The sequence below is a fragment of the Arachis hypogaea genome, chromosome 3 (genome assembly GCF_003086295.3).
Source record: "Arachis hypogaea cultivar Tifrunner chromosome 3, arahy.Tifrunner.gnm2.J5K5, whole genome shotgun sequence".
In the NCBI taxonomy this organism is placed as follows: domain Eukaryota; kingdom Viridiplantae; phylum Streptophyta; class Magnoliopsida; order Fabales; family Fabaceae; genus Arachis; species Arachis hypogaea.
Genome location: NC_092038.1, coordinates 124,759,272 through 124,830,441, shown reverse-complemented (window position 1 = coordinate 124,830,441; position 71,170 = coordinate 124,759,272). Strand labels below are relative to the sequence as shown.

Below are 71,170 nucleotides of genomic sequence, written 5' to 3'. Positions count from 1 at the left end.
TTCCTTAGTTGTGAAAGCTTAGATTGTTGATTGCTGAAATTGCTTGCATTATACTACCGTCATTGTCAATTCTTTTTTTTAATCTGATCAGTATTCACCCAGTCGCTAACGCTTTCCACTTTAATTCACCTGAAGTAGAGTCTGACATGAAAATTTGGTAGTGCTTTGAATCATGTCCAAGATGAGAACAATAGGTGCAGAAGATCCTAATACACTAATATCTCAATCTAATTTTCAACACTTTATCTCCTGGAGCAGCCATCTGAATCAAATTCTTCACTTTTTATCACCATTGATAAGCTAGATTTAAGGATTCTGGATTTTTTTCTGACAAAAAAGTTAATATCAATAATCTCACCAATCTTCTCATTCAATTTACGACCAACCTAAACAGTCTTGAATGTTTTTAGAGGCCCCCAGAATTGAATAGAAAAAGAACTAATTTCCTCATAGTCCTGAGAGTCAACATCTGTCTATCTGCGAACATATAAATATAATCCTTAAAGAGTCATGGAGATCCCACCATTGTTCTCAAAGAAGAATTGGAATTGGTTTGATCATAATTCCACTGATCTAATCTATCCGGTCTCCTCTAGATGACCTTCAATGCATTGTCAATAATTCCTATTGAAAAGACCTTACCAGTAAACACATTACCAAATGGACTCTTAGTACATGTCTCCAGTTCTTTAGAAAAGTCTTCCTCTGTCACAAACACACCAATTTTTCCTCTTCTTTCATGCTCTTTGGGTTTGAATGTAGACTTTATCTCTCTTTTGGATTCATGATATGAATGAGGGTGTGATAATAATAGAATGAGAGAAAGATAATAAAAATAAAAGAGCGAAAGAAGAAGAGAAAGTTGTAAGAAATTAAATGGATTCAGATGAAAACAGAATTTGGAAGAACAAGAAGAGAATTAGAGAATTAAGGCTGAAAAAATATTTGGAAGTACAACAAAAATCTTAGCAGAGTAATTTTAATAATGTCATTTTTTCTACAAATTTATACAAATATATAATTAAAAAATTTTATATATAATGATATTATAAAAAATGAAAAAGATACTATCATTTCTCAATTAGTAATCTTATTTTATAAATTCAAATATTTAAACATTTTTTTAACTAATAAACTTAAAAGTAATTATTTTTTGGGATATGATAATATATAATTTAATTTTTATATATTTTGTTTGTATATAAAAATTAAATTTTTATTATATAATTATAATTAAAATTTAGTTTTAATATATTGATAATTTATAGAGTTTTATATAATTATATAACTAGATTTGTTTATTTAAATAACTTTAAATAGTAAAGTTAAAATTAGATTTTTTTTAATGAAGTGAGAATTACAATTAACTATTTGTCTAATTTTTTATTTAAAATTAAATTCTTATAATTATAATTTTAAAATAAAGAATTTTAGAAAATTAACTGTAGCATAAGTTAACTCAGATAATTTTTTTGTTTTTAATTTTAAAATTTTAAAAATAAAGATAATGAAAAATTGTTTTATTCTTTTTATATAACTACATATTTTTTAATTAATTGACTATAATTGATTATAGTCCAAGTTGATTCCCTAGCAGACCTTCTGAAATTAAACATAAACATAAAATATGGAGGGTATCGATGTAATAAGCGCACTAAGAAGAAAGTGCACAAAGGAAAGAAGGCACAAAAATAAACAGAGGAAGAAGAAGCATAGAGAGTTTCCTTGCGTGGGTGTGTGGGGCCATGCCATGCTATCTTCCTCCATAGACAACAACCACCTCATCACACTCACTAACTCATAAACCATCATTGCTTTTACTGAATTATATCCCACTCTTCCTCCCCCTTTTCTTTCTTTCTTTTTCTTCTCCATCACCAAAACACAAAACCAAACATGTCCCATTCGCATTCCCACTACCATCATTTGAATGAATCAATCCATGTCATAAAACAACTATTGCCCATGTTTTTCATTCCTTTCCCTTTGGCCTTGTTTGCTTTTGTTGCTCTTGTCTCTGCCTCTTCCTTGGTCTGAAATCTACGTGTGAAACAAAAGGCAGAATCTTTCCGTATATACACTAGAAAGTTTCTGTCTTTTTTCCATTTTTGTAGATGGGGTGCTGGTGAAGGTGAAGGTGAAGGTGAAGGATAGTAGTTGGTGCAAAACTGCTTTGTATAGTAGTACTATGGGGAATTGCTTGTGTAGGTTGGAATCTTCAGATTATAGAGTCTCTTCTAATGCAAAGCCAGGTTCGTATCCAATAACAAAACTTGCCTTTATTTTTCTATTGGAGCCAACTCTATTTGATCACATCATAATCTTTTTTCTTCTTTCTCGTATATGTTTCTTCTATTTTTATTATCATATATCTGATGATGATGATGATGATACTGTTGTGGCGTTCAGTTTATTGTTAAAGAAAAAGAAAGAAAGAAACTTACTTTAATACAGTGTTAGATTCATATATAGTCTTACTTGTAGGCAAGTAAAGATTATGCAAATCATTAGAAGAAGAAAAGAAAATGGAAACAAGAATATGCATATCTGAGTTATATGTATCTCTTTACAAAAAGTAATAACTTGGGGTGTAAATTCTTTTTGTGAATATGAGTCCTCATCACTTTTCCCTTTGTCTGCTTTAAAAGTAGGTCGGTTCAATTTGTAGCTCTTAATTGGATGATATCATCATAGTGGAAAACCTCAAAAGTTTAGTGCGTTAAGTATTATCTTCATTGAAAAATTGGTGGTTGGTTTTAAAAAATCTAAAAAATTATTCTTTGCTTTCTCAATAATTATTTATTCCCTTGCTTTTGAATTGTCTTTTTCTCTGTGTTTGTCTTCTCTGTCTCTTAATGGTGGAATATGAAATACAAATTAGTTTGCCTACGCTCCCTAGTTTATGTTACATAATAAAGCTGCAGTATTTGTTATTTTAATGATAAATGTTGTTGTGATGGTGATAGCATTTGAATAATATGGTGATTGTTGCAATATTTGTAAATGTGAATAGAATAATGCTACACATCTAAGTCTTTTTATTAACTAAGTCCAACCAAGTTGATTTAACATAACAAAAATCAATTATGACTAGCATTATTCCAAGTCTTATTGTTTAACTTGATTGGACTTGGTTCATAAAAAGACTTGGATGTGTAGCATTACTCATGTGGATAATATGTTGTGTTTGGCACAATTTAATTTGGGTACATTATTTTGTTGTGATTTTTGATATAGATTCAACGAGAGAGGAAAACCAGGCAATGAAACAAAGGAATGATAATAGTAGGTTACCAACAAATCCTGAGGAAGTGGAAAACCTACTATTACGCCGTGATTCAGCTGCGAATCCATTGATTGTATTCAGTTATGATGAACTAAAGATAATAACTGCAAATTTTAGGCCGGATCGTGTGTTGGGGGGTGGCGGATTTGGAAGTGTATATAAAGGGTTCATCTCTGAGGAGTTAAGGCAGGGTCTTCCTACTCTTCCTGTGGCTGTTAAGGTTCATGATGGTGATAACAGTCATCAAGGCCACAGAGAATGGTTGGTTAGTAGTACTCTTTATAACCATTCTCTTACATTGTTTATATCGACTCCCTTCATCGTCTTTGATGTCTCAATGTCGCTTATTGGTCACATCTGCGGATCAACTTATCTGGATATAACTTAGTTTGCTCTGACACTGATTTGAGGTTGGTTGCTTGCTTTCTAGGCAGAAGTCATATTTTTGGGGCAGCTATCACATCCGAATCTAGTCAAATTAATTGGATACTGCTGTGAAGATGAACATAGGGTGCTAATTTATGAGTTTATGGCCCGTGGAAGTGTCGAAAACAATTTGTTCTCCAGTTAGTATTTCTTTCTACATTGAAATTTTGTGTTCTTTATTCTTTGTTGTTGATGTTTGTAAAAGCTAAGTTCTGTTCTGCAATATTTGACATCTAAGAATGTAATTCAGACCAATGATTATACTCACCTATTTATTTATTTTTATTATATATCTAATTAATTAGTTTCTCATATATATTTCAGAAATATTGCTTCCATTGCCATGGTCCATAAGAATGAAGATTGCATTTGGAGCTGCAAAGGGACTTGCATTTCTTCACGAGGCAGAGAAACCTGTCATCTATCGTGATTTCAAAACATCAAATATTTTATTGGACCTGGTCAGTAATATAGATTTATGTTAAAATACCATTTTATTTGTGAACTTTCTATTTACAGTGAAAATATGCTGAAATTGGAGCAATAAGTATTTTACTATTTAACCATTTATTGGCAAGTGAGGTCATCACAGCATCACATGCTTGTTAAAACAGAATGTATCTATATCCAGCTTAGCAAATTCTCTTTTCAGTGATCATTAATGTCTTGTTTCTCAATTTGACAAAACAATAGATGTATACGGTATACCTACCTTTCAAGTAACATGATTTAGTGGAGGATTCATGCATAGAATTTTATTTCGTTTTCGTTTGTACTATGATTTGTGCTTGTTTCATCTATTCTTTTTGTTCTGCTTAACCAAAAATGCACTTGAACACAAACAACACGCATCACAAGATCAAAACAAACTAGTCACAGGCCTGAAATTCTTGTATAAATGATAGTGTACATCAAATGAAACTAACCGTCTTTTAATTATTTTCCCCTTTCCTTTTTTCGCATGTGCCGTAAACAGGACTATAATGCAAAACTTTCTGACTTTGGCCTTGCTAAAGATGGGCCAGTTGGAGATGAATCCCATGTTTCGACTCGCATAATGGGAACATATGGCTATGCTGCACCGGAGTACATAATGACAGGTAAAGTATAAAAATACAATTTGATTGAAGTAGTAAAAAAATCCAATAAAAAACTGTCACATCAGCTATTATCATTGAATTTCACCCACCAGAACATAGGGATGGATCTATGTACATTAGTTGCCCTCACTGCAATTTAAATTTTTTTTTTAGTAGTATATATAATAATAATATTTATTTGCCTCTATTAAATTATTGAATTTGACCGCACAATAATTTTTAACCCAACTTTTGGTACTTAATAGTCAATTTTAAAAATTTATATTAGATGTCCATTAGAATGATCAATTCTCAATTTAAATCAGATTGGTGTCCTTTCTTACAAATCGACTCGAAAGAGTATTATTTATTTTCTTTTGAAATTAGCTTTAGTTTTTCCTGTAGTACCTGTATTAATTGAAAGAACTTTTTCAACTATGAATATCAATAAGAGTTGGCTTCTAATTGTATGAGAAGTGAATTTTTAAATAATTGTTTATTAATATATATAAAAAGAGAGACATTTGATTGTATTGTTAAGAAAAAAAAGTCTCAATATTTTCAAGATATAAAACCTAAAAATAGAATTCTAAATTATATATTATTATTTAAATTACTATTTTAGTGTTTTACTTTGAAAACTAATCATATTTTATAATAACAAAATATAATTATAACAATAATCCTATTATATGTACATAAAAAATAATCATCCGTATAAAATATATATTGAAATACAAAGTATGCATTAAAAATGAGTTAAACATATGTATTTATAGACAAATATATAATGGTTAATGGATAATTTAATAGTTGATTTTTATGTATACATTATATTTTTATTATAAAAATTATTATTATGTTACGTATATTTTGCCTCTATTGTCAAAATTTCATGATCCATCGTTGCGGCAAAAGAATATGTTAGTGCATGATAATTAAACTCTGAAAAATAATATGATGTGATCGATTGTGCAGGTCATTTGACCCCTAGAAGTGATGTTTACAGCTTTGGGGTTGTTCTTCTGGAACTTCTGACGGGAAGAAAATCGCTAGACAAGTTAAGGCCAGCAAGAGAACAGAACCTTGCAGATTGGGCTCTTCCTCTGCTGAAGGAGAAGAAGAAACTTCTAAACATCATAGATCCAAGGCTTGAAGGTGACTATCCAATAAAAGGTGTTCACAAGGCTGCAATGCTTGCTTACCATTGCTTGAACCGCAATCCAAAGGCTCGGCCACTAATGCGAGATATTGTGGACTCATTGGAGCCTTTGCAGGCACACAATGAGATCCCTATCCAAAAAACATTGACCATAATTAGTGAAGTTTCTGAAGCTGATTTAAGAAAAGGAAAAATGCAGAATCACTGAATGAATTGTTTTTTAGGTTGTTTCAGGTTTTCCATCTAATGTTCATAGGGAGAGGTTTTGCCTTAACTATTTGTGTTTATTAACAAGAAATATATAGGCATTTCTTTTTCTCTCACTTCTTTTTTTAACATGTTTGCCATCTGCAATTGAATTGCTGTATCTAATGTTCATGAAGGTGCTACTGCGGAAATTGGATTCCTGAATGAAATAAAATAATCAGTTTCTATAAAACAAGTTATAGCAGCTCAACAAGAATTTTTCATCATCAGTGGATGCCTAGATGGTTTTATAACAGCTTTTCTTTAACTCTCTCTTGTTTTGTTTTATTATTATTATTAATGAAAATAATTTGATATCTGATTGTTGAGTTACAGGATATTCTGTGACTTCCGTAGCTTAATTCCTTGCTATTATAATAAGCTCATTTTTCTTAATAAAAATAGTTAATTTTGTATATGAATACTGAATTGAAATAAATATGATTTTTAAAACAATAATAATATAATACGTGTTTGATATTTAATATCAATAATTTATCTAATGAATAAAGACTTTCCTTTTCTGAAAACTTGAAAACTTCTTTGTAAAATATAACTCTTGTTAAAATACTTATTAGTTATTTATCACTCAAGAACATCCAAGAACAAAAAAGGAATTTCAAGAATAAAAAAAAAAGAATTATTATTATTCCTTATTGATTACTTTTCTTCCATGTCTCTAAGAACTCATACTAAGATACACGTGGCAGCACACTAGTGAACTGAATGGATGGTGGTGAGTTTAGAACCACTCTGTGCAATCTCACTTACATTCACAACCTCTCATCCTAATGTCTCTGTGTCCCATTATGCATGCTATGCTATGCTATGCTATGCCAACTTTCCTTTAACAAGGTAACACACTTTCTTCATTATCTTCTTAAACCATAAAACAATAACTATGTCTTTGTCTTCGTCTTCTCTTTACTCTTCACTCACATTGCCAAGAACCACCCACCAAGTTCTTTACACCAAACCCAAGTTCCTTTCTTCCAGAAACCCCTCTTTCTCAGGTGTTTCTTACTTTTCCTCAAACCCCCTTTTGTCAAAGCCCTTCTTTTTTGTGGCTAAGGCATCATCTGAGGTTGGGTCAGAAGCATCATCAGCCAAGAGTGAAGGAGAAGGAGAACAAGAAGACGAAGAGGAGGAGAAATATGAGGAGTATGAAGTAGAGCTGGAGCAGCCATATGGAATCAAATTTGCAAAGGGAAGAGATGGTGGCACTTACATTGATGCTATTGCACCAGGTGGAGCTGCTGATAGGGCTGGTGTCTTCACTGTTGGTGATAAAGTTATTGCCACCAGGTTTGTTCTTTCTTCTCTGATTTGAATTCGGTTGCAACTTTTATCTTATATGCTTTAAGTTCTTAGACTTGTGGTTGTGGATTTTGGTATTGCATTTGAAATTAAGGATTAGGATTCCAAAAGGAGAAAAATTTCAAGACAAACCTTGTGTCTTTGAATCCTTAACCAATGCCCCCCTAAGATTAACCCTTACATTATTACCAAGTTGGAAATTCTTTTGAAAACTCATCAACTCTACATTTGATTGGTTGGTTGATATGTGACAAAAAAGCTCAATATTTGCAGTGCAGTTTTTGGGACTGAAATTTGGCCGGCCGCGGAGTATGGAAGGACAATGTACACAATTCGCCAAAGAATTGGCCCGTTGCTTATGAAAATGCAGAAGAGATATGGTTAGTTCTTTATGTACACATGTTTGTTTCACCGTGTCCAATAGTCACTTGTAAACTTTGCCAGCTGATCCCTGACCTGGGGCTACTCTATTCATCAGGAAAGATTGATTATGGTGGTGAATTAACTGAGAAGGAGATTATCAGAGCTGAGAGGAACTCTGGTGTAATCAGTAACAGAGTCAGGGAAATTCAAGTATGTATAATGTCATGTTGTTAAATTTGGAAAATTGGAAAACCTTTCTCTTCAATTTTCGACTTTTTTAGTGTGCAAGATCTTTTCTCTTCTATAGATAGATATCTACTTTACTTCCATGGGGGGTTTTTCAAGTACAACTACAGTCATTCATCAAACTTGTCAAAATTTCAGATGCAAAACTACATGAGGAAAAAGGAACAGAAAGGGCGCAGAGAAAATGATTTGAGAGAAGGATTACTGCTATACAAGTAAGACATGGCTGCTCAAAAATCATGTTCTTTATAATAACCCCTTTGGTTTGTCTAGTTTACTAGTCTTTCTTTCTTTTCTTATTGTATCTGAAATAAGGACATATGATAAAGTGATGAATATTCTGGTCGATATTCTTACTACGCACTCTATTGTTGGATTAAATGTTGAAGGAACGGCAAATATGAGGAAGCGCTGGAGAAATTCGAGTCTGTTTTGGGGTCTAAACCAGAACCCGAAGAAGCAGCAGTAGCAAGTTATAATGTAGCTTGTTGTTACTCTAAGCTAAACCAGGTACATGTTTGTTCACATTACAAATTATATGCATTGCCTTGCACTACTTTAAACATACAATTTGATCTTTGATTATGCTTGTTTAGTGCATTTATTCCCAGGTTAATACTCTTCTTTCTTTGTTATCAAATTTATATTTATATGCATAATAGTAGGTATTGACTTTTTCCTAACAGATTCAAGCTGCACTTTCTTCACTTGAAGAAGCATTGAATGCTGGATTTGAAGACTTCAAGGTGATCAACCTATTGTAAGTTATGCGATAAAAGTTCTTCGTACAATAGCTGAGCTGCCTAACATTGTTGCTGTTTCAACAGAGAATCAGAAATGATCCTGACCTGGCCAATGTAAGAGCATCGGAGGAGTTCGATCCACTCGTGAAAAGATTCGATGAATCGTTTATCAATGAGAATGCCATCAATGCCATTAAATCTCTTTTTGGCTTTGGTAAGAAATAACCAAGTGTCTTAAATTCTTGCCATTACAAAATGATGGATTCGGTATTTGGAGCAAAGCATATAGTGGAGCTGACTAAGATGTTGCTTTAAGAGCAATATGATATCTTTCACATTTTTATTTGCCGTGTATAACTTCATAGTAAACTACAGGTCTCTCTCTTTTCTTCTGCAAGTCAATTTTTTCCCCATAGCTTGGATATATTGTATTATGTACTGTTATAATCAGGCCAATGTGTAAGAAATTTGTGATCAATAAAATTGTCCTTCTCTGGAATCAATAACTTCAATTGTTATTGCTTTTATTTCTTGTGTGACAAGGTTCATTCCTATTAATAGTTCTGTTTTTCACCCAAATATCTTTTGTTATTGATATTTGTAGAAGCTAATTCCTAAACCCTAAACTCTAAACAATAGCATTATTGAAGCATAGAGTAAATGCCAAGTAGACATATATCCAAACAGTCAGGTGACAACCAATAAGGTGCTCGGCTAGACATGGTGAGGGTGTAGCCGAACCGGAAGTCCTTTTACTGGCTCAAGCAAGGGATCATGCTTAAACTTCTCATCAGGATTCACCAAATCCCACTTGAACCGTTTCACAATGTGATGCATGAACACAAGTATCTCCAACCTTGCAAGCTCTATTCCCAGACACATTCTAGGCCCTCCCCCAAATGGAACATATGAATAGGCTGTAGGACCTTCCCCTTCAAACCTTGATGCATCAAAAGCTTCCGGATTCGGGAAGTATTCTGGATCCATGTGTGTTGAACACGTGGCCCAACGCAGCTGTCGGAAAACATGATGCTCGGTTTAAAATTCATGATGTCATGCAACATTCTTGTAAACATCCAAAGTACAACCCCAGAATGAAGAGTGATGAAAGTTTAGCAAACCTTTTTAAAAGAACATACCTTCCACCCTTTAGGAATGGTATAGCCAGCATAGTTAAAATCCCTTATTGCTTCTTTGAAATTAGTATTCACTGGAGGGGATAGCCTCATGACCTCAGATGCAACATTCCATGAGTATTTCATTTTCTGAGCATCCTCCCATTGTAACAATTCCCCTGTCCCTTTCCCTCTGCTAATTTCGAGTTGTTCTGGCATGAAGACAATACAAAACTTCAACATTTGTTTTTTATCTAAATTCTGGACAAGAAGGTTTATCAGGAATAGCAGTAGAAAAAATGTAAAATGTTGAAGGATTTTGTTGTAAACCTTTCAAAACTTGTTCATATACTTCAGACAGGTCGCCAAGATACTTCATGATAGACGATATAACCGATCTAGTAGTGTCGTGGCCAGAGAAAAGCAGTGCAGCACGTTGTCAATAATCTCGGATTCAGTCATGAATCTTCCACTGGCATCAGGTGTGACAAGCAAATGTGACAGAAGATCTTGGGTAGGTGATGGCTTTTTTTCCTCCAAATCAGCTCTGCTTTGCCTCATACGCATTTTAATTTCTTCCCTTATTTCATCTGCAGCTTTCATGGATCGACGAAATTTTGTTCTGGGCAAGTTGACGGGGAACCAAGCAAAGCCTTTCACAAATTCATCAAGCTTTGATGAAAACTTTGACACATGGATAGATTCTTCTTCACTTAAAAATAAGCAAGCAGCCAATGCATATGTGTATAGCTGCACTGTGAATACACAACCACCTGCTCCTTTCCTTCAAAATTGTAAACAATAGAAAGTGTAAAAACAATTGTACTTTAATTAGCCATCATTTTGTTTCAGGGACATTTTTCTTACCTTGCCAATGAGTGTTTATGTGGAGCTGAGCAATGGTATCCATTTTTGGCACAAAATTCCTGAGTGCTTCTGCACTAAGAAAGCTCAAGAGCAACTTTCTAGCCATCTTTGCATCTTCACCAACCTTGTTAACCACAGAGGACCTTAACAGCTTTGCTACCGAGGATGGAATCCATCCCTGGACATCCTTGTTCTCATTGGTAAACAAGAACTTGTTCCCTGCCGGGCTGCAAAACACAGCCATAGGTTCTCCAAGAAATGAAGTCTTGAACACCCTTGAGTCATACTTTCCCATTCTCTCTCACACGAACCGCACCGTGTTTCTGCCCTTAGCTGCGTGCAAATAGCTGAAGGTTTCTCCAACAACAGGCCATCCTAGGCTTCCAGGAGGAACATGCAGATTTGGATGCTTTCTAAGTTTGACAATTTTCGTGATGAAATGAAGACAAAGGAACAAGAGTGTCAAAGCTGCTGGGAATGCTAGAAATTTGACCACCTCCATAATCAATGGATGAGTTTATGTTGTTCTCAGCTATATGAAATGAGAAATGAACACTTGAAGAGGCAAGTTATCTTACTCTTACTATTATGTCTATCTCATTTATTTTTGAATTCTGTCACTGGTTAGTGGTAGTAGAATTTAAACAAATAGCAGGATATTAATATAAATTATTGTCCAGCTGGTTGTTATATAATAAAAAAATTAAATTGTGGACCCTAACTTAACAAAAGCCGCCATAGAAATTGCCATTGTATACATCATTCAACAAAAAATATTACCATAAACTTAAACAATAGCATTATGAAAAATAGAGTATTTGCTGAGTACAGAGAGATCCAAATAAGTTTTGACAAAACAGATGACAACTTGGTTAGACAGGGCGAGGGTGAAGCCGAATTGGAAGTCCATTTTCTGGCTCAAGCAAGGGATCATACTTAAACTTCTCATTTGGATTCACCAAATCCCACTTGAAGTGTTTCACAATGTGATGCATGAACACAAGTATCTCTAGCCTTGCAAACTCTAGTCCCAAACACATTCGAGGCCCTCCTCCAAATGGAACATATGAATAGGGTGCAGGACCTTCCCCTTCAAACCTCGATGCATCAAAAACTTTGGGATTCGGAAAGTGTGCCGGATCCATGTGTGTCGAGAAAGTGGTCCAGTTCAACTGTCAGAAAAGAAGAAATTGCAATGATGAATTAGAAAATGTAAATGGCAAGGATGGTGTGAGTTTAGAAAAGCTTCACCTTCCAGCCCTTAGGAATGGTATAGCCAGCAAAGGTAAAATCCCCTGTTGCTTCTCTGTAAGCACCAGCAACAGGTGGTGATAGCCTCATGACTTCAGATGCAACATTCCAAGAATACTTCATTTTCTGAACATCATCCCATTGCAACAACTCCCCTGTCCCTTTCCCTCGGCTTATGTCGAGTTGTTCTGTCTCCAAAACAAAAACTTCTCAGCAAAGGCCTATATAAAATTGGAACATGTTCAAGGATTATGCTGCAAAACTTACCTTCCAAAACCTGTTCATAAACTTGAGGCATTTCGCCAAGATACTTCATGATAGACGATAAGGCCGACCGAGAAGTGTCGTGGCCAGCAAAAAGCAGCTGTAGCATGATGTCAATGATCTCCTCTTGGGGCATGAATCTTCCACTGGCATCAGGTGTGACAAGCAAATGTGACAAAAGGTCTTGGCTAGGTGATGCAGACGCCTTCTCTTCCAAATCCACTTTCCTTTGCCTTACAAGCATTTTAATCTCTTTCCTTATTTCGTCTGCGGCTTTCACGGCTTGATGGAATTTTGTTCCGGGCAAGTTGACGGGGAAGCCAAGCATGCCTTTCACAAGCCCTTCAAACTTGGATGAAAACTTTGATACATGGGCAGGGTCTTCAATGCTCAAAAATAGGCAACAAGCCAATGAATATGTGTATAGCTGTGTTGTGGAATACACAATCACCTGCTCCTTTCCTTCAACATTATAAATATGAACTTAAATTACTTGTTTCAATAAAAAAGAGTAGCAGTGGTTGCATTTTCTTACCTTTCCAATGTGTGTTTAAATGGCTCCGAGCAATGCTATCCATTTTGGGCACGAAATTCCTGAGTGCTTCTGCACTAAGAAAGCTCAATAGCAACTTTCTAGTCAACTTTGCATCTTCACCAATCTTAGTAACCAGAGATGTCCTTAACAGCTTCCTTATTGAAGAGGGCCACCATAATTGGACTTGTTTGTTCTCATTGCTGAACAAGAACTTGTTCCCGGCCATGCCGCAAAACACAGCCATTGGATCTCCAAGAAATGAAGTCTTGAACACTCTGGAGTCATATTTCTCCATTCTCTCTAGTGTGAACCTTGACATGTTTCCCTTCTTAGATTCGCGCATAAACTCAAAGGTTTCTCCGACTATCGGCCATCCTAAGCTTCCAGGGGGAAGATGAAGATTTGGCTTCTTTCCCAGTTTCACAAACTTTCTTATCAGCTGAAAACAAAGGACCAAGAGAAACAAAAGTGCTGGCAAGCCTAGAAGCTTGGCCACCTCCATGTTTTTTTTTTTTTTTTTTTTTGATAGTTTTAGAACTCACTTAGATCCCAAAGAGGGAAGTGAGAGCAAGTTATTTGTTGATGCAAACTACCAAGCTTATTTAAGTAGAATTCGCTAATATGAACAAAAAAAAAATATCAAGATTATTTAGCTTTTAGAAAAGAAAGATGGAACTATTATTATTAATAGATAAATACCAATACTTTTTGGATTTAAATCGTCTAAAGTTTGAATTTCACTTTAGAGAGTAAAATATGATCTCTCATTATTTATTTCATATGTAGGACTAAGAATAAATATAAAAAAAAATTATTCAAGGATAAAAAAATCACAATTTACTCTCTAAAGTGAAATTCAAATTTTAAAAAATTTAAATCCTACATTTTTACAACAAAATAACATTTAGCCCGCACATAACGCAGATTTTATACTAGTATATATGTATATGTATATGTATATCTCACTTTATATATATATATATATATATATATATATATATATAATTTTTTTGTCAGTGTATTAAAATTGATTTTTTTTATTTTAAAATATTTTGTGTATTTATTCTATTTTACATTAATGTTTTATTGGATATTTAGTACCTAACAAATTACATTTTTACTAATTAATCTAAAATTATAAATTCATGATATTGTACAAATAGGTATATATATAGATGTATATATTTTATATATAATATAAAAACATAAAATTACTCATATTTTAGTAATTAAGGCTTATATGTAAGCATGTTTTATATTTTTGAAATACGATATTTGATTCTCTTACAATAATTAGAATTATTTCTAAGAGCTTACACACTTCAATTGATTGATATTGAATTAGTTAAAATTTAATAACTATAGTAATATACATAATTATAAAAATTAAAAAAAAAAGTTAAAAATTTTCTATGTATATAGATAGATATAGATAACAAGTTAATTATGCATTCGTCATAGATTAAAACTTAAAGGAGACACACGTATCAATTTTATGGATGGAGGATTGGATACGTTGTCGACTCACAAATCCACTAATCATCCTTATTTAAAGCTAAGTGACGGTAATGGATAATGATGAAATGTTTATTCCTTCTAGTTCTAGGTTTCTGCTGACCACCTAAGCAAAAAGATTTTATTGTATCTGACCTTATATTAAAAGTATAAAATATGTTGTAAAATAAATTAAAGGTATACTAAATATAAGATAAAGATGTGTAAACAGAAAACTCTAATATTAATATAATTAGTTCAATAAAAATTATTCATATATTTATAATTAGTAACAAAAGAAAGAGAGAGAAAGAAACTATTCATAGAGAATAAAGAGAAAAAGATGTTTTTAGTAATATAAAAGAAGAGAGAGAATTTTATTATTGCTGTGTATATTCCCTTTGCCTCAGTACATATATTTATAGGCACATAAAGTTTACGTTTCAAACTTTTTCATTCTAAGAATTTATTTCCTTTAGCATAAGAAAAATGTACTTCTCATAAATGGGCATCCATCATCCTTATCTATCCATGTCACAACACTCCTCCTTAGATGACCATTTAGAATTATTGCCTCGTTAAAACCTTACTAAAGAAAAATTCAGTGGGAAAAAATCTTAGTAAAGGAAAAAAAGTACAATATCCTTTAGTGATGGGGACTGCCTCATTAAAAACCTTGTCAAGAAAAATTCAATGGGAAAACTTGACCAAGTGAAAAAGAGTACAATCTTCTCCTCTTGTCGACATCATTTGATGTCTCGAAATCGGCGCATCCCAATCTCATGTACCAATCTTTCAAAGGAGGATTTTGGGAGTGACTTTGTTAATAAATCTGCCAGATTGTCACTTGAACGGATCTGTTGGACATCAATTGTCCCTTGATTTTGAAGATCATGAGTGAAGAAGAATTTGGGAGAAATATGCTTTGTGCTATCGCCTTTGATGTATCCACCTTTAAGTTGAGCAATGCATGCTGTATTATCTTCAAACAGGACAGTTGGAGCTATCTTATGATCAATCAGTTCACATGATGACAGAATATATTGGATCAAACTCTTGAGCCAAAAATACTCGCGGCTTGCTTCATGAATCGCTAGTATTTTGGCATGATTAGAAGATGTTGCAGCAATCGTCTGTTTCGTGGACCTCCAAGATATAGCCGTTCCACTGTATGTGAACATGTATCCTGTTTGAGATCTCCCTTTATGTGGATCAGACAAGTATCCATCATCTGCATAGCCAACTAATTGTGACTTGGATCCATAGGGATAAAACAATCACATATCAACTGTTCCATGAAGATGTCGAAAAATTTGTTTGATTCCACTCCAATGTCTTCTGGTTGGAAAGGAACTATATCTTGCTAGTAAATTCACCGCGAATGATATGTCAGGTCGCATATTATTAGCAAGATATATTAGCGCTCCAATGGCACTAAGATATGGTACTTCAGGACCAAGGATATCTTCATTCTCTTCTTTAGGAAGGAATTGATCCTTTTTCACATCCAAAGATCTTACGATCATTGGGGTACTTAATGGATGTGACTTATCCATATAAAATCTTTTCAAAATCTTCTATGTATATGTTGTTTGATGAATAAAGATCCTATTTTTTATATGCTCGATCTACAGGACGAGACAAAATTTAGTCCTTTCAAGATCTTTCATCTCAAACTCTTCTTTTAGAGTTTTTATAATTGTTGGAATCTCTTCGAGAATCCCAATGATATTTAAATCATCAATGTACACAGCAATAATAATGAATCCAGATGTAGTTTTCTTTATGAAAACACAGGGGCAGATATCATCATTCTTGAATCCGTTTTTGGCCAGATACTCAGTAAGACGATTATACCACATTCGTCCAGATTGCTTTAGACCATATAAAGATCTTTGCAATTTGATTGAGTATAACCCTTGCAAATATTCATTGGATGGTTTAGATATCTTTAGTCCTTTAGGGACTTTCATATAGATATCCCGATCTAATGAGCCGTATAAATAGGCTATTACAAAATCCATTAAAATGACAATCCGCAAATCGGGCTTTAAATACATCTCCCGTTTGTATCTCAAGATACCTCACTATAGAGGGAGAATCATATCCAACATATATCTCCAATTTTCTTTGGGGTCCCATTTTGGTGCGATTAGGTGGTGCAATGGGAACATATATCGCACACCTAAATATTCTTAAATGGGAGACATTTGGCTGCTGGCCAAAAGCTAATTGCATAGGAGAGACCTGACGATAACTCGTTGGCCTCAAACGAATAAGTGCTGCGGCATGTAAAATAGCATGCGCCAAACCGAGGTTGAGAGATTTGTTCTCATAAGTAAGGGTCTAGCAATTAATTGGAGGCGTTTAATAAGTGATTCTGCTAACCGATTTTGTGTGTGAACATAAGCTACTGGATGTTCAACACTTATTCCATTAGCCATACAATAAGCATCAAAAGCTTGGGAAGTAAATTCACCAGCATTATCAAGACGAATTGCTTTGATTGGATTTTCTAGAAATTGTGGTTTTAATCAAATAATTTGAGCCAGTAATCTCGCAAACGCCAGGTTGCGAGAGGACAATAAGCACAATTGTGACCATCTCGAAGATGCGTCTATTAGGACCATAAAATATCTAAAAGATACACATGGTGGATGAATAGGTCCACATATATCCCCTTGAATCCTTTCTAGGAATTCAGAGGACTCAAATCCAACCTTTACTGGTGATGGCCTTAAATTAACTTTCCCTGAGAACATGCAGCACAACAAAATTCACTAGTTTTAAGAATCTTCTGATTCTTTAGTGAATGTCCATGGGAGTTTTCAATAATTCTCCTCATCATGGTTGTTCCCGGATGACCCAATCGGTCTTGCCAAGTTATTAATTCATTTGGGCTAGTAAACTTCTGGTTTACAATGGCATGTGATTCAATTACACTAATCTTGGTATAATATAATCCAGATGAAAGTGAGGACAACTTTTCTAATATAACATTTTTATTTGAATCATGAGTTGTGATACATAAGTACTCATGACTTTCCTCATTCATACTCTTAATATGATATCCATTTCGGCGAATATCTTTAAAGCTTAACAAGTTTCTTCGAGACTTGGTAGACAACAGTGCATTATTTATTATGAATTTTGTTCCTCCGGGAAACAAAATTATAGCTCTTCTAGAGCCTTCAATCACATTGCCTGAGCCAATAATAGTATTAACACATTCTTCTTTTGGCACAAGATGGGTAAAATATATATTGCTTTTGAGAATAGTGTGCGAACTTGCACTATTCGCAAGGCATACATCTTTGTTACATATCCTTGCCATTCTCTTCAAAGACAAATAATAATAAAATGAGTAGTATGCATAGTTAAATTGAATACTTGATTGAAATTATTTTTCTAAGAAATACTGCACATAAAAAAATGTCATATAGTAAAATTTTTTTAAAACATGACACTTTTAATGATTTCAAAATTTATAAACATTAATATTTCATTATTTATATACATCATATTGAAACTTAAATACATAGAAAATAAAACTTAACAATAAGTTCTTTATATTATTTATTTACATGAATACTTAACAATCTCACACATTAAACTATTCCATCATTGATCAAATGACCAATATTTCCTTCAGGATCCTCAAAGAAATCAGATACATCATAATAAGTGGTGGAATTTTCAGCATCATTTGAAACGAAATTCGACTCTTTTCCCTTGTCGTCCTTTTTCAAAGATACCTGGTAAAGATCGACTAGGTGCCTTGGGGTACGGCAGGTATGTGACCAATGGCCCTTTCCACCACAACGGAAACACTTATTCTCTGTTGATTTATTCTGCGCAATATTTCTTTCTTTATCCCACTTCTAGTGAGATCCTCTCTTTTAAATATAATTTTTTTCCTTCCACAATTTTTCTTGTTATTAAAACCTTGCCATTTACCTCTTCTGAGTAATGATTTTTTGCATTTACTTCAGAAAATGGGACGGCGCCAGCTGGGCGCGCTTCATGATTTTTCAATAGCAGCTCATTGTTGCGTTCAGCAACAAGAAGGCAAGAAATTAACTCAAAATATTTTTTAAACCCTTTTTCTCGATACTGCTGCTGCAGGAGCACATTCGAGGCATGGAAGGTTGAGAAAGTTTTCTCCAACATATCATGATTAGTTATCTTTTTTCCACATAATTTCATTCGTGAGGTGATTCGAAACATTGCCGAATTATATTCATTTATGGATTTAAAATCTTGTAAACGTAAGTGCGTCCATTCATATCGGGCTTGAGGAAGTATCACCATTTTTTTATGATTATACCTTTCTTCAAGGTCTTTCCAAAGATCTGCAAGATCTTTTAATGTGAGATATTCATTTTTCAATCCTTCATCAAGATGGCGATGAAGAAAAATCATGGCTTTGGCTTTATCCTTTTAGGATGCATTATTTTCAGCTTCAATGGTATTTCCAAGATCCATTGAATCAAGATGAATTTCAGCATCTAGTATCCATGATAAATAATTGTTTCCAGATATATCAAGAGCATTGAATTCAAAGTGAGAGAGTTTCGACATAATAAAAATTTGTTACTTGAGTCTTCCTAAAAATTTGATCAGAGTCTCATGCTGATAACGTGTTGTAAAATAAATTAAAGGTATACTAAATATAAGATAAAGATGTGTAAATAGAAGACTATAATATTAATATAATTAGCTCAATAGAAATTATTCATATATTTATAATTAGTAATAAAAAAAAGAAAGAAAGAAACTATTCATAGAGAATAAAGAGAGAGAAAGATGTTTTTAGTAATATAAAGGAAGAGAGAGAATTTTATTATTGCTGTGTATATTCCTTTTACATCAGTACATGTATTTATATGCAAATAAAGTTTACGTTTCAAACTTTTTCATTCTAAAAATTTATTTCTTTCAGCATAGAAAAAATGTGTTTCTCATAAATGGGCATCCATCATCTTTATCTATTCATTTCATAACAAAATATAAATTGTTGTCTAAAATCTTTGAATTTTAACCATTAATTATAGTCTATGAATTTAACGACGAGTCTGGCATGTGATAAAACCATGTGCCACATTGTATGACTCCATCGTTGATTATAAAATTGGTACGTGCACATAAAAAAATTAGTCTTGTATTTCAAATATATGTTATTATAAAAAATAAATTTTTTTTATAAGAGAGCATTTTTACCATCAATAATTTTAATTATAAAAACAATATTTTAACTACAGAAATAAAAATAGATAAACTAAAATTGAAAAAGGTTGATGTAAAGAACGTCAAAATCGAAAGGTAGTTATTGATTTTTTTAGAATATCAAGACTTGCTACTCGACTTTCAAGCTGAGTGGAGAATATGAGCACAAGATTTGAGAAGTAAGTTGAAGAAAACGTGTGATTTGAAGATCAAGGAAGAGGTGGGTGTCAAAACTTAAGAGTCAAGATTTTTCATGATCATGGCAAGGTCATGGGTGAAAAAAAGGAGGAAGTAAGATTGTGGGCCAATATTTTTCTTGGTAAGTCTATAATCTATAAATAGAAAAAATTCATAAGAGTTCTGGAAGTTCAATCGAAAACACTAGATCATTACATATAAGTCTCGCCAAAATTCTCAATCTTAGCGACACAACAGAAGATCATGGAGCACAAGTGCATGTGAATGTTAGAAATCTACTTTTATTTGCTTTTCTTTTATTTATTTATTTTTTTGTTTCTTTTCATTATTTGCTTTATACATTTTATTTTTACTTATGTTCTTCAAGTATTTTGTTTATTTTCTATTTTAATTTTAAAGCTTCATCTGTTTTATTGTAATTTTTTATTATTTGCCATAATTCAAGCATCTCATATATTTCGACATAAACGCTAAATAATTTTTAGGTCGAGCTCGTTCTTTTTTAGAAGAGTCGTATCTACTCTCCAAATTGAGATATTAATACAAAATTGATTCGATTCTTTCTCGAGACACTCTGGTGTAGTTATCAAAAATAAAGTAAAATAATGTATAAATATATATAATATTTAATTTATTTTTAATATATATATATATATATATATATATAAATGAATAATTTAATAATTAATTTTTAATATATATGTAGTATAGTTATTTTAATTTATAGGTCCACGTCATCTATAATATAAGTCGTTGCAACGTTTATTGAATTATTACGAGGAAATTAGTCAAAGAAGCCGATTGATTTATGAATAAACTACACGTCCTTCAAGAATAAAAAAAAATTACACATCCTCTTTGTCAAGGATTCGGATCTCTAAGGAGGATTATTTTATTAAATTAGTTATATTATTGCCATTATTCTTACATGTACCGATATTGACTTTATTATTTTACATGTAAAACAAAAATAGGTTCAATTTATGTATATTATCTAATTACCCTGTTTAATTGCTACTCCAAATGTAAATTTGATTGGAGGATGATGATTGATAAATTAAAATAATAATAAATACTCAAATTGTTTTTATTCTTAATAAATTTTTATTATTTTAATTCTTCGATTGTTTTTAATAAAAAAGTTTAATATATATCAAAAAAATTTTTAATAAATTATATTACAAAATAATTAAATAATTTTTTCACAAAAATACTTATTCATCTCAAAGATTTTTAGAATAATAAAAAATGATTAAAAACGGAAGTGTCTATCTCATGTTTGTCGTTAATAATGTTCAAAGGAAACGGGTGCAAAGCTTAGCTTGTTCTTCGAAGGTTCAAATGACAAGGACTATGATTTGTAAGTAAATAGTATAAAATATGATCGTTATTGAGTGCTTGTGAAAATTATTTTTACAAATTAAATTCTTTATATGTTATGAAGCCGCCACACAAGTGTCCCATTGTAACATGGTTGTGTTATCATCACTAATGTTGAAAGGGACTGTATTCATAATTTTCCCTAAACATGTTGCAGTCAAAAGTAGTTTTTTCAGTGGTGATGTTTGTTGTGATAAATATCATATGGATGTTCATTTAATATGGGGTTTAATTTTTTATGGTAAAAATGTTATGTTATTAAGAGAAATTATATTTAATGAAAGTAGAAAATAAGGATTTTATATATGTATAAATAGGAGTACGATCTTATATAATTTACACAACAATAATAAAGTATTTTTCTTTTTGTTTTTATCTATTATGATAATATATAAATACTCTTTTTTCTCTTTTATACATTACTATATGTATTTTATATATATATATGAATTATTTATGTTATATTAAGATATTAATTGTGGTGAATATTAATATTAAATTTATCTATTTATATCTCTTTATTTTTATTTTTCTTTCTTATTTATTTTACAATACGTTATCAGCACGAGATTCTGATCAAAATTTAGGAAGACTCAGATAATAAATTTTCATTATGTGAAAGTTTTTTCATCTTGAATTAATATTTTTTATATATCTAAAAACAACTACTTATCATGAATACTAGATGTCAAAATACATCTTAATTCAATGGATCTTGTAGATACCATTAAAGTTGAAAATAATGCATCCCAAAAGGATAAAGGCAAAGCCATGATCTTTCTTCGACGTAATATTGACGAAGGATTGAAGAACGAATATCTCACACTAAAAGATCATGTAGATCTGTCGAAAAACCTTGAAAAAATGTATAATCATCAAAAGACAGTGATACTTCCTCAAGTCCGATATGAATGGACGCACTTACGTCTTCAAGATTTTAAATTCATAAATAAATACAATTCAACAATGTTCCGAATTACCTCACAAATTATGTGGATAAAAGATAACTAATAATAACATGTTAAAGAAAACTTTTTCGACATTCCATACCTCGAATGTGCTCCTGCAGCAGCAATATCGAGAAAAAGAATTTAAAAAATATTTTGAGCTAATTTATTGCCTTCTTATTGCTGAACGTAACAATGAATTACTTTTAAAAAATCATGAAGCGCACCTAGTTAGCGCCGTCCCATTTTTGAAGTAAATACGGGTAAATCATTACCCTAGAAAAGGTAAATGGCAAAGTTTTGGTAACAAGAAAAATTATGGAAGGAAAAAAAATTATGTTCACAAAAAGGGATCTCACCAAAAGTGGGATGAAGAAAGAAATAATGGGTAAAATACATCAGCAGAGGATAAATATTTCAGTTGTGGTGGAAATGGTCATTGGTTGCATATCTGTCGTACCCCGAGGTACCTAGTTGATATTTATCAAGTATCCTTGAAAAATGATGACAAAGAAAAAGAGACAAATTTTGTTTTAAAGGATGTTGTAAATTACATAACTCATTATGAAGTATCTGATTTCTTTGAGAATCTTGAAGAAAATAATGGTCATTTAATCAATAATAAAAAAATTAATATGTGGATTTATTAAGTACTCATGTAAATAAATAATGTAAGAAACTTCTTGTTAATTTTTATTTTCTATGAATTTGAATTTCAAGTATAATGCATATAAATAATGTTTAATAAAATATTAATGTTTATGTTTATAAATTTCAAAATTACTATAATGCTTTTCAAAAAAATAATTTCAATTAGGAATATAATTTTAATGCGCATATACTTTTACTCATTTTATTGTTATTATTTGTCTTTGAAAAAAATGGCATGAATATATAATGAAGATATTTGCGTTGCGAATAGTGCAAGTTCGCATACTATTCTCAAAAGTAATATATATTTTACTCATTTTGTGCCAAAAGAAGAATATGTTAATACTATTATTGGCTCAAACAATATGATAGAAGGCTCTGGAAGAGCTATAATTTTATTTTTCAGAAGAGCAAAATTCATAATAAATAATACACTATTATCTACTAAGTCTCTAAGAAACTTGTTAAGTTTTAAAGATATTCGCCGAAATCGATATCATATTGAAACAATGAATGAGAAAAATCATGAGTACTTATATATCACAACTCATGATTCAAATAAAAGGGTTATATTATAAAAGTTACCCTCACTTTTATATGGGTTATATTATACTAAAATTAGTGCAATTGAATCACATGCTATTGTAAACCAGAAGTTTATTAACCTAAATGAATTTATAATTTGGCATGACCAATTGGGTCATCCAAAAACAACTATGATGCAAAAAATTATTGAAAATTCCTATTGATATTCATTAAAAAACTAAAAGATTCTTAAATTTAGTGAATTTTGTTGTGCTGCATGTTCTCAAAGAAAGCTAATTTTAAGGTCATCACTAGTAAAGATTGGATTTGAGTCCCCTGAATTTCTAGAAAGGATTTAAGGTGATATATGTCAATTGGATTTGAGTCCCCTGAATTTCTAAAAAGGATTTAAGGTGATATATGTCGACCTATTTTTGCACCATGTGGATCTTTTAGATATTTTATAGTTCTAATAGACGCATCTTCAAGATGGTACATGTGTACTTATTGTCTTCTCGCAACCTGGCATTTGTGAGAGCTCAAATTTTTCAATTAGAAGCACAGTTTTTAGAAAATCCAATAAAAATTATTCGTCTTGATAATGCTAGTGAATTTACTTCCCATGCCTTTGATTCTTATTGTATGGCTAATGGAATAAGCATTGAACATCCAGTAGCTCATGTTCACACACAAAATAGGTTAGCAGAATTACTTATTAAATGCCTCCAATTAATCACTAGACCCTTACTTATAAGAATAAATCTCTCAACCTTGACTTAGGGACATGCTATTTTATATGCCGCAACACTTATTTGTTTGAGGCCAACAACTTACCATCAGTTATCTCCTATGCAATTAGCCTTTGGCCAGCAGACAAATATTTTTCATTTAAGAATATTCAGGTGTGCGATATATGTTCCCATTGCACCACTTTCTCGGACCAAAATGGGACCCCAAATAAAATTAGGGATATATGTTAGATATGATTCTCCATCTATAGGAGGCATCTTGAGATACAAATTAGAGATATATTTAAAGCCTAATTTTCATATTGTCATTTTGATGAATCAAAATTTTCAACATTAAGGGGAGAGAATAAACTTCCTGAAACAGAACTTAATTGGAATGCATCATCCTTAATGCATTTAGATCTTCGATCAGGAAAATGTGAACTAGAAGTTCAAAAGAGTATACATTTGTAAAAAATAGCAAATGAATTGCTTGATGCATTTTCTGTACGAAAAGGATAACTAAATCCTATATAGCAGCTAAAAATGCTCCAATTCGAATTGATATTCCAGTAGGACAAATGGCCAATGAAACAAATTCATGTCAGAAGCGTGGTAGGCCTGTTGGTTCCAAAGACAAAAATTCTCAAAAAAGAAAAGAGGTAAATACTATTCCTGCTGAAAAAGATAAAAACATAGTAAAGACACTTGCAGTTGTCTAAAAATCTGATATAGTTTTAACACCAGAAGACGTTCAGGTACCTAAAAATTGTGAAAATGACGAGATCTCGATAAATTATATTTTTACAGAAGAAAAATGGGACTGAAATAAGACAATTTTCAATAAAATATTTGCGTATAATGTAGCATTAAATATCATGCATGAAAGTAACGATCTTAATCCAAGAACAGTCGAAGAATGTCGCAAAAGAATGATTGGCCAAAATGGGAGGAAACTATGAAGGCTGAGTTATACTACTTGCAAAACATGAAGTCTTTGGAGTGGATACAGATGGGCATTTGTGAGAAAACAAAATGAGAAAAATGAAGTTGTACGCTACAGAGCTCAAGTTGTGGTACAAAATTCTGATATAGATGGGCATAGAACTCTTGAACCATTAAGATTCCGACTTGTTGAATGGGGTTGGTGAGAACTTCCCAACCTTTTCTTTGGATCTCATGTCGGATCTCCGGATACTCATTCCTTTTGAGCATGAAAGGGACCTATGGGATCACCTTCTTCTTAGCAATAACTTCATAGAAGTGGTCTTGATAGACCTTTGAGATGAATCTCTCCATCTCCCATGACTCGGAGGTGGAAGCTTTTGCTTTCCCTTTACTCTTTCTAGAGGTTTCTCTGGCCTTAGGTGCCATAAATAGTTATAGAAAAACAAAAAGCAATGCTTTTACCACACCAAACTTAAAAGGTTTGCTCATCCTTGAGGAAAATAAGAAAGAAAGAAGGAGAAGAAGAAGAAAATAGAGGAGATAGAGGGAGAGAGTGAATTCGGCCAAGGGAGTATAAGGTGTTTGTGATGTGTGAAAATGAAGGAGGGATGAGGGGTTGATATAGGAGTGGGAGGAGGGTTAGGTTCGTGTAATTGGGGTTGGGTGTGGAAGGGAAAGGATTTTGAATTTTGGAAGTAGGTGGGGGTTTTGGAGAAGAGATATGGAGGTGATTGGTGAAGGGTATTCGGGGTAGAGAGATGGAGGTGATTGGTGAAGGGTATTTGGGAAAGAGTGTCATGAAAAGGTGTGAGAGAGAGAGAGAATGAGTTGAGGTTGGTGGGGATCCTGTGGGGTCCACAGATCCTGAGGGGTCAAGGACTTTTCATCCCTGCTCTATTTAGGCGTACAAAACACCCTTAGAGTGCAATTCTTGCGTTAAACGCCAGGTTGCTGCCTATTTTTGGCGTTTAATGACAACTTTTCTTCCCTTTCTAGAATTTAACGCCAAGTTACTGCTTGTTTCTGGCGTTTAACGCCAGCCTGTTGCCCTGTTCTGGCGTTAAATGCCAGTTTGGTGCCCATTTCTGGCGTTAAACACCCAGAATGGTGCCAGACTGAGCATTTAACGCCTATTCTGCTACTCTTATTGGCGTTTAAACGCCAGTGAGCTCATCCTCCAGGGTGTGCTGTTTTTAATGTTATTTTTTATTTAGCTTTAATTTTTTTTGCAGTTGTTTTTGTGACTCCACATGATCATCAACCTAAAGAAAACATAAGATAATAATGGAAAATGGAAATTTAACATAGATAAATAAAAATTGGGTTACCTCCCAATAAGCGCTTCTTTAATGTCAATAGCTTGACAGTGGGCTCGCATGGAGCTTCACAGATAATCAGGGCATGGTTGTGACCTCTCAACACCAAACTTAGAGTTTGGTTGTGGCCTCTCAACACCAAACTTAGAGTTTGGTTGTGGCCTCCCAACACCAAATTTAGAGTTTAAATGTGGGGGCTTTGTTTGACTCTATATTGAGAGAAGCTTTTCATGCTTCTTTTTCATGTGTACAGAAGGAGAACCTTGAGTCTTGAATACAAGGTAGTCTCCATTCAATTGAAGGACCAACTCTCCTCTGTCAACATCAATCACAGCTTTTGCTGTGGCTAGGAAAGGTCTGCCAAAGATGATGGATTCATCCTCATCCTTTCCAGTGGCTAGGATTATAAAATCAGCAAGGATGTAAAGGCCTTCAACCTTTACTAGCACGTCCTCTACTAGTCCATAAGCTTGTTTCATTGATTTGTCTGCCATCTCTAGTGAGATTCTTGCAGCTTGTACCTCAAAAATTTCTAGTTTCTCTATTACAGAGAGTGGCATGAGGTTAATACCTGACCCTAGGTCACACAGAGCCTTCTCAAAGGTCATGGTGCCTATGGTACAGGGTATTAAGAATTTACCAGGATCCTATTTCTTTTGAGGTAAAATTTGCTGAACCTAGGTATTCAGTTCATTAATGAGCAATGGAGGTTTATCCTCCCAAGTCTCATTACCAAATAGTTTGGTATTCAGCTTCATGATTGCTCTTAGATACTGGGCAACTTGCCCTTCAGTAATGTCTTCATCTTCTTCAGAAGATGAATAGTCATCAGAGCTCATGAATGGTAAAAGGAAGTTCAATGGAATCTCTATGGTCTTTGTATGAGCCTCAGATTCCTTTGGTTCCTCATTGGGGTACTCCTTAATGGCCAGTGGACGTTCCCTGAGGTCTTCCTCACTGGGAATCACTGCCTTTTCACTCTCTCCAGGTTCGGCCATGTTGGTCACGGTTATGGCCTTGCACTCTCTTTTGGAATTCTATTCTGTATTGCTTGGGAGAGTGCTAGGAGGAGTTTCAGTAACTCTTTTACTCAACTGACCCACTTGTGCCTCTAAGTTTTTGATGGAGGACCTTGTTTCATTCATGAAACTGAAAGTGGCCTTAGATAGATCAGAGACTATATTTGCTAAGCTAGATGGATTCTGCTCAGAATTCTCTGACTGTTGCTGAGAGAATGATGGAAAAAGCTTGCCATTGCTAAACCTGTTTCTTTCACCATTATTATGGTTAAAGCCTTGTTGAGGCTTTTGTGGACCTTTCCATGAGAAATTTGGATGATTTCTCCATGAGGGATTATAGCTATTTTCATAGACTTCACCCATGTAATTCACCTCTGCCATTGCAGGGTTCTCAGGATCATAAGCTTCTTCTTCAGAAGATGCTTCTTTAGTACTGTTGGATGCATTTTGCAATCCATTCAGACTTTGAGAAATCATATTGACTTGATGAGTCAACATTTTATTCTAAGCCTGGCATTTAGAGTATCAATTTCAAGAACTCCCTTCTTCTGAGGCGTCCCATTATTCATAGGATTCCTCTCAGAGGTGTACATGAATTGGTTATTTGTAACCATTTCAATGAGTTCCTGAGCTTCTGCAGGTGTTTTCTTCAGGTGAATAGATCCACCTGCAGAATGGTTCAATGACATCTTAGACAATTCAGACAGACCATCATAGAATATATCCAGGATGGTCTATTCTGAGAGCATATCAGAAGGACACTTTTTGGTCAGTTGCTTGTATCTTTCCCAAGCTTCATAGAGGGATTCACCTTCTTTCTGCCTGAAGGTTTGAACATCCACTCTAAGCTTGCTCAGCTTTTGAGGAGGAAAGAATTTGGCTAAGAAAGTCGTGACCAGCTTATCCCAAGAGTTCAGGCTATCTCTAGGTTGAGAGTCCAACCATATTCTAACTCTGTCTCTTACAGCAAAAGGGAAAAGCATAAGCTTGTAGACCTCGGGATCAACTCTATTGGTCTTAACAGTATCACATATCTGCAAGAATTCAGTTAAGAACTGAAAAGAATCTTCTGATGGAAGTCCATAAAACTTGCAATTCTGTTGCATCAGAGAAATTAATTGAGGCTTAAGCTCAAAATTGTTTGCTCCAATGGCAGGGATTGAGATGCTTCTTCCATGGAAGTTGGAAGTTGGTGTAGTAAAATCACCAAGCACCTTCCTTGCATTGTTATTGTTGTTGGGTTCGGCCATTACTTCTTTTTCGAGATTCTCTGTAATGTTTTTTCTGGATTGTTGTGTTTTAGCTTCTCTTAGCTTCTTCTTCAGAGTCCTTTCAGGTTTAGGGTCATCTTCAACAAGAATGTCATTGTCCTTGCTCCTACTCATATGAAAAAGAAGAGAACAGAAAAGAAGAGGAATCCTCTATGTCACAGTATAGAAATTCCTTTATGTGAGTAGAAGAGAAGAAGAATAGAAGGAGGAAAAATTCGAACACAGAGAGAGAAGAAAAGAGGGTTCGAATTATGAGTAGAAGAGAAGTGTTAGTAGATAAATAAAATAATTAGAGAGAAATTCGAAAATTATTTTGAAAAATGGGTTAGCAATTTTCGAAAAAGTTAGAAGAGATAAAAATTAGAATTTAAATCAATTAGTTAATTAAAAAGATTTTTGAAAAAGATGTTAATGGTTTTTGAAAATTAGAGAGAAAGTGGTTAGGTGGTTTTGAAAAAGATAAGAAATAATAAATTTGAAAAGATAAGAAGTTAGAAAGAGATTTTGAAATTAAGATTTGAAAAAGATATGATTTGAAAAAGATATGTTTGAAAAGATATGATTGAAGAAAATTTGATTTTTAAAAAGATATGATTGAAAAGATATGGTTAAAAAAAAGATTTGATTTTTTTTTAAAATTGATCACTTAACTAATCAAGAAATTAAAAAATATGATTCTAAAATTTAAACTTTGAATCTTTCTTAACAAGAAAGTAACAAACTTGAAATTTTTGAATCAAAACATTAATTGTTAGTATTAATTTCAAAAAATATGAGGTAAAAATAGGAAAAAGATTTTGAAAAAGATTTTTGAAAAACAAAGGAAAAAAATAAAAAAGATTTGCTTTTAAAAATGATTTTGAAAAGATAAATTTTTGAAATTGAAATCTTGACTTGACTAACAAGAAACAACTTATTTTAAAAATTTTTGACTGAGTCAACCCAAAGATTTCGAAATTTATGAGTGAAATAAGGAAAAGATATTTTTTATTTTTTTGAATTTAATGGGAAAAGAGAAAAATCACAAAATGACTCAACACATAAAAATTTTGGATTAAAACAAATGATGCATGCAAGAACACTATGAATGTCAAAATGAACACCAAGAACACTTTGAAAATCATGATGAACATCAAGAACTTATTTTTGAAAAATTTTCAAGAAAAGAAAAATATACAAGACACCAAACTTAGAGATTTTTCATGTTTAGAAACTATGAATTCAAAAATACATATGAAAAACAACAAAAGATACAAAATAATAAAATATGAAGATCAAACAAGGAGACTCATCAAGAACAACTTGAAGATCATGAAGAATGCAATGCATGAATTTTCGAAATTTTTTTTAGAAAAATTAAAACATGCAATTGACACCAAACTTAAAAATTAATACTAGACTTAAACAAGAAATACAAAATATTTTTTTGGTTTTTATGATTTTATTAATTTTTTTTGTATTATTTTTTTTCAAACAAATTTTTGGAAAAACGAAAAAGAAGAAAAATTTTTGAAAGATTTCTGAAACTTTTTGAAAATAGAACAAGAAGAAAATTACCTAATCTAAGCAATAAGATGAACCGTTAGTTGTTCAAACTCGAACAATCCCCGGCAACGGCGCCAAAAACTTGGTGTACGAAATTGTTATCCCTTGGCATGGCTCCAAAAACTTGGTGCACAATACCATGATTCACACATTTCTTCACAACTTCGCACAGCTGACCAGCAAGTGCACTGGGTCGTCCAAGTAATACCTTACGTGAGTAAGGGTCGATCCCATGGAGATTGTCAGCTTGAAGCAAGCTATGGTCATCTTATAAATCTCAGTCAGGCGGATTCAAATAGTTATGGAGTTTTGATAATTAAAAGATAGATAAACATAAAATAAATATAGAGATACTTATGTAATTTATTGGTGGGAATTTCAGATAAGCGTATGGAGATGCGTTATTCCTTCTGAATCTCTGCTTTCCTACTGCCTTCATTCAATTCATACTCCTTTCCATGGCAAGCTGTATGTTTGGGGATCACCGTTGTCAGTGGCTACCTCCCATCCTCTCAGTAAAAATGGTCCTCTACGGTTTCTGTACGGCTAATCAACTGTCGGATTTCTTGTCTCGGATGAATAATACCAGGCACAGTTACCGCATCGCTAATCAGCTATTGGTTCTCATTCGTGTTGGAATAGGATCCAGTGATCCTTTTGCGTCTGCCACTACGCCCAACAGTCATGAGTTTAAAGCTCGTCACAGTCATCCCTTCCCAGATCCTACTCGGAATACCACAGACAAGGTTTAGACTTTCCGGATCTCAGGAATGCTGCCAATTGTTTCTAGCCTATACTACGAAGGTTCTAATCTCAGATTCAGATGCCCCATTGTCAGAGGGGAAATGATGTGAATCATTGATTAGAGACCCAAGAGATATGCATTCAAGCTTGTTTTCATGTAAAACAGAAGTGTTTATCAGGCACGCGTTCATAAGTGAGAATGGTGATGAATGTCACTTGATTATCACAGTCATCATGTTCTTGTGTGCGAATGAATATCTTGGAATAAGAATAAGTTTGAATTGAATAGAAGAATAATAGTACTTTGCATTAATACTCGAGGAACAGCAGAGCTCCACACCTTAATCTATGGTGTGTAAAAACTCCACCGTTGAAAATACATAAGTGATGAAGGTCCAGGCATGGCCAAATGGCCAGCCCCCATAAAAGTCTAAGATAGCATAAAACTGATCAAAGATAATCTAAGGATAATCCAAAGATGTCGAATACAATAGTAAATAGTCCTATTTATACTAAACTAGTTACTAGGGTTTACAGAGATAAGTAAATGATGCAGAAATCAACTTCCGGGGCCCACTTGGTGTGTGCTTGGGCTGAGCATTGAAGATTTCATGTGTAGAAACTTTTCTTGGAGTTAAACGTCAGTTTTGGTGCCAGTTTGGGCGTTTAACGCCAGCTTGTAACTCAGTTTTGGCGTTTAACGCCAGAATAGGGCAGGAAGTTGGCATTTGAACGCCAGTTTTTGTCGTCAAAACTCGAGCAAAGTATAGACTATTATATATTTCTGAAAAGTCATGGATGTCTACTTTCCAAGGCATTTGAGATCACGCCAATTGGGCTTCTATAGCTCCAAAAAATCCATTTCGAGTGTAGGAAGGTTAGAATTCAATAGCATCTGCAGTCCTTTTTCAGCCTCTGAATCAGATTTTTGCTCAAGTCCCTCAATTTCAGCCAGAAAATATCTGAAATCATAGAAAAATACACAAACTCATAGTAAAGTCCAGAAATGTGAATTTTACATAAAAACTAATAATTATATACTAAAAACTAACGAAATCATACTAAAAACTACCTAAAAATAATGCCAAAAAGCGTATAAATTATCCGCTCATCACCGAGCTTAGTTCTGATTGAGCTTTGTGAGATCTCTAGTGGTATCATAGCTTCAGAGCCATATACAAGTCTGAAAGGTGTTTCCTTGGTTGATGACTGTGGCATTGTGTTGTAACCCGAGAGGACTTCAGGTATTAATTCGGCCCAGAGGCCTTTAACGTCATCTAGTTTCTTTTTTAGTGCATGAAAGATGACCTTATTTGCTGATTCTGCTAGTCCGTTTGTCTAAGGATGTTCAACGGAGGCAAAATGTTGCCTGATTTTAGGGTTCTGGAAAAAAGTTTGAAAATTCTGATCGGAAAACTGGCGACCATTGTTAGTAATGATATGGTTGGGGATGCCAAAACGGCAAATAATATTTTTCCAAATGAAAGAAGTTATTTGTTGGGATGTAATCTTAGCCGAAGGTTGGGCCTCAACCCATTTCGAGAAATAATCAATTGCAACGATTAGAAACTTTACCTGACCTGGTGCTGTAGGGAATGGACCGAGTATATCCAGCCCCATTGGTTGAAAGGCCAGGTAATGTCGGAATGATGCATATCCTCTGCAGGAATATGTATGATGGCGGCGTGTTTCTGGCAATCGTTACATGTCAGAACTTTGTTTTGGCTAGCATGTTTTAAAGTCAGCCAAAAGAAACCGGCGCGGAGTATTTTTGAGGCTAAGCTCCAAGCTCCTGTGTGTGTTCCGCAAATTTCTTCATGTGCTTCGGACAATGCTATTTCGGCTTTAGCTTTGCTAAGGCATTTTAGAAATTGGCGAGTATACCCGCGTCTGTACAAGGTTTCGTTGAGTAATGTGAAAAAGGTTGCTTGTCGTCGGAATCTATTTATATTCTCGATGTCATCCGGTATGTGCCCTGTTTGTAAGTATTCTATAAAATCGGTTTTCCAATCACTTTCCTGTGTAAGACTTAGCACATCTGTTAGAGTAACACTTGGGGATGTTATAATGGATTGATGTAATATAGAAAAAGCCGATTGGGTACTGCCGAGTTTAGATAAAATGTCGGCCCTTTGGTTTTGTTCCCGTGGTATGTGGTGTATTTCAAATTTTGAAAACTTTGAAATTAGATCCTTTACTAACAGTAGATATTTAGATAGAAGAGGATCTCTTACTTGGAAAAGGTCGTTTACCTGTTGAACAACCAACAGTGAGTCACAGTATACCTTTATAGTAGATATATGGAGGTCCAAACAAAGTCAGAGTCCTGCGACGAGGGCTTCATATTCCAATTGATTGTTGCTGGCTTTAAAAGATAAGTGTAAGGAATGCTCAAGAATGAAACCATCATCGGCCTCCAGTCGTATTCCGGCACCACATCCTTCTTTATTGGATGAGCCGTCTATGTATAAGCTCCATTATTTTGTGTGGTCTTCTTCTGAGAGTATTGTAAGTTCTGCAATAAAATTGGCTAAAAATTGTGACTTAATCGACCCTCTTGACTGGTACCTGATGTCGAACTCGGACAGTTCGATTGACCACTTTATAAGTCTCCCAGCAATGTCTGGCTTGTGTAACACCTGTCGTAATGGGTGATCTGTTTTGACATTGATGACATGACTCTAGAAATAAGGTCGGAGTCTTCTTGTTGAAAATAATAATGCTAAAGCCAGCTTCTCTATTCTCGGATAATTAAGCTCGGCGTGATGGAGTGTTTTGCTGAGAAGTATACTGGATACTGAGTTTTGTTCCTTTCTGTAACAAGAGCAAAGCTTATCGCCCAATCAGTAACTGATAAATATAGTAATAAATCTTCTCCTTGAAAGGGTTTTTGTAAAATCGGCGGTTGTTAGAGAGTTATTTTTAGTGTGGTAAAAGCTCTTTCACAATCCTCAGTCCATTGAAATCGGTTTTTCTTTTTTATTGTTTGGAAAAAAGGAATAGATTTTGAAGCTAAACATGGTACAAATCTTGATAGTGCCGCAAGTCTTTCTGTGAGGCGTTGTACTTCTTTTACTGTTTTAGGGCTCGTCATATCCACAACTGCTCGGTATTTGTCGGGGTTTGCCTCAATGCCCCTGCTTGTTAGTAAAAACCCCCGGAACTTACCACCTTGTACCACGAAGGCGCATTTTTCTGGGTTCAGACGCATGTTGTAGGTGCGTATTTGGCCGAATATCTATGTTAAGTCGTTAATATGGTTTCCGCCGATCTTTGTCTTGGCGACCATGTCATCTACATAGACCTCTATATTTTTGCCGATCTGTTTGGCAAAAACTTTATCCATAAGACGCTGGTAAGTTGCTCCTGCATTCTTTAGTCCAAAGGGCATAACCTTATAACAGTAGTTACCGAAGTCAGTAATAAATTCTGGTTTACTTTGGTCAGAGGGGTGCATAAGGATTTGGTTGTACTCCGAATAGGCATCCATGAAACTTAAAGTAGCATAACCAGAAGCGTTATCTACCAGAGAGTCTATGGATGGTAAAGGATAAGAATCCTTTGGGCATGCTTTATTTAAGTCAATGAAATCGATGCACATGCGCCACTTACCGTTTTGTTTCTTTACCATAACCACATTGGCTAGCCAGGTGGTGAATCTGATTTCTTTGATGAATTCTGCATTAATCAGCTTTTGAGTTTCTTCTAATGATGCTTTTCTTTTTTCATCGCCGAGTTTTCTTTTCTTTTGCTGGACAGGTCATGCAGATGGGTTTATAGCTAATTTATGGCTGATGATCTGTGGGTCGATGCCGGGCATATCGGAAGGTGTCCATGCAAATAAGTCGACTTGTTCTTGCAGGAAGGTGGTGATGGCTTTTAGTTCCTCTGTACTTACTGATGTACCTACAAAGGTAAATTTGTTAGGATCATTGTTAAAATATACTCTCTGTAAGTCATCGGAGGGCGTAGGTCGTTCTTGGAAGTCGGCTCTTGGATCTAGGTTGGCTATTGCCGAGCTTTTGTTAGTAAGGTCGACATTGTTCACTTGTTAGTTTGGATGATTTTGGAAATTCATGCCGATGTTGTAACATTGTCGTGCCTCTTTATGATCTCCATGAATGGTGACAACATGGTCGTTCTGCAGGGGAAACTTAACACACAGGTGAATTGTAGACACAATTATGCCGAACTTGTTTAAGAAAGGTCGGCCAAGTATAAGATTATATGGACTAAAGCAGTCTACTACTAAATATTGAATATCAGTGGTTTTTGAAAGAGGATGCTCACCCACACTGACCCCAATATTGGAACTCGTTCACCCGAAAAACCGACAAGATCTCCCCCTATTGACTGGAGGATGTTGTTGCTAAGCTTCATTTTTTGGAATGTCGAGTAGAACAGGACGTCGGCACTGCTCCTAGGATCTAGAAGTACCTTCTTGACCAAAAGGTCTCCCAACTGAAGAGTGATGACCACGGGATCATCCAGGTTCTGTATGGTAGAATTGAAGTCGGCTTGCGTAAATGTGACTTGTGGGAGTTGTGTTATGGCTTCAGCTTCGCTATTTGGGCCATCTAACGAGCATATTGCTCAGAATGATCTTTTTCTTGCCGAGCTTGAGGATCTTCCACTGGCGTATCCTCCTGAAATACAATTAATTATTCCTCGAGGTTTTTCATATGATGTTACCTTTTCCTTGCCTCGGTGCGGTTGTTCGGGTAAATCATTGGTTGTAGACGTCGTGGGACGTTTTTGGATGTGACCTCCAATATATTTGTCAAGGTGCCCTTGTCGAGCCAGCCGCTCCAGAAGGTCTTTGGCCACCACACAGTCGTTAGTAGTGTGGCCGTGCTTTTGATGGAATGCACAATATTTGGATTTATCCGTGTTCTTGGTATCCTGATAGGTACCAGCCTTTCTCAGTGGTTTAATCAATTTTGAATTCAGGATTTCTTTGATTGCGTGGAGGTGGACTTCGGGGTGAAGGTCTGGTATGCTTATGGCGACCTTCGTGAAACGAGTCATGTAATCCTTCAGACTTTCATTTTGTCCTTGCTTGATTGTATTCAGATAATCCGAGTCATGCAAATAAATTGCAGATCCAGCGAAGTGTTCTTCAAATTGTTTGGCCAGTTGGTGAAATCGTGAAATGGAACCTGCAGGCAAAGCACACAACCAATCAACTGCAGGACTGTCTAAATAATTCGGAAAACAATGGCATAAAATAGTATCTGATGCACCGTTAACGATCATTATTGATCGGAATTTTTTGAGAAATTTCTTGGGGTCTCCGAGCCCATCGTAAGGTGTGAGGGTCAGCGGGAGGGTGAATCTTTTTGGTAGCTGGAAGTTCATCACTTCTGGCGTGAAGGGTCCTACGAGTTCGTCGGACTCTTTGTTTCCATCCTCAGGCTGGGCTTCCTCAGCTCGAATGGTTTCCGAGATGTGTGAGGGTTCGAAATGATGCTCATTATCTTCTATGTGTTGGTGATTATTATTGTTATTTTCTATCCGAGCATGGTTCAGTTCAGCGATTTGAGCAGCCATTATTTGATTCTCGTCGGCCATCTGTTGATTGGCTTGCTGTAGCTCGGTTACCATCCGCATAAGTTCGGACATGGAAAGGGGTGGTACGTCAGCCATGGGTATAAGCGAAGGTAATGGGACCAAAAGAAAGAACCGGTTTCTCGGCCCCACGGTGGGTGCCAATTGATCTTGCTTGTGGAATAGGTCGGCTTCAACTATCTGGTAATGGCCGATTTATGTCCTCGAAGGCTGAACGTCGTACACCTGAGTCCGAGCTTTTCCTTTTCGTCATAGCGTGAAAGCACGAGTGATGAAGGGAGGGAGGAGTGCACCTGCAAAGGCACTCCAAAGCTTAAGGCAGTATATTGCCTTATTTGAACTTAGTGAAGACAAATACTTTACCTTGCTTTATATGATGAATTCTTCGTCCGTTACATTCTCGGTATTAATCGTCGGTTTCTGAAATGATTGATATTGTAACCGACCTGATTATGCCGCTTGAATGTCGGTTATGATAGGAGTAGTAATCTGACTGAGTTATGGCTCATGATAGGCCGAGGCTTATAACGGGTGACAGTTATAGTTCTCAGCGATAACGACTATAATACCGAGTTATAGCTCGTATTAAAGGCGGCCATATCAAAGTTCAATCAAATTGATCCAAATCTAATAAAAATCACTTTCATTACACGTAGCAGCGTGTGTATACACTGCTTCACTAATGCAAATATCTTCGTCGCGTTCTTTCGTCTTTTTCATGTGCCTCCTTTTTCTTCTTCGCATTCCTCATTTTTCTTCTTTTCATCGTGATTCTTTTATTACTGTTGTTGTTGCTACATTTTTTCTTTTTTTTTTCTTCCTAGTAATTTTGTAACATTTGATTTTTTTTTGTAAATTTTATTCTTTTTAAGAGAATGAAACAAGAAGAATTATGAAAAAATAAAATAAGAGGAAGAAAATGAAAAAGAAGAAGCGGAAGAAAAATAATTTTGAATTATGCAAAACTTATTAGAATAAAAATACACCAAAATTTCTTAATTTTTATACCCAAATTTTGCTACAAATGCACAAAGAATATAGGTTCATCTCATTCCTAATAATTTTATAGCATTATGTGTATCTTCTTTTTCTTTGTTTGATTTTTTTATTTTTATTCTGGTTAATAAAGTAAAACAAGAAGAAACTTGAGAAGGTAAAACAAGAAAGAAAAGATGAATAATAAAAAAGGAAGATGAAGATGATGAAAAAGAAGAAGCAGCAGCAAAAGATGAGGAGGAAGAAGAGGAAGAGTTTTGAATTATGCAGAACATATCAGAATAAAAATATACTGAAATTTCTTAACAATAACAAATAAATTTCTTAGTTTTTACACCAAAATTTTGCTACAAATGCACAAAAATATTTTCTTTAATGCTTTCTTTTTTTTATTTCTTTCTTTCTTTTAGTTGAATGAACGTAAGTTCATTCTCTTCCTAGTAATTTTGCAATATTATATGATTTTTTTTTGTTTTTATTCTTATTAATAGAGTAAAATAAGAAGAAACTTGAGAAGGTAAAACAAGAAGGAAAAGATGAATAAGAAAAAAAAGATGATGATGAAAAAGAACAAGAAGAAAAAATAACACAAGATGAGGAGGAGGAAGAGAAAAATTTTTGAATTATGTAGAACTTATTAGAATACAAATACACCAAAATTTCTTAATAATAATACATAAATTTCTTAGTTTTTACACCGAAATTTTGCTACAAAAGTACAAAAATATCTTTTTTAATGCTGCATTTTTTTCTTCTTCTTTTTTTCTTTATTTATTTATTTCTTTTTTCTGTTATACATATAAGAAGAAGAAGACGACGATGATGATGATAATAATGATGATGGAGGAGGAGCAGGAGAAGGAAGAAAAGAAAGGAGGAGATCAAAGAAATTCAAATGAAAAAAGAAAGAGGAGAAGGAGATGGAAGTGGTGGTAGTGACGACGACGATAATGAAAGAAAAAGATTAGAAAAAAAAGAAGAGAAGAAGAAGACGACGATGAAGAGAACACAGAGAATGAAGAGACCACAGAGAATAAAGAGAATGCAGTTATATATATTCGCACCTTAAGTAAAAAATTTGTTAGAAGTAGTAGAGCATGAAAGTGAATTAGATTATAGCAACTTGGTTGAATTTAGTTGGTTAAATAACTTAAATGTTAAACTTTATTGTAATATTAATTAATTTTTAAAAATTATATTTATATTTTAAATTTTAAATATTAAATCCTAAATTTTTAGAAATTTTGAAATTAACAAAATAATTTTATAATAAAAAGTATTAATTAATAATGAAATATTAAAAATTGATTCTTTATAATTATTTTATTTTAATATTATAAGCATCTTACCCTTCTGAATCGAAGAGTTTTCTTCTTCATCCGAATATAGTTCAGTAACTTAAAAGTATTGAATCTCTCGACCGTCTCCATAAGCATACATAAGCAATTATAATTATATGAACAACGAACAATGATTACATTATCCAATTAATCAAAGTTCTCTTGAAATTTGAAAACATGACAAACTTAGAAGAAAGCTTATAAAATTGACTATAGCCTCTGATTTGAATCAATAATAGTATGAGGGTGAAGCCGAATTGGAAGTCCATTGACTGGCTCAAGCAAGGAATCATACTTAAACTTCTCATCAGAATTCACCAAATCCCATTTGAACCATTTCACAATGTGATGCATGAACACAAGTATCTCTATCCTTGCAAACTCTAGTCCCAGACACATTCTAGGCCCTCCTCCAAATGGAACATATGAATAGGCCGTAGGACCTTCTCCCTCAAATCTTGATGCATCAAAAGCTTCCGGATTCGGAAAATAAGCCGGATCCATGTGTGTCGAGCCAGGGAGCCAGCGCAACTGCCAATAAGAACCATGTACAATTCAAAACTTAAATAAAACACTTGTTGAGAGTCGTTAAATAATTTGACAAGTTTGACTAAATTATTTATATAACGGTTCACACTAAGTTAACTACACCTGAGTTTCTATCTTACAACAGACAAATGAAGGGTTTGGAACATACCTTCCAGCCCTTGGGAATGGTATAGCCAGCATAGTTAAAATCCTTTATTGCTACTCTGTAAGTACCCGCAACAGGTGGTAACAGCCTCATGACTTCAGATGCAACATTCCAAGAATACTTCATTTTCTGAATATCCTCCCATTGCAACAACTCCCCTGCCTCTTTCTGTCTGCTTATTTCGACTTGTTCTGTCATGATGACAAGACTTTGATATCAGTGTGCTTGGTTAGAATGTAAGAACAAGTTGGAAAATTGAAAACATGTTGAAGGATGTTGTTGCAAACCTTTCAAAACTTGTTCATAAACTTGAGGCATGGCCCCAAGATACTTCATGATAGATGATAAAGCCGACCGAGAAGTGTCGTGGCCAGCGAAAAGAAGCAGTAGCATGTTGTCACTAATCTCCGTTTCAGTCATGAATCTTCCATTGGAATCAGGTGTGACAAGCAAATGCGAAAGAAGGTCTTGTGTAGGTGACACATTCTTTTCTTGCAATTCAAGTTTCCTTTTCAATATCATCATCTTCACTTCTGTGGTTATTTCGTCTGCGGCTTTCATCGATCGACGAAATTTCGTTCCAGGCAGGTTGATTGGGAAGCCAAGCAAGCCTTTCAGGAAGTCATCAAGTTTTGATGAAAATTCTGATACATGAATTGGATCTTCAATGCTTAGGAACAAGCAACAAGCCAAGGAATATGTGTATAGCTGCACTGTGGAATAGATAATCACCTGCTCTTTTCCTTCAACATTTGAAAATAGTAGAAAGGGTAAAATTATTTAGAATTGAGAGAAAAAAAAAGAAAAAGAAAAGTTGCTACCTTCTGCATAAGAAGCTTTTGTGCCTATCTGATAGTGCTAACCAAAGAAAAAAAAGCAACCTTATTATGCAGTGGTCAATTCATACTTTCTATTCTTGGCTAAGGTTTTCTTGATCATCGAATTATAAATTTAAGGATAAATTCGGTGAAATTTATCCCAAGTTTAATAAGCAAAATATTGATTAATCTATTGTGTATGAACTAATACAACTGTAAAGATTCGGCAGCAGCGAGTTAGTACTTGTTTGAATAAAATGGAAAAGGAACTCCTTACTTAGCAAACACAAATACATACATTCCTTACCTTGCCAATGAGTTTTGATATGGTTTTGAGCAATGATATCCATTTTTGGCAAGTAATTTCTGAGCACTTCAGCACTAAGAAAGCTCAATAGCAACCTTCTAGTCATCTTTGCTTCTTCACCAACCTTACTAATAAGAGATGTTCTTAACAGCTTCCTTATGGAGCTTGGCCACCACACTTGCACAATCTTATTCTCATTGCTGAACAGGAACTTGTTCCCGGCCGGGCCGCAGAACACTGCCATAGGATCTCCAAGAAATGAAGTTTTGAACACCCTGCAATCATGTTTCTCCATTCTATCTTTTATGAACCTTACCACGGTTCCACCCCGAGCCGCGAGCATGAACTCGAAGGTTTCTCCAACAATAGGCCATCCTAAGTTTCCAGGAGGAAGATTCACGCTTGGATCCTTTCTCAGTTTCACAAGTTTTGAGATGAAATGAAGACAAAGGACAAAGAGTGCCAAAATTGTTGGCAAGGCTAGAAACTTGGCCACTTCCATTTTAGTAGTAGCTTTATGTTCTAAACTCTATGAATCTTGTTATTTGAGCATCCAAATTCCATAAACAGATGTATGTGTGAATGATCTAACTCATCATGTTATGGTTGAGACTTGAGAGGTTAGTGTCACACTCACAAACTTTTGACTTCATTTAATATTAATCTTAATTGCAAGTGATGGCAACATGAGCGTCATTCCATCCAACTATGATAATTTAATATTCTTTTTTTTTTTTGGGGGAATTATACCGAGCATAAACCCACTATGATAGTATAAACAACCTAACTGATAACAATTTAATAACATAGTAAACCACTTTTGGCACGCAAATGGCTCAATCTCCAAAATAATCATTTTTTAAAAGGAGCAAATGACATTATAACCCTTTAAACACTACCAAAATCAAATCTATATCATAATGTTATACAAATTTCAAAAGAAAGCTTCTAATAATGTATTAATCAATGGTGAGGATGAAGCAGAACCGGAAGTCCATTTACAGGTTCAAGCATGGGATCATACTTGAACTTCTCATTAGGATTAACCAAATCCCATTTGAACTGTTTCACAATATGATGCATGAACACAAGTATCTCTAGCCTTGCAAACTCTAGCCCCAAACACATTCTAGGCCCTCCACCAAACGGAACATACGAATACGGCGCAGGGCCTGCCCCTTCAAACCTCGACGCGTCAAAAGCCTCGGGATTCGTGAAGAGCCTGGGATCCACGTGTGAAGAGCAGGTTGTCCAATGCAACTGGCAAAACAAAAAATACCATTAATACATACTTTAAAATCTTGATAAGTGTGTTAAATATATAACCATTCATATTAGCGGACATACCTTCCAGCCCTTACCAATGGTATAGTCAGCATAGCTAAAATCCTTTAAGGCTTCTCTGTAAGCACCGGTGACCGGTGGCGATAGTCTCAAGACTTCAGATGCAACATTCCAAGAATACTTCATTTTCTGAACATCCTCCCATTGCAGGGATTCCCCTTCCCCTTTTGCTCTGCTAATTTCAACTTGTTCTGCAAGTCACAGTTACAACAAACTCCATCATCATTCATTCTGATCCAAATTATCATAGGCAAAATTATCCGAACCTGGACTTAAGGATTTCATTGCGAACCTGCCAAAACCTTGTTATAAACATGAGGAAGCTGCGCCAGGTACCTCATGAGAGATGACAGAGTGGATCTAGAAGTATCGTGGCCGGCGAAAAGGAGGAGGAGTATGTTATCCATGATCTCGATTTCAGTTAGGAACCTTCCATTGGAGTCGGGTGTTGCAAGCAAATGTGAGAGAATGTCTTGGCTTGGTGACGCTCTTTTCTCTTCCAAATCCACTTTTCTTTGCTTTATGATCTTTTTTATCTCTTCCCTTATTTCGTTGGCAGCTTTCATTGCTTGGTGAAATCTTGTTCCGGGCAAGTTGATGGTGAAGCCAACCAAGCCTTTTAAGAATCGGTGAAATCTCGACGAAAACTTTGAATCGTGGAGAGGATCTTCAATGCTCAGAAACAAGGAACAGGCCAAAGCATAAGTGTATTTCTGCACAGTAGAATGAACAACCACCTGTTCCTTTCCTATATATTAAAAAAGAAGGTGAATGCTACAGTGGTTAAAGAGTGGTGTTTATTTACTTAAAAAAAAAATAAAAATTAATATTTAATTTAAAAGATATAAAAATAAATTATTTAAAAAAAATAAAACTTACAAAAAGGTAAGTTAAGCAAAAATTAGATAACAATTAATAGGCACAATAGAATTGGTCATTAAAAAATAGTTCATTGTATTAGCTATTCGAATGGAATATACATAGAAATATAAAATATGTTTCGAAAATAAATTAAACAATATATATATATATATATTTATATACAATATATAATAAATGATTTTATAGTTAATTTTTCATGTGTTCCTATAATTTTTGTAGTTTAATTAGAGTAAAAAAATATTACAAGTTTTTAAGTTTGAAAAAATATAGGTAGACAATGAAAATATTAAACAATATAAACAATAGATATATTGAATGTTCATTTTATTAGGTCTACGAATGGTTATTCTAATATTAAAATTTAGTTGTGTAATTTGAAAATATAGTATGTTTTTATTTAATTGGTGGTTATTCATATTGTTCAAAAAAATCATGGTTAGCTAGGATAACCCTTTAAGTTTTACAATTTAACGTGTATTAATAAAATTAAAATTTATTGCAATACGTAACCAAAAACAAAGTCCTAATTAAGTACCATTCTCAAGTGAGTAATTTCTTACCTTGCCAATGAGTGTTAATGTGGATTTGAGCAATGGTATCCATTTTAGGCACGAAATTTCTGAGAATTTCAGGATTGAGAAAGGTCAAGAGCAACCTTCTTGTCATCTTTGCTTCATCGCCGACCTTATTAACCAAAGAAGACCTTAACAGCTTCTTTATAGAGCTTGGCCACCATACTTGCACATTCTTGTTCTCATTGCTAAACAAGAACTTGTTCCCCGCCGTGCCGCAAAACACTGCCATAGGATCTCCAAGAAACGAAGTCTTGAACACCCTTGAATCATACCTCTCCATTCTCTCTTGTATGAACCTCACCAGGGTTCCCTCACGAGCCGCGCTGATAAACTTGAAGGTTTCTCCAACAATTGGCCATCCTGAGCTTCCTGGAGGCCCATTCCGAATCTTCCTTCTCATGAAATGAAGATAGAGGAGGAGGAGTGCTAAAAGTGCTGGCATGGCTAGAAGCTTGGCCAACTCCATAAGCTATAATTGATAGTTCCAAGTTCTAAGAATCAAGAAAAGTTTGGTTCAGGATAGATGAAAGTATGTGGATAGGTGTATATAAAGCGCTTTAATCTTTGATCATGACGTTAATCCTTAATGTAATTATTGGTGACAAGATAAGAGATAAATTTGGTATAATAGCTTCACCATTTTTGGCAATGTAAGCAACGTTAGAAAGCACTTGGACACAAGAGTCAATTTATTATAGGACAAATTTTAAAATTTTATAAGAGACACACTATAATATTTTTAAATAGATTTTAATAAAATTTTAAATAATAATATATTATTTTTTAAATTTGTTTTAAAAATATATATTATAAAAAATTGAATACATTATAATAATATTTGGTCACCAAAAATTTATAATGATATTTAAATATATTTAAATGTATTTATTTTTTTAATAATTAAAAAAATAAAGTATAATTTTTTATTATTAATTTTATAAATAAAATTAAAAATAAATATAAAAAAAGAATAATAAAATGTTAAAAATTATATTTTATACTTTTAATTTTTTTAATAATTAAAAATTTTTTTATAATAATAAATAAAAATAAAAAATATTAAGAGATCAATAATTTTTATAATTTATAATTATTAAATATTTATTAATAATATTTTTAATAATATAAAATTTTATCTAATAACATAAAATTATTCACCTTTTTCATAAATTATATACCGATCAAAATTTAATGAAATTGTTGCCCATAAACTTTTTCTATAAGGAACAGAAGGCCATGGAAATGGATTACTAAGTGGAAATACGTGCATACATTTACAAAATTGAAGTCAATTATTACGGTATCTCTTGTCTTTGTTTGGTGGGACTTCAGGTTAACATAGCATTTTTGCAGGATGCCATTGGTTCCTTTACTGTGATCATAGTCTAAGTAAATTCTCTTAATTTTTTTAATTATTAAATAAAATATAATTTTTTTATTATTTAATATTTTTTATGTATTTTTTATTTTAATTAAAAAATATAAAATAAAAATATATTTTATTAAATAATTAAAAAATTAAAAGAATTTATTCAAAATCATAACAGTTATTATCAATTTTTTTTTTGTTTTTAAAATTAAAAATGAGATTTAAATTTAAAATTTTTAAATAAATATAAAATATTATATTATTTAGATTATAGTTGGATGAGAATCATCATTATCAATTTGTCAGGTACGAATAGATTAATGATATCAAAAACTCGTTACAGATCATTTGGCTGTGAAAGGGCCACGTATATATAGTCTTTCCAAAATATCTTTCCGCTATACCTACCTTAGCTTCATTCTTTTAAGTCTGGTGCTTAATACCCCCGGGGGGATATTTTGTTTTTCTGGTTTCTTTGATAAGTAATGATAACGGAATTTAAATCTTACCGATATGTATGGACTCGTTGATACGAGTATATTGCTACTAAATGACCAAAAGCACATAAAATATATATTGAATATAAAATATAAAATAAGGTTATGATTTAAAAGAAGAAGAAGCGACGACAATAAACGTGCATTTAAAATATTTGGTTGAATTTAATTAAAATTATAATTTAGATGTATAAATTTATTCATAAATTTAATTGGATAATTTTATAATTTTTTATATGATTAATATATTAAAATTAAATTTTTATAAAAATAAAAAATTATATTATTATAAATGAAATTTTAACTATCAACTTTATTCATTTTAATACAATATTTTGTGGGAACGTTATTTATCACAAGGTCAAATCATACATATCCATGAAGATCTAACCATCTTACGAGTTGGGACTAGTCAATTATGCTGATGAATGCAACCAAGATAAGTGGTGAGTGGTGAGTGGTAAGTGGTGAGTGGTGACTAGAGTTTGATGGTCACTATTTCTTTCAATTTGTTAATAAAAAAAAGTTTTACCCATACATGCATTATTAATGTCATGAACAAGGTGGACATTTCTACTTACGAGAAAACATTTTACTTTATATTATAATTTATAGCATATTAAATCCACCCATGATGGTGAAAATTTAATTTGTCTAATTTAATTTGGAGAATATATATGTTTAATTTTGATTGAATCAGGTCTTTTTTTTTTTAATAATTATTCACGTATTTAATATAAAAAATAATTATTTTTATTAATGTATCATTATTTAATTTAATATATATATATAATTATTTTATACTAAAATTAAATAATATATATATGTGTGTGTGTGTGAAAGTGTGGGTGAGAGACAAATTTAAATTAAATATTTAAGTTTGTTTAGCAGTAAATAAGTTATATTTAAACTTATAACTCAATATGAAAATTATAAAATCTTTTTGAGAATTTGCAATCCTTTCGTCATTCCATTAGCATCGCAGAACATTTTTGCTAATGACAGAGGTACCTCTCATAATTCAAAATATCATTTTGTATTGCTCAGTAGTCTTCGTACGGAAACATTATCATAATCCATAAAAGGGAAAAAAAGTAATTAATACAATATTATATTGAAATTTTAAAATATACATAATAATATTTCAATAACATTTAGCAACTTGCATCATTGCATCCTTATCCTATTTTTTGTGGGGTCAATATGCACCTTAAGTCCTACTTAGCCAAGCACACTTAAATACTTAGTACTTATTTTTAACTCGAAAAAAATTTTTTTTTTTTAGAATTTTACTTAAATAAGTCTTTAATATTCATGGTTTATTTTGCACAATATTTTTTTTATTTAGTCGGTCAAAAATTTCTTTGTTATTTATTAAACTCTATTTAAAAATTTATCATTACTTAATAAATTATTATATATATATATATAAAATTGAATTTAAATTTTTAATATCTATTTAATTAAATTAATGAGCTAACTTTTAAAATAATCCAAGTGAATTTCTTTTTTAGTCGTGAAATACTTGGTGGAAAGAAAGAATCATTATCACATGTATATGTCATTGTGGTTAGCCGCTATTATTTTGATAAAAAATATTTTTTTTAATTTTTAGCGTGTTTAATAAATTTTAAATAGTAAAAATAAAAATACTAAAAACTTTAAAAAATATATTTTTTGAGAAGTTGTAATTTATATTTTTTTAAAGATATTTTAAAAAAAAAGATTTTTTTATATAATAAATAATTAAAAAAAGTACTTTTATATTATTATATCTAAACATAATTGATAAATAAAAAAATCTTTTTGTATGAAATATTTAAATATAAAATTATTTTTACTTTTTCATAAAATCTTTTAAAAAAAGATAACTCAAAAAAATTTTTTTTTAAAAGTTCACCCAAACAAATCTTTAATATTGATAATTTATTTTGCACAGTATTTTTTTTAATTTAGTCGCTCAAAAATTAGTTTGTTATTTATTAAACTCTATTTAAAAATTTATCATTATTTAATAAATTATTTTATATATAAAATTGAATTTAAATTTTTAATACCTATTTAATTAAATTAATGAACTAACTTTTAAAATAATCCAAGTGAATTTCTTTTTTAGTCGTGAAATACTTGGTGGAAAGAAAGAATCATTATCACATGTATATCTCATTGAAGGATGCATAAGCCCAGTTGGCCCAACCCACAAGCCCTTAACGAACCTTTCGGCCCTTAATTAATTTTGCATACACACATCCATTTTCTAGCATTAAATCGTGATGAGGAGCACAAAAATGAAAAAAAAAATCACTACTATAAAAAATCAGAGAAACCAAAGTAAAGTGAAATAATTACACATGAAATTTATTCAGGGCTAATTATCCAATGGGTAATGGTAATTTAAAAAAAAAATATTTTTTACTTATAAATATTTAAAATATTAATAAATTTACTCAAAAAAATAAAACTAACTCTATAATAATTAAAGATAAGGTGAGTACAAAACTACTAAAACTATAAAAAAATTATTAGAATTTTTTAAATTAACTCGATCAGGATTTATCACATTTCAATCTCCAAATCCAGTCCTTAACTACCACCACCATTTCAATCTTCAGCATTTCACCACTACTAATATAGCCATGAGAACTAAATTAATAATAAAATCAGTCAAATTATTAATTTATTAGTTTATTAGTTTAATTGGTAAGTCATTGATTAAACTAGTTAATTCAATTTTACGTAAAAAAAATAAAAAAATTTAAAAATAAAATTTAAAATACATATATTTACTAATATAAAATAATAAAAAATTTAATATATTTATTTTAAATTTTAATTTTAAGTTTTTGACTATTTTATATTTTTTATTTACATAAAATTGAATCAACTAATTCAATCAATGACTTATTAGTTGAATCAAAAAACCAATAAATCAGTAATTTAACCAATTCAATTATCGGTTCGATTATGACAACTCTAATATTTTTTCACCTTAGCTACCACCATGGTCACTGCCACTGTCGCCACCACCACAACCACTATTGCCACTGCCTCTAATAAAACAGAGGATGAAGAATAAAAATAGGGAAAAAGAAGCTGAAGCAAAATTGATTGTATATTTTTTACTTATCATTTGAATAAGTTTATATATATATATATATATATATATATATATATATATATATATATATATATATATATATATGTGTGTGTGTGTGTGTGTGTGTGTGTGCTCCAACATTATCACATGTACATCTCAGTGAATCATCATGAAATCTTCTAAATCTACAAAAAATTATTCATATGCTAACAAATTTGGTGACTTATCAAACTACCTTATTCTAGAAGATGATATGAAATGTAACTAACAGAAAAGCAATAAAATGTATGAATTGTCATTTAGTTGCTTGAGCTTTGTTCTTTTGAGTGGACTGATCATTTGTTTTTGACTTGTTTTGGGTTGATTTATGCTTGTGCTCTGATGTGCTCTCCCAAGTTGGAGGATGAAAGATGTTTAAAATTTCCAATTTAGGTAAATTGAGATGAAATGGGTGGGGATTGTGGAGATAGTGATTTAGTTAAAATATCAGCCAACTTTTTAGAAGAAGTGATAGGAAGAAGTTTAAGGACACCAATTTGTGCCTTTTAGTGAACAACATAACAATCAACCTCCAAATATTTAGTGCACTCATGATAAATGGGATTGGCCGCGATGTGAAGAGCGCTTTGGTTGTCACAATAAAGAACAAGTGGTCGGTTACAAGTGATTTGAAGAACGCCCAACAAGTTAAAGATCCATTGAAATTCACAAGTGGTACTTGCCAAAGCACGATATTTAACCTCGGTAGATGAACAAGTCGCAGTAGTTTGGTTTTTGCTTTTTCAACTAATCAAAGAGTCTCCTAAAAAGAAACAATAGCTGATGAGAGAGTGGCAACTATCTGGACATCCAACCTAATCAGAGTCACCAATCCTTTCAGTTGAATTATAGAATTCCTTGAGAATAAAAGACCTTTTCTTGGACTTCCTTTTAGTACTGAAGAACACGGAGGGTAGCATTGTAATGGTTTTGAGTTGTTGAAGCCATAAATTGGCTTAGTTGCTGAGTAGCATAGGTAATATCTGGTCGAGTAGTGGTGGGGTAGAGAGGACGCCCAACAAGACGCTGATAAAGAAAAGGGTCAGCGAACAATGGACCATCATCCTGATATAAACAAATATCACTATCCATTGGCACTGAGGCCGGTTTTGCCCCCCCAAAAGACTAGAATCATCCAACAAATCCAAATATATTTATGTTGTGATAAAGAAATACCCTTAGTAGAATGAGAAATCTCAATTCCTATGAAATACTTAAGGTACCCAGCTAAATCCTTAATTCTAAAATTTGTATCCAAAATCCTTTTAATGTTAGCAATTTCATATATGGAATTCCCAGTGATTACTGATGCATAGTTTTGTAAAATCACAACTCAGCAAGTGTACCGAATCGTATCAAGTTCCATTACACCTCTCTTCATGGCTCTTTCAAAAGAATACAAATACTGATTGTTAGTCATAATCTTAATCAATTCCAAGGCCTCTTCAGTAGTCTTCATATGCGTGGATCCTCCAACTAAGAAATCCAATAAGGTTCTAGAAGCATGAGTGAGTCCATTATAAAAAATTTGGGGTTGCACCCAATCACAAAATATATTTTGGGGACATTTTCTTAGCATCTTTTTGTACCTTTTTCAAGCTTCATAGAGATATTCTCCATCTTTCTGAGTGAAAGTTTGGATATCATGTCTCAACTTTGCCAACCTCTGTGATGAAAAAAATTTAGTTAAGAACTTATTGACCAAACTATCACATGTTGCAATGCTCTTTTTGGTTGAGTTTCAAGTCACTGCTTGGCTTTGTCCCCTACAGAGAATGGAAACAACATCAGGCGATATGCTTTATCAGCGACACCATTGGATTTGACGGTATCACATATTTGTAAGAAGTTAGAGATGAACAAATTAGGATGTTTCTGAGGACTCCCACTGAATTGACAATTTTGTTACACCAAAGAGATGAGTTGAGGTTTCAACTTAAAGTTATTTGCCTCCACCGTGGGACTCACTATGCTACTTCCACAACTATTACATGTGGGGGTAACAAAGTTTCCAAGAGTCCTCCTAGTATTGGTATTGTTATTATTGTTTGCCATGCTTTTTGACTCATCAATTTCTTCTAACACCCTCTGATTTCGAGATATTTTTTTCAATTAGTGGAGTGTTCTTTCAATTTTATGATCAAAGAGAAGTGGTTCCTTGTCTTTGTCCTGCATGCAAAATAGAAAAAACAAAGAAAAAAGTGAAATTCTCAACATCACAGTGAAGGGAATCTCAATGAGTAGCAAAGAAAAAAATAATTAAAAAAGTCCAATTTAGAGAATCAATTAATGTGGTAGTTGTTAATCACAATTAATCTTCGACAACGGTACCAAAAACTTGATGCGGAGCTTTTTAAAATCACAACTCGGCAAGTGCACCGAATCGTATCAAGTAATACCATAGTGAGTAGGTTATCGTTCCCACAAGGATTAATGGACTAAGTAACAATGATTAATTGACTATTATAATTAGACAAAACAAAATCAGAGAGGTGAGAATTTAAACGTGTAAAGAGGAAAAAGAAATAGTGGTGCACGAATCCCCATACTTGTACATCTGTACCAGCAAGTGCACTGGGTCATCCAAGTAATACCTGAACGAGTCAGGGTCGATCCCATGAGGATTGCAGTTTGAAGTAAGCTATGGTTATCTTGTAGATCTTAGTCAGGTGGATAAAAGAGTTATGGGTTTGAATTTGGTTAAAAGCATAAAGGGAATGAAAAAGGGTAATCAGAACTCAGAAGTCATGTAAACTATGATAAGATGGTGGTTAAGGCTTGGAGATGCTTTGTCCTTCTGGATTAGCTCTAGTATTGCTGTCTTCTTCAATTGTGAATGATTTCTTCTATGGCAGGCTGTATGTGATTGACGCTAGTTTAAGCAGCCGCCAATACTCCTCCAGATCTGAACCCAGGATTAGTGTGGATCTATTCTGATTGAGGGTGAAGTTCCTGCAGTTCATTCTCTTTGGTGATCCTACTCAAAATGTCACAAACAAGGTCGAATCTTCTGGATCAGAGGATGCCGCGCCTTGGTTCTAGCCTCTACCACAGAAATCCTAATCTCTCCATACCTCGGCTGAACCGGTGTCTCGAGAAGTCCCCAACGAAGTCGAGGATTAGCCGTCTAAGAAATGTATAGTCAAGCTGGCGGTTCAACTCCTTCCGCTTAAGTATTCAAACGAATCTAAGAAGAACACGGGTGGTTGTCAGGCACGTGATATTAGTATGAAGAACGAAGATGATTGTCATGGGTCATCCCGTTCATCATGTTGAAGAACAAAAATACATCTTAGAATTAAATCAAATACGGATTGAAGAGAAACAGTAATACTTTTATTAATCCATAAAACTCAGCAGGGCTCCTCCCCTCAACCTAGGAGGCTTAGAAACTCATACTGATAGAAAATACAATGATGGAATTCGTAAATATGGTGTATCACCCCTCTAATGAGAGGTGTAAAAGTCTTTAAACATTGAACTAATGACTAGGGATTATATTAAGAAGGGTAAAACAGTCTTTTAGTGCTAAAATCCACTTCTAGGGCCCACTTGGTGAGTGTTTGGGTTGAACTTTGATGAGTTCCACGTGCTAGGAGGCTTCTAGGGCATTGAACACTGGCTAAGGGGTCCTATTTGGGTGCTTGGATGCTAGTTTCCTTCTTTGGGTGCTGGACGCCTAGAATGGGGGTAGGAAGCTGGCGTTGGACGCCAGTTTTGAGCCTTCAATTCTGAAGTAAAGTATGGACTATTATACATTGCTGGAAATCTCTGGAAGTCAGCTTTCCATAGCCATTAAGAAAGCTCCATTTAGACTTCTATAGCTCCAAAAAAGCTGTTTCGAGTGAAAAGAGGTCAGATCCAGACAGCATCTGCAGTGCTTTCTCTGTCTCTGAATCAGACTTTTGCTCCAGCTCCTCAATTTCAGCCAGAAAATACCTGAAATTGCATAGAAATATACAAACTCAAAGTAGAATAAAAAAGGTGAATTTCACACTAAAACCTATGAAAACTTAATAAAAATTAAATAAAACATGCTAAAAACTATATAAAAGTAATGCCAAAAAGCGTATAAAATATTCGCTCATCACATAGCAAATAGTAAATGAAAATAATATTGATGAGAATCTTAAGGTTTCCGAGATATTCACTCTTTAGGAAAACAATCCTTGTGTTCATTTATTAGAGGCATGCAAAGATCAATCACGACAAATCATAAATAATCAAATTCTAATTCTTTGGCTGTTCAATTTCTCTTTAACCTAATTAATCGCTAATTGTTTAGTCAATTATTTAAGAAAAGAGATGAAGTACAATTTTGATTTAATTTCAAATAACTTTCAAGAATAGTCCTTAGGTTGAATTATATGTCACTTATCCAAACTAGTCTTAAACAATTAAAACTTACAAAGTGTCGCACACTCTTTGAAACTATTCCTAGTTAAATAAAAAAGTAGTGATAAAGAGTTTTTAAGCTAATTTCAATATTACTTTTTCCAAATCAATATTTATAATTCAAAATAAAGTTAGAATGTTTTCCAACAATTCTAAATTTTTCGGGGTGAAGAACGAAAACTCAATCATGAAATAGATTAAAGCATAAACCTCAAATAAAATAAAACACTTAGATTAATAATCCATAAAAAGATGAACAAAGCTCCTAACCTTAACCGAGGAGATTAGTTACTCATGATCCAAAGAAAAACCTATAATTCAAATTGTAAAATGGCCCGAAAGAGGAAGAAACCCTCACGTGTGTGGCTCCTCTCTTATTTATACTAACCCTAAAAACTACTTCAGAATTCAAACTAATTAAAAAAAATCAAATCCAATTTCATTAAGTCTTAATGAGTCTTAATTAGCTAATGATCTTTCTTGTAATTGAAATTCAAAACTTGGTGCTTTACTTAGTTGAAATCATGGACTTGAAACTTCAATCTTAGGCCAACAAAACACTTGAAGTTAGAGAGATTAGTGAAGGAGTAGGAAGGATTAGTAAAGCATTGAAGGCCCCTGGAAATGGCCACGCACCCCTTCATGTGTGAAACGCATGGCCTAAACATGAGAATGTTGGCCTCTGTTTCATGCTTCATGTTGCACGCACACTCTCCCCACATTGCATGCATGGAGTCCCTTGATGAATTGCCCTCTATTTGGTCTTCACATTGCACGCACACTCTCCCCACGTGCAACGCATGGCTTTCCTTTGCACCAAATGGCCTCTATTTAAGTCTTCACATTGCATGCACCATCCTCCACATTGCATGCATAGCTTGTGGCAGCCATGGAGTACTTTTTGTGGCTTGAGTTTGGCTGTGTTAGACGGATGTCTACTATAAATTATTATATATCATTGAAAATCTCTGGATGTCAGCTTTCTAACATCATTAGAACAGCGTCATTTAGACTTCTATAGCTCAAGTTATGCTTTTTGGAGTGCGAAGAGGTCAGAAGGATCTAGTTCCATACATTGCACGCACACTCTCCCCATGTAGCACACATGAACTCATGGCAGCCCTGGAGTATTTTTTGTGGCTTGAGTTTGGCTATCTTAAACGCATGTTCATCATAGACTATTATATATCGTTGAAAAGCTCTGGATGTCAGCTTTCTAACACCACTAAAACTGCGTCATTTGAACCTCTTTAGCTCATGTTATTCTTGTTGGAGTGTGAAGAGGTCAAAGGTGTCTAATTCTTCATGTTGCACGCATGACCTCCCATGTTGCACACAATAGATTCATGGCAGGCTTGGAGTACTTTTTATGACTTGAGTTTGGTTGCCTTAGACGCATGTATACTCTAGACTATTATATATCATTGGAAAGCTCTGAATGTCAGCTTTCTAACGCCGTTAAAACCGCGTTATTTGGACCTTTCTAGCTCAAGTTATGCTCGTTGGAGTATGAAGAGGTCAAAGTGACTTTTGGCTTGCAAGTGTGACGTGAAGTTCCATGCGTTACATGCATGAGCACTTCATTTGGCTACTAAGAGGTGTTGATTTGGTGTTGTTTGCCTCTTCTTCCTTCTTAATTCTAGTGCTTCTCTTGATTGCTTCTTTTCATTCTTATTCTTGCTTATTTTCAACAGTGTTCTACACATACCAAAGTTCAAAACAACTTCAAGAAACATTGATTAAAAGCGTGAGAATCTTAATAAAAATAAGAAAATCACTAACTTTATTTAAAGAAATAATAACTAAAATAATTAAAGATGTTCATACATCAGTTACAATGTCATCCTCATAAATCAATAAAATGTATATTTTATTATCCAAAATTTTGATGAAAAGGATATAATCAAAGATAGTCTGTTGATACCCACAAAAAAGCAAAAGGATAAATAACTTTTCATACCATATTTGGCTAGATTGTTGTAGGCCATATATGAATTTTTACAATTTGTAACACTGATTGGGATGAATCGAATTCAGACCTGGTGTTAGAGACATGTACAACTCTTCGGTTAGATCACTATGGAAAAAAGCATTATTGATATCAACCTCCTAAATAGGCCAGTGTTTAATGAAAGTTAAGGCCAGCACTATTCTAATTGTTGCTGGCTTCACAATAGGAGAAAAAGTTTTTAAAAAATTCACTCCTTCAATCTAGAAAAACCGTCTGGACATTGCTTGATCCAATAGACCCATTTGCAACCAATTGACTTTACCTGGAAAGGGCATACCATAAGAGACCACGTTTAGTTCAATTTAAGTATTACTAGTTCTACCCTCATAGCATCATGCCAGTGTAGATTTGTATTAGCTTCCTTGAACAACCTAAGCTCAATATTAGAGTGCAATCATAAAATAAAATTTTTGTGAAATAAAGAGAGAAAAAATTGAGAGGACAAAAGAAGGTGGGTAGCGACACTTTGAAAAAGATGGATTTGAGAGTATGAGAGAGGAGCATATATAGGCTGATAGATGTGGTGGGAGATGAGATTGACGAAAACTTCGTCAATGTGGTGGAGGTACTGTGGTTGTTGTTTGAGGTGTTGAAGAAGTGGGAATAATGGTAGATGGTGATGATGTTGTAGAAGGTAGTGTTGAAGATGATGAAAGCTCAATGGATGTAGAGGATGGGGTCGAAGAGTGAGAGGAAGTTGGATTGAAGAGAGAACACGGTTAGATGGTAGAGATGGGTCCGGGTCAGTTGGGAAGGGAGGCCCGACGGGTAATGATGTGGAGTGTGAAGTGCGGGCTTTGATTATTGAAATAAGGGTGTTGAATGTTGGAATGGTTAGGCAAAAAATTTGTGGATTCATGTGGGTTATTGGGCTGATATAGGATGTGGCTATTTTCTGTGAAAGAAAAATGTCTTCATAGAAAAGAATATTTCTAGATACCTTAATATTTTTATCATCTAACGAATAGACAATGAAACATTTTATTCCAGTTTTAAATTTACAAAAAAAATAGCTTTAGAAGCTCTTGGATCATATTTGGAACGTTGTGAAATTAAGGTAAATACAAAATATAAACAACTAAAAACTTTTATTTCTTCATAATTTGGGATTTCATTAAATAAAATTTTATAGGGTGTTTCAGAATTTAAAATTAAAAAAGGTACCTGTTTATTAATTAAACTGCATGACTAATGGCATATGACCAAAAAATAAGGAGAATTATTTAATTGAAATATAAGGGTTCTAGCAACATTAAAATATGTAGATGTTTATGTTTGAATCGTCCATTTTGTTGGGGAGTCTTAACGCAACTAAGTTGTTGAATTATACTTCTAAAAGAAAAGAAATCATGTAAGGTAAATTCTAGACTATTGTCTGAACTATGCTTTTAACTTTTGAATTAAATTGTGTTTCAACCAAGACAACAAAAATTTTAACATGCTGTGAAAATTCACTTTTTGTGTTTAGCAAAATCACCCAAATGAAATGATGTCTAAATGCAATAACTCAAAATCATACTAGCTCTATTAAAGCTTCAAGAAAATGACAATTTTTTTTGCTTTGAAATATGACATACGTCACAAGTTTCTATATGATGTGAGGAAATAAAAGGAAACTGCTAATGTAAAATATTAAGCCGTTGTCCAAAAAGATGTCTTAAACAAAAATGTCACAAATTAGGTGTGATAAGCGAAGTTTGTATGGAGTTTATTTTGTGAAACGTAGAAGATGGACCATTATCTAAAACATATTCAAGAATATATAACCCTTCTCTCATTTTACTCAAACCAATTATCTTCAAGTTGTTGGGTTCTTGTAATGTGCAAAATTGATGAGAAAAGGTAAGTTCACAATGAAGTTTGTGTGTAATTTTAGAAATCGAATTAAATTGAAATTAAAATATGGTAGGTAAGGAACATCATGAATAAATAATGAAAAATAAAATTTGACCACCCTTGTGTAATGAGCAATAATATGTGAATCATTAAGCATGTAAACAATGATGGGTTTAATAGAATAATATGATGAAAATCATGATAAATTGAAAGTAATGTGATCAGTGGCTCTTGAGTCAATGACCCAAGCCTTATTAGAATTGAAATTAGATGAAACATTGTTCAAAACAGAAAAACAATATGAAGAACAAAGTAAGTGTGTACTCAAACTTGGACTAGAAAGAAATACAATTTGAAAAGAAGTGAAAAGTTATCATTGCAAGCTAAGTCTTGAGTCTCAACCCATTAAAGAAGAACTAAGAGGAAGCTATGCTAGGCTGGAGTGAGGCCCAATTGTGATCTGTTGAAGTCTTTATTGGTGCCCTTTCTTCATTCACTAGGGCATAGGAGAGAGGTGTAGATATTGCATTGTTGAAGAAGCCATTACCGCTACCAAGTTGACGAGGACGACTAGGACAACACGAATGTCCAGGTGGATACCCATGCTTTCCATAACATACCTCCACTGTGTATACGGTTCGGCCACAATGAGTACATACTTTAGAGTAGGAGGTGCTGCCACGACTCAAACTAGAGGAAAGAGAGCTTCATCCGCGTTCCATGGAGGCATAGCTAGTATCAACGGCGGCGGTGAGTGTGAGCTGCTCGTTGAGTAGTCCCAAGGCCAACTACAGTTGTCATTCATGCTGAATGACAATGGCAAAGACTCTGTTGACAGGAGAAAGAGGATCGAGTAGAAGGATTTGGGAGCGAACCACTGAAAAACACTCATGAAGGCCCTTAAGAAACCTAATGATAAAATCTTGGAATTTGTGTGTTTTGGCTAGACAAATGCAAGCAGGTAGAGGTCTTGAGTTTTCCAATTCTTTCCAAAGAGACTTTAAAGATGTGTAAAACTCAGTGGCTAAAAGAGTTTTTTGTTTCAAACCATAGATTTCTCCTTGAAGTTTTGTAATTTTAAGGAAATCAGACTATGAAAAGCATTCCTGAAGGTCTGATCAGGCGTTCCCGAAGGTTTGACCAAATGGCAGAGGCAGAAGATAAGTAGATGACACTAGGAGTGTTCACGATGCGGTTTGGATTGGTTTTGAGTCAAAAACTCATCCGATCCGAACACTAATTTTACTTGTGGTGCGGTTTGGATTGGATGATTTAAAAAAAATCCGATCCGATCAAATCCAATTTCAAGCGGTTTGAATTGGATTGGATTTGCGGTTTTATAAATTTAAAAAATTAAATACATATAACAAGTCTCAACATCAAATTTTAAATAATCAATAATGACATAACAAGTCTCAATAATATCTTAAAAAGCCAATGATAACATAATAATAGAAATAAAATTATAGGTTAGTTAAAATAAATAAATAAATAATATTTTGAAAATAAAATATTTATTAAATAATAATAATACATGAATAATATAAAAATTGTATAACAAATTGAACATGTTATAAGTATAATTGTAAATATAATAATAAAATAATAATATTATAGCACATTGTGTGGTTTGGATTGGATTGAATCGGTTATAAAAAGTAGATCCGAAATCCGATCCGATCCAACAGTTTGGAAAAAAATAGAATCCAATCAAATCCAAATCAGTGTGGTTTTAATCGATTTTCGATTTGGATTGGATTGGATAAGCAATTTAATTTAGATAGGCTTGAATTTGAATACCCCTAGATGATACTATAGGTGATTAAGGGAGACAAATAGTGGAAGAGCTATGAAAGAATAAAGTTGTTGCATCTTTCCCAAATTGAAATTCGGGAGTCATCCGGAGATGGGAGAGGAATAGAAATGGCAAGAAAAACAATTTTGTTCTTAGATATGACAACCATTTAAAAAGAACGGCTCCAAGAATGATAGTTATTTCCAATTAGAACTGGAATCACAAGGATAGAAGTGGGATTCTCACTTGGATGTATATAGTATGGGTTAGTGGTGTCTATAGCAATATTGATAAAAATTTTGTCTATGACGGAAGAAGGAGAGGAAGAAGATTTCTTGTTTAGATTTGAAGTTTTAGCCATAACAAATGGTGGGTATCAGAGGATAAACAATAAAAATAGGTAAGAAGAAGCTGAGGCAAAGTTGTTGGTGTATTTCTTGCTTATCATTTGAATAAGTGTGTACAATATATATACATGTGCTCCTATACTATCATATGCATAGCTTAATGAATCATCATGCAATTTTTCAAATCTTCAAAAAATAATTCATATACTAACAGAATTTGTGACTTATCAAATTAACTTATTCTAGATGGTATGAATGCAACTAACAAAAAAGTAATAAAATGTATGAATTGTCATTTAGTTTCTTGGGATTTGTTCTTTTAAGTGGGATGATCTTTTGTTTCTGACTTATTATGGTTTGATTTATGCTTGTGCTCTGATAGTCTCCTTTTGAAATCCTAGTGAAAAGAGTGAAAGATTTTTATGTCTATAATTATGGACATAGAACGCCATTGATATTTTCATCTTGAACCATATTCTTGCCATTCATTACAATTTTTCATTCTCCTCTAATTACTGTCTAATGATCACAATTTCACAAACTTCAAATCCCAAACTCCAAACTCCCTTCCCTCTAAAAAATTTTTCATATACACTTGAGATGGTGTAGAAGTAAAAATGGAGAACCTCACCGTCAAATGCATTCTCGAAGAGGTTAAAGAGATGAAGTTCAACTCTTTCCATGATTTCACAAGTCTTCCTCTCAAGGTTTCATACTTTTTTTTAATTATTTTTTTATTTTTTTAGTTTTTAACTAGGGTCTATCTGAAGTCTGATATATTTTTTGTGGTGGTTGTGGAGAAACTTTGTTGGATTAAGTTTCATAGAGATCAAATAATTTGTGTTATGGTAAATTATTTTGTGGATTTATGACAAATTTTATAAAGCTTGGTATTTTGGATTCATGACACTAGTAGTTAATTTTAGAAACATGTTAAAGAAATTATTTAATTGAGCTTGTGTGAATTGTTCTATTTCTATTGCTGATGGTGGTAGTTAGGGATGAAAAAGAATTTAGATGGTGATAATAAATTATTAAAAATTATGCTAATAGTAAAGAGTTGGAGATTAGAGTGGGATAGATTAGGTTGGAAGGTTAGTTTAAGAATTTTGAATATCTTTTTAGAATTAGGATAATCTTATTAATTGAAATACATTTTTTTATAGATACAAAAATAGTTTTACTTTTTCGTGAGTAAATTTATCAGCACTCTCAATATTTATAAGTAGAAATAATAATTTACTCTAAAAAATTATTAGTCCTCATAATATAAGGAACCGTTGCCTTGTAACCATTTTAAATTTTTGAGTACATCCAAATTGGCATGCTGAATTTTTTATAAAAATTATTCTCGTACAAATGGCATCTTCCCACCATTATTATTCTTATTGTTACCTTTATTTGAGTATTCACCGTTAATTAATGATATGTATAGAACAAATATTACAATGACATACCTATAAATTTAAAATAATCTACCATGTGTTAATATTAACTAGATGTGTGACAAAATAAATGAGAATAAAATTCAATATAATTACAATTTGAATGGGAGATTTTTTCATACAATAATGTGTTTGTTGAGCTTAAATTCAACTTTTTAGACAGTGAAATAGATGATAGAATAAGTTTGCATTTCTCTTTCAATCTCAAATTTTTTTCTCTAACATTTTGCTTTGTGAAAGAAAATCTTGCATCGATCAAGTCTTATTAAATAGTAGTGGCCATTCCCCCTCTCTATCCTCTCCTTTCCTAATCCTTTCTTCTTCTCCTATATTTACCTTATTTTCAATTTCTCTTCTATCCTTGTTCTTCTTCTATTTGATTTGTTTATCCTTTTTTCTCTCATCTTCTTGCGTCATCCTTCCTCTTCCACCATCCCTCCTCTTTCTTTGTCCTTCTTCTATCTGATTTGTTTATCCTTTTCCTCCCATCTTGTTGCATCATCATTCTTCTTCCACCATCTCCACCTTCTCTCTCTATTGTTTTTAAAATATATATTTACTCAAATCTAAACTTTTAAAATTAACAATTTTAACTTCAAAATACATAATAAAATAAAATAGTACTATAATTATAATAAATACTTTTGAACACATATTCAAGTTCTTCACAAGTATGCGTCTAGTTCAACATAACACACACCATCAAAGTTTCATATAACACAACAAAAAATAATAAACTGAAATTCTTCAAAAAGACGAGAGTTCGTGACATCACATAACTTGGAAACTATATTATAAAGTATTTTGATCATCTTTTATATGAAAATAATTTAATAATTATCAATTAAGTAATTATATTAGTTATTAATTGTGTTAACGCATATTAGTAGTAATTTAGTAATTATTAATTATAGTTGTTACTAATTAGAGTAGTTAATAATTAATTACAATTATTATCTTAGTAATTATGAATTATGTTAGTATTATTATTTAGAGTAAAGTGACTCATAAACTCCTGAGGATTCACACTTCGGACAGATTAGTTCTTAAAAAAAATATACCAATAAAATTTTTCAAGATAGCAAATATGGACATACTAGGGTAAAAATTTTTAATTTGAACTAACTTAATCCATATTTGTTATCAATATAGTAGAGTATGTATTAGTAAGTATATTAATTATTAATTAGTAGTTAACAATCATATTAATTGTTGTTGTTACTAATATTCATGATTTGTGTTTTCAAACTTCAAATAATTTACACATTAGACATTTAAACCAAATAGACTCATATATGATATTAGAGTGGAGGAAGAACTAAGAGACAATAGATTTTACCATGTTTCTCAGATTGACAAGATTAAGGTTCATTAGCCCACGATAAATGCATGCACTGGTTAAGAAATGACATCCTGAGACGCACTTTTTATCTTTCGCACAGTGAGTGTACAATCATATTGGAGGATATCTCGATGACCATAAAACTCTAGACTGGTAGCCTACTAGTAATTAGAATAACTGATAACAGCACAATAGGACTAGAGAATGAGTGCCTTATCCAATTTGGCACAACACCTGGGTCAAATGACCATAAAGAAAGCAACACCAAACTAACACAGGACTACACCAATAACAAAATAAAATAAATCCGAATACTATTTTATTATACAATAATAATAATAATAGCTAAACTAATACTTTATTAAAATAATTAATTATATCTAAATTTTTCATTAACATGATTACTAAGATTATAATTTAAAACATACTACAATGTAGTTATCTGTATTGACATACTAAAAAAAATTGGTATACACAAAGTATCAAAATTCAAAGTATGCATGAAAGATAACTCTTCAGATGGATATTAGCTAGTTAGTGCATTTACAACATCTGTTACATCTGTCTCAACGACTATATCATCTTCATTCTGATCTTCAGATGGACCAACAATTTGATAATTTCAAATTCTTCTTTGTTTTAAGTATTATAACTTGTCTAGTCTACATTAGGCTTCGATAAATCAACCTTAACAATTTTCTTGAACTCAACTTATAACTCGATAATTGAGACTTGTGCTCTAGTTTGATGATAGGTCAAAAATATTTCTTGCATACTTGCTTCATCTGCCACATGCAATATTTGAAATTGAATGAAACTTCCAAATACTAATATAGGTTGTATATACAGAATATTTATCACTCTCTTTAATACTTTATGATCCACACTTTAACAAAGTGTACTCTTAAGTGTTTTATATTTTATTGTAAGAGGAACAACAATAATATATGAATTTCAACATACAAAATTCACACTGTCGTGTATTTGAAGTAAAACATGATCATTGTAATATATTTTAAAACTAATATGACCCTCCATTTTGTACACTCAAATGATTTTTTCCTCACTCAAAATACAAAACAAACACTCTAACTCTAAACGCGGCTAATAAGACCATCACCTCTTTTATAAATAGTTTAATTTTAAAGTAAACTACCAAAATGATATCTAAAAGTTTACATAGCTGACAAAAAGAATCCTAAAAAATACTAATAACAAGTCTTTGAAACGTTTAAAAACGCGACAAAAAAATCAGATATTAAATATATATTCTAAAAAAGATTTTAAAGATTGGGTTTTGATGCAAATTTTTACAATTATTATTAGAAAAATAAGATCTTTTCATCCTTAAAATTTGGTAATTTTATGTTAAGTGAATTTAAAAAAATATTGTGAATTACTACATTTTTTTTTGAAAAAACAATCTAGAAATTAAATTTTGCTCCGAATTTTTTTGTACACATTCTAAATATTTATTCAAATGTTGCCACAAAAATTTGAATGGATAAGCCGTTTGTTAAATACAATGTTATTTTTGTCACTTACAAAAAATATAATAATTATTAGTTATTTTTGTCACATTTTTAAATTATTTAAAGAATGTTTCATCGATAACATCTTTCATAAATCTTTTTGTTAATGACTAAATTTTTCAGACATCAAATTGATAACTAACCCTTAATTATTTTTTCTAAATCCTGGCAATACAAATTGCCACTGACGAATTGACAAAACAACACTAAAGAATTGAACTTTACTAACGTTTTTCTAACAAAATGTCACTTACATTTTCTACTTTTTTTAACTCTTTACTAGCAAAATGTCAGTGACGAATTGTGCTTAAATTTTAAAAAAATTCACATGCCAATAAAACACATCAATTAAAAAATAATTATAAAAAATATCATATAACTTCCAATAACTACAAAATTTAGCCAATCTTTTGAGTTTATAATGAACTTTTCAAAGGACCAAGTTGCCCGTCAAGTAATATTTGACATGAAGCTGAATGCCCCAAAATATTTGAAAGAAAAAATAACTATTTGTACCTATAAATTTTGAAAACACTGACAAAAGTATCCATTAAACAAAAAAATTAACATTATACCAATAAAAAATGAGTTTTGTACGACAAAAATATTTAAATTCTAATTTTTTTGTTGACTTTTTAATAAATTTTTTTGATTAACCTCATCCTTTATTTTCAACCTTTCACTCTACCGCCGCTTCTTCTTTCCAAAATCCTAACTTTTCATAACTATCCACCTACTAGGACTTGTTGAATCTGTGAACCTCATCCACGAATAGAATAGTTCTCTAGTTGCTCTTTACTCTCAGCTTTCTAGTCCTATCCACAACGTTCTTGACATCTTATTTGACTTTGTTGGTGACAACGGATACGGAGACAACACGATAACAAGGTCATTGGTGATGGGAAAAAGAGTTGATAATGGTTCTGGTGATAGTGGTCTTGCCGGTGCCGGGGGAAGGATGAAGGGAGACTGTTGCGGTGGATGGCAAAGTGAAGGAGGAAAGTGGGGGAGAGGAGATGGTATTGACCATGCATCGTCGAGGGTTCTGGGGCGGAGGTGCTCGTATAAGGGCTCGTGGGTGTTCTTTTAGGAAGGGCGAAGAGAGTTGAAGAAGAAAGATTGAGGATTGGGATTTGAGGAGGGTAGTGATCTTTGGCGTTTTGAGAGCGGGATGCCTGTTGTGTTATTGTTGCTCAACATCAATTGCTTGTCCTTTTTGTGGGCTTTGGAGTGCTCCGAGTGCGAGATGAAAAACTGTTCTATCTTGGGTTGCGTGGGCACCGGCGGTGGGGAAGGTGAAAGGTTTGATTTGTGAGCGAGGACCCATTTGGTGGCTTTCACGGTGGATTTGCCACCGGTGGCAGCCAAGACGCGGCTTTCTTTGTGTGAAGGAACCGGTCAAGGTCCTCACCACCACTACCACCACCATTGATTTCGGCCTGGTTTGTTGTAGTAGTTTCGGATTCTATGGAAATGGTTTCAAAGGTACAGGTTGGGTTATAGAGGATTGGCAAAGTGAGTTGAAGTTGAGAGTGTAGATAGTTTGATAATTTTATTAACAAGTCTACAAAATTTTAGGATTTGGTTACTTTTATCATACGGAATCCATTTTTCATGGGTATAGCATTAATTTCCTTAGTTTATGGGTACTTTTGTCAACGTTCTTAAACTTTATGGATACTTTTGATAGTTTAATTTATTTGAAAATAGAATCCGACAGCTAAATTGAGCATGGAAACATATTGGTGTACACAAAAATAAAAAATTATGGTTAGGTGGCTTGAACATCAAAAATAGGATTAACTACTTATTAAAAATTTGAAAGATTTAGCCACTGATAATTTTTTTGTTTGAAAAATGTTATCGTCGACAAAACGATTTTTGAATAGTTTGAAAATGACAAAAAATTAACTAACAAAATTATTTTTTGTAAGTGATAAAAAAAACTTTCGTATTTAATAAATAATTTATCCATTTGATTTAAATTTTTGTGACAACATTTGAATAAATATTTAAAAGGTGTATAAAAAAAATCGAAACAAAATTTAATATCTAGATTTAAAAAAAACGTGATCATTCACAATAAAAAATTAAAAAAATATTTGACATAAAATTATCAAATTTTAAAAATAAAAAATTATTTTTTAATAATAATTTTAAAAATTTACATCAAAATCTAGTCTCTTAAATCTTTTTTTTTTAAATATATATTTAATATTTAAATTTTTTTGTTGCGTTTTTTAAATTTTTAAAAATTTATTTATCATTAACATTTTTTGAATTTTTTTTTATCATCGATGTAAATTTTCAAATATTATTTTGGTAGATTATTCTCAAAGATAATACTGATAACAGTGTTTGTACAATTACCGCATGCATGGAACTCAAATTTGCCCTAAGAATTTAATTATCAATTGCCCAATCATAGCTGTTCAGCAATGAAATTTTCATTATTTCATGTTCAAAAGTCGATTTCATGCCGGTAAAATATTATTAAATTTTTGGAAGATATATTTTTTTTTTGAAAAAAAAAAGAGCTTAAGCTTTTTTTGAAAATTATTAAATTATTAAAAATGATTAGTTTTTATAATATTTAAAGAGAAAGGCTAAATATTTTTTAAAAAAGATAAATATATTTATAAGTGATATTTTCATTTGTAAATATATTTTCTTTAATTTTTTATTATTTTTAAATTCTTATTTGAACACCTTTATTTCTAACAATAATTTGTTGTTGTGAATTTCCAAATTTCTAAGTCATCATTAATAGGACAATTTACTATAATAAATAATATGGAACCAAATTTAGCAGAATGTATAAAATAAAAAATAGATACAAAAATGTATTTTTTTTTATAATTTATGTAAACTGCGACACGGTTTACCAATACACGTAATCCGCTATAGGGGTGTCGCAGATTACGTGCTACAGAAAATAAGCATAAACCGCGACAGGGGTGTTGCGGTTTACGTGTGGATGAATAATGTGCATAAACCGCGACAGGGGTGTAGCAGTTTATGCGTTAGTATAAATATGCTGAAGGGGTCTCGCGAATTACATTTGTGCTAGAGATAAAGTTTTTTAGAGAGAGAAAGAGAGGTTTTCTAGAGAGAGAAAGAGAAAAGTGTGTTTAAGTGGAGATCGAAGCGGGACTATGGCGGAGGCATGCAGTCTTTACAGGCTCAACGGCATTGCGCACGTTGCTGGCAGCATAAACGAAGAGGTTAGTTTGGTTATTTTTAGTTAATTTACTTTGTATAATATTTTTCGTATGAGTGTGATTTAGGTATTTAAATTTAGATTTAAATTATTATTTTAAATCATAAAATTTAGTATTTAATTAATTTAGATTAAGGTCTTGAATCGTTTATGCCTTTCATTGAATTTTGTGACTAGAAAATAGGAACTATATGTTACCTGTTTAAACTTTAATATTGTATTTTTTGTGTTAGATTACTTTAAATTAGTGTTGGTTTTTTTATATGTTTGGTTTCTTCTATCACATGCTCCAGCTGACTAGGTGTATTTATAGTTTCCGGAGGCAGCAAAACATGCCTCTGCATGACAGGATCATACCCTATATGGAGAGGGCCGGTTTGTACCACCTGGCGAGGCTCAACGCCAGGTGGTTCTAGTTGGACGAGCCCTTAGTCAGCGCTTTCATTGAGAGGTGGCGTCCTGAGACGTATACCTTTCATATGCCCTTTGGAGAGTGCACTATCACGCTGCAGGATGTAGCATACCAGTTGGGCTTGCTCGTGGATGGTTTACCTGTATCCAGGTGCCTTAAAGATTTTGAGAAGTTTATGGAAGAAGGCAAACTGGCGTGGGAGTAGTTTCAGGAACTGTTTGGCGGGCTTCCACCACAGAATAAGGTAAAGCAGTATACAATCCACTTCACCTGGTTTCATGAGAGGTTCACGGTGCTGCCAAATGATGCTACGGAGGAGACCGTACGCATATATGCACGGGCTTATATTATGATGCTGCTTTCCACTCAGTTATTCGGTGACAAGAGTGGAAACCGGGTTCATATATGGTGGTTGTCCTTTGTGGCGAGGCTTGATGATATGGTCAGTTATAGCTGGGGGTCGGCAGCGTTGGCCTGGCTATATCGTTGCATGTGTCGGGTGGCCAACAGAACCGTGACGTGTAACAGCCCAGACCACCCGCTAGCACGATATTGTCCGCTTTGGCACACAAGGCCTCACGGTTTTGCCTTTGACGATAGGGATGATAGCCGAAGCCCCCACATTCACTCGTCAAAATGCATTATGCTAGGGAGAGGTATCCACACCCTTATAAGGCATGCTTCGTTCCCCTCCCCAACCGATGTGGGACCTTACAATCTACCCCCCTAAGGGAGCCCAACGCCCTTGCTGGCACATCGATCTGGGCTCTGGCTCTGATACCATCTGTAATAGCCCAGACCACCCGCTAGCACGATATTGTCCGTTTTGGCACACAAGGCCTCACGGATTTGCCTTTTACGATAGGGATGATAGCCGAAGCCCCCACACTCACTCGTCAAAATGCGTCATGCTAGGGAGAGGTATCCAAACCCTTATAAGGCATGCTTCGTTCCCCTCCCCAACCGATGTGGGACCTTACATGACAAACTTGGCAGCCACCTGTAGCTACTGCAGTCATGAATTTTCTGGCGGTTTCCTAGCCTCAAGCCGCAAGGATTCAACACATATTCCTTCCCATTAGCTTCCAGGTATACATATCTGTACAATAAGACTTGAACTGTAACTTTTTTTTATTATGGTTCTACCTGTTAACATTGTATAACATTCTATTCGTTCAGGTGAGCCACCTACTTGCGACATCCGACCACAAGGAGGAGAGAGTCGTCCAGCGTCGCCTAGCGTTGGACCGATTAGGCGATCGAGATGTAAGTTTATTCATTTTGTTTCAATTTTTATCTAGTAATTAACTATATATTTGTTAGTTAATAGACTAATAAACATATTCTATCAATGTCTGTAGATTGTTTGGGAGCCTTATGCTTCGCTCGACGTGATGGCTGTTGTTCATCTAGAGATTCTCACAGAGGAGCACAATCGGTTATGGTGTGCATGTACTTGCTTGATATACTTCGCCGTCATTGAGTGGCACCAGGTGGATAGGGTGCTGTCACAGCTGGGTGGCGTTCAGTACGAGCTTGAGCTGACCTCGAATATAGATTGGCTCCGTGCTAAGGATGGGAGGGGTGGAGATAGATGGTTCCGGAGCTACAATCAGGTATGGCACCTTAGTTGGCAAAAGAAGGTTGATGCTGTCTTGAGTATCCCCCGGGTGCTTGATCCCAGGCCGTCCACAAACTTTCTGCGATTGTGGTGCAGAGTGGCCCATAGGTTGCTGTCGCCGGATTCCTTGATTGCCGATCCTAGGGCCGAGGAGATTAGTCAGGATGTTGTTCAGAGAGGGTCGTCACAGGCGCCTTCTAGGGTTCCGATGCTAGACGTGCCTGATAACAGGCGCGTCGAGCGGCGACAACGCATTGGTACCCGGGCTACAGACTGTGAGTGGCGATGGCTGGATGATATGATTTAGGATGACAGATCTGGGGGCGACGGAGTTGGACATACCGATCACCGTGTTTGGCGTGGCCATCCTCAGCGTCGGGGTGGTTCATCATGGGTCGCATCCGGTGGTCCTGATGATAGACCCACTGAGCAGGTAGGGGAAGAGACCCAGGAGGTTCCTCTTACACATGTTTCGAGCTCTCAGATATACCATGAGATCCATGGCCAGATGTATGATGACCTGGCGGGTCCGACTTTCACGATGGATATGGACCACGAGGTTGGGAGTTCACACTTCTATTCCGAATTTGTAGATCTTATTCGGGATGACGACCCTCTGCATTTTTAGCAGTATACCCCACAGGATCAGGTGCCTGAGATCCAGCCCCAGATGAACGTACGTTGCACAGGGGTACCACCCAGATATAGAGGATATGCAGCGGTACCAGCCACAGATGTCTGAACCTCATGGGTTCCAGCCCCAGCTACATGTATACCTGAATGAGCCTTCTGGCAGCTCGTATGATAGTTGGTTGGGCATGGGAGGGACGCCTCTATCTGCATATGGCGTGGGCATGCCCGTCGATCCTCCAGCACAGCAGCGCCAGAGGCCAGCTAGAGTGAGACGGGCCGCTCGATGTGGTACAGGGTCGCATCTCCTGGGCGCATTTGGACATGACTCTCACGAGGAGGATGAGGACAGGCAGGATCCGTAGTTTACTATTTTATGTTTTCATTGATGATACCTATGTATGTCAGATTTGTCATGTACTTTTGTATTATGTGTTTGTACTTAGTTTATTTCCATTGAATTAGGTGTGTGTAATGTATGGTTTTGTTAACCATAGACATACTTTATTTTATGGTTATGCAAATTGCTCACTAACCATAAACCGCTACACCCCGGTCGCGATTTATGTACATTATTCATCCACACGTAAACCGTGACACTCCTGTCGCGGTTAATGCTTATTTCCCCTAGCACGTAATCCGCGACATCTTTATAGCGGATTATGTGTATTGGTAAACCGCGGGACCCCTATCACGATTTATATAGATTATAGAAAAAATGCATTTTAGTATCCATTTTTCATTTTATGCATTTTGATAAATTTGGTTCCCATATTATTTATTATAGTAAATTGCCCTCGTTAGTAGGTCTTTTTATTCATATTTTTTCTTACTTATTTATCTTTATTTATTTGAAATTATACAATTTGAAAATATAACACTTATTCATATTCTTCTTACTCTAAGTATGTCTTTACAATTTTTTTGTATTTTTAAGAATCATGAATAAAATTTTTCCCATAAAAAATTACTTCTCTTAATCTTTGTATGTAATAACAATCATTGATTTATAATAAACAGTGACCTTAAATGGCCACATCAAGAGATCATTCTTAATAATTATGATGTTATATTTGTTATCAACTTTTTGGTGTCAAACCTAGTAAAAATATAACTTGTGATTCACAACTAACCTACCAATGTTCGAGTTCGGTTGTAATTTTTAGATGATCAAACCTTGTATCCAGATATAGTCGCAAGCTCTCAGGAGTTGAAAGATCTAGCCTGTCACGTTAATCACCACATTTATTAAGATGGATCAAATGGTTTCTTATAATTTCACATATATAATATGCGGAACTTGTTCGCTTATATTACTTACAAAATAAAAAAAGAACAAGAAGAATACAATTTTCAAATCAGAATTGTTAAAATTGGACCGAATCGACCGATTCGACTAGAAAATTAATAAACCAAATTTTAAATCGATTTGGTTCGTTGATTAAACCGAATAAAAAACAGAACCGATGTGAACTAGTCCGACCGAATTGCTAGAAGTTAAATTTTTTCAAAATGAGTGGGGTGGATTTCAAACCCCCTGTCCTCAATGAAAAACGAATAAGTCAAAACCATTAGATTGTCACCCTTTTAAATATATTTATAAATTATACTATATATATATAGATATCTTTTTTCAAATAATTTATTTCTATTTAATTTTAGTTATAAAATCATTTATTTTTAAATTAATTATATTTTTATTTAACAATAATTATAAATTCACTTATTTTTTCTTTTCATAATTATATAATATCTATTAATATTATTTTTTAATAAATACTTGTAGTATATAATAGTATAATAGATATCAATTAATTAATAAATTATTAAAATTTGAAAATAATTATTATTTTAATATAAAAACAAAATAAAATATTTATGATAGAGTAAAATTAATAAAATACTTATTATTCATGTTTCATATTATTTTAGAATAACTAGATATTCTTAAAATATTAGTAAAAATATGTATTTTAAATTTTAATTTTAAATTTTTTACTATTTTATTTTTTATTTACATAGGACTGGTTGAACCAATGACCCAATAACCTAGTAACTTGATCGGTTCGATCACCAGTTCGGTTCTGACAACTATGCTTCAAATTTGTTAGAAACAATAGGCTAAACTGGAGAAAGTATTTGTGTATTATTTGAGTTGTTGTTGAA

General features: G+C 33.3%; 7 protein-coding genes across 8 annotated transcripts; 2 read left to right on the top strand and 5 right to left on the bottom strand.

Moving 5' to 3' along the window:
- The first annotated feature begins 1,654 nt into the window (after positions 1–1,654).
- On the top strand, positions 1,655–6,395 carry LOC112791283 (probable serine/threonine-protein kinase PBL16). Its single transcript, XM_025834053.3, has 6 exons — positions 1,655–2,252; positions 3,238–3,551; positions 3,717–3,852; positions 4,037–4,173; positions 4,689–4,812; positions 5,770–6,395. The coding sequence occupies exons 1-6, from the start codon at positions 2,189–2,191 to the stop codon at positions 6,159–6,161; spliced, it is 1,167 nt and encodes a 388-aa protein (XP_025689838.1). The 5' UTR covers positions 1,655–2,188; the 3' UTR covers positions 6,162–6,395.
- Positions 6,396–6,872: 477 nt separating this feature from the next.
- LOC112791284 (protein MET1, chloroplastic) lies at positions 6,873–9,367 on the top strand. The gene is made up of 7 exons (XM_025834055.2): positions 6,873–7,504; positions 7,790–7,896; positions 7,995–8,089; positions 8,264–8,340; positions 8,515–8,635; positions 8,812–8,871; positions 8,953–9,367. The coding sequence occupies exons 1-7, from the start codon at positions 7,101–7,103 to the stop codon at positions 9,091–9,093; spliced, it is 1,005 nt and encodes a 334-aa protein (XP_025689840.1). The 5' UTR covers positions 6,873–7,100; the 3' UTR covers positions 9,094–9,367.
- LOC112791282 (beta-amyrin 28-monooxygenase) lies at positions 9,329–11,380 on the bottom strand. Its single transcript, XM_072233449.1, has 4 exons — positions 10,851–11,380; positions 10,314–10,767; positions 10,008–10,195; positions 9,329–9,882 (listed from the first exon to the last, which is right to left on the bottom strand). Exons 2-4 carry the CDS (start codon positions 10,360–10,362, stop codon positions 9,583–9,585), a joined length of 537 nt encoding a protein of 178 aa, XP_072089550.1. The 5' UTR covers positions 10,363–10,767; positions 10,851–11,380; the 3' UTR covers positions 9,329–9,582.
- Positions 10,697–11,352, bottom strand: LOC140183578 (cytochrome P450 716B1-like). The gene is made up of 3 exons (XM_072232035.1): positions 11,162–11,352; positions 10,851–11,077; positions 10,697–10,767 (listed from the first exon to the last, which is right to left on the bottom strand). Exons 1-3 carry the CDS (start codon positions 11,350–11,352, stop codon positions 10,697–10,699), a joined length of 489 nt encoding a protein of 162 aa, XP_072088136.1.
- A 246-nt stretch (positions 11,381–11,626) lies between the features above and the next one.
- On the bottom strand, positions 11,627–13,525 carry LOC112791281 (beta-amyrin 28-monooxygenase). Its single transcript, XM_025834052.3, has 4 exons — positions 12,901–13,525; positions 12,369–12,827; positions 12,102–12,289; positions 11,627–12,022 (listed from the first exon to the last, which is right to left on the bottom strand). Exons 1-4 carry the CDS (start codon positions 13,400–13,402, stop codon positions 11,723–11,725), a joined length of 1,449 nt encoding a protein of 482 aa, XP_025689837.1. The 5' UTR covers positions 13,403–13,525; the 3' UTR covers positions 11,627–11,722.
- A 25,356-nt stretch (positions 13,526–38,881) lies between these two features.
- Positions 38,882–41,243, bottom strand: LOC112791279 (beta-amyrin 28-monooxygenase). Its single transcript, XM_025834049.3, has 4 exons — positions 40,616–41,243; positions 39,778–40,233; positions 39,494–39,681; positions 38,882–39,327 (listed from the first exon to the last, which is right to left on the bottom strand). Exons 1-4 carry the CDS (start codon positions 41,115–41,117, stop codon positions 39,007–39,009), a joined length of 1,467 nt encoding a protein of 488 aa, XP_025689834.1. The 5' UTR covers positions 41,118–41,243; the 3' UTR covers positions 38,882–39,006.
- Positions 41,244–41,433: 190 nt separating this feature from the next.
- On the bottom strand, positions 41,434–44,142 carry LOC112791280 (beta-amyrin 28-monooxygenase). Of its 2 annotated transcripts, none has more exons than XM_025834050.3 (4): positions 43,402–44,142; positions 42,252–42,707; positions 41,963–42,150; positions 41,434–41,875 (listed from the first exon to the last, which is right to left on the bottom strand). In XM_025834050.3, the coding sequence occupies exons 1-4, from the start codon at positions 43,880–43,882 to the stop codon at positions 41,579–41,581; spliced, it is 1,422 nt and encodes a 473-aa protein (XP_025689835.1). In that variant the 5' UTR covers positions 43,883–44,142; the 3' UTR covers positions 41,434–41,578. The 2 variants fall into 2 exon arrangements, with proteins under 2 accessions (XP_025689835.1, XP_025689836.1); XM_025834051.3 differs by having other exon boundaries at positions 41,977–42,150; positions 43,402–44,130.
- Between the last annotated feature and the right edge of the window lie 27,028 nt (positions 44,143–71,170).

Bases quoted from the DNA above. Each gene is read 5' to 3' on its own strand.
- LOC112791280 (XM_025834050.3), bottom strand. From the start codon at position 43,882: ATGGAGTTGGCCAAGCTTCTAGCCATGCCAGCACTTTTAGCACTCCTC. The intron at 42,151-42,251 runs GTTCGCAATGAA...TGTGACTTGCAG, and splicing joins TTATAACAAGGTTTTGGCAG to AACAAGTTGAAATTAGCAGA. The intron at 41,876-41,962 runs GTATGTCCGCTA...TTGTTTTGCCAG, and splicing joins CCATTGGTAAGGGCTGGAAG to TTGCATTGGACAACCTGCTC.
- LOC140183578 (XM_072232035.1), bottom strand. From the start codon at position 11,352: ATGGAGGTGGTCAAATTTCTAGCATTCCCAGCAGCTTTGACACTCTTG. The intron at 11,078-11,161 runs GTTCGTGTGAGA...TGTGTTTTGCAG, and splicing joins AAGGGCAGAAACACGGTGCG to CCCGGCAGGGAACAAGTTCT. The intron at 10,768-10,850 runs GTAAGAAAAATG...ACAATTTTGAAG, and splicing joins CATAAACACTCATTGGCAAG to GAAAGGAGCAGGTGGTTGTG.
- LOC112791284 (XM_025834055.2), top strand. From the start codon at position 7,101: ATGTCTTTGTCTTCGTCTTCTCTTTACTCTTCACTCACATTGCCAAGA. The intron at 8,090-8,263 runs GTATGTATAATG...TCAAAATTTCAG, and splicing joins ACAGAGTCAGGGAAATTCAA to ATGCAAAACTACATGAGGAA. The intron at 8,872-8,952 runs GTGATCAACCTA...CTGTTTCAACAG, and splicing joins CTGGATTTGAAGACTTCAAG to AGAATCAGAAATGATCCTGA.
- LOC112791282 (XM_072233449.1), bottom strand. From the start codon at position 10,362: ATGAAGTATCTTGGCGACCTGTCTGAAGTATATGAACAAGTTTTGAAA. The intron at 10,196-10,313 runs GTTTACAACAAA...TCTTCATGCCAG, and splicing joins ATATGAACAAGTTTTGAAAG to AACAACTCGAAATTAGCAGA. The intron at 9,883-10,007 runs GTATGTTCTTTT...GTTTTCCGACAG, and splicing joins CCATTCCTAAAGGGTGGAAG to CTGCGTTGGGCCACGTGTTC.
- LOC112791283 (XM_025834053.3), top strand. From the start codon at position 2,189: ATGGGGAATTGCTTGTGTAGGTTGGAATCTTCAGATTATAGAGTCTCT. The intron at 2,253-3,237 runs GTTCGTATCCAA...TTTTTGATATAG, and splicing joins CTCTTCTAATGCAAAGCCAG to ATTCAACGAGAGAGGAAAAC. The intron at 4,813-5,769 runs GTAAAGTATAAA...TCGATTGTGCAG, and splicing joins ACCGGAGTACATAATGACAG to GTCATTTGACCCCTAGAAGT.
- LOC112791281 (XM_025834052.3), bottom strand. From the start codon at position 13,402: ATGGAGGTGGCCAAGCTTCTAGGCTTGCCAGCACTTTTGTTTCTCTTG. The intron at 12,828-12,900 runs GTAAGAAAATGC...ATAATGTTGAAG, and splicing joins TTTAAACACACATTGGAAAG to GAAAGGAGCAGGTGATTGTG. The intron at 12,290-12,368 runs GTAAGTTTTGCA...TTTTGGAGACAG, and splicing joins TTATGAACAGGTTTTGGAAG to AACAACTCGACATAAGCCGA.
- LOC112791279 (XM_025834049.3), bottom strand. From the start codon at position 41,117: ATGGAAGTGGCCAAGTTTCTAGCCTTGCCAACAATTTTGGCACTCTTT. The intron at 40,234-40,615 runs GTAAGGAATGTA...CAAATGTTGAAG, and splicing joins TATCAAAACTCATTGGCAAG to GAAAAGAGCAGGTGATTATC. The intron at 39,328-39,493 runs GTATGTTCCAAA...TCTTATTGGCAG, and splicing joins CCATTCCCAAGGGCTGGAAG to TTGCGCTGGCTCCCTGGCTC.